Here is a 72,089-nt window from a genome sequence, read left to right as displayed (position 1 = left end):
CCACAATTTCATGTCTTCCTTTACAGAAGCATCACTGAACCTCCTACCAATAAGCCGCTTTGCATCTGCCAATTGAAAGCACAGTGAGCACTAGATGTATACCAAAACTGAAATCATATAAACACTGCACGACTAGCAATGATATACTTCCGGATAAAAATAATGCCAAAAATCCCACGATCCCCAGTACTAAGCAACTAAGGAAACAAAAGAGTGCCACAATATCAAATTCAACATCACCAATAAGAATCAACATCTGTCACACCAGTGACCAGACCTACATTACAAATCCAATTAAATTCACACACCAATTTACACTGATGCACTCCATTCAGTCAAATTCTCATGATGTATAAGGCAGATCGGTCTTATCCATTTTGTTCCTAATAACAAAGATGTTCTCATCTCATGTCAGATTGCCTGATTAATTCACTCATAGCACCAGTGCCGAGCTTATAGGCTCACTACGCGTTTTTATTCCACTATTCGTATACCAGACTGCTTATTAATAAAACTAATATCATATCAACTTGCCTACAGCTCAACTAATTCACCAGACAGATTATAGTATAATTCAGACTCGAGATCAGGACAATGCAGTTCCGTTTTACTGGACATGGCCACTGGCCACATATATTTCATTTTTGTACGTGATTGTTGACTGTTAAGGTACTCGCAAAAATAATACTGACTTATACAAAACAAGCTAAACGAATCACATCACGTCATTGATCATCAGGCTCGATCTCGCAACAAATCACAAACATACTAGATATACCACTCATCAAGAAGCATATTACTCAAAACAACAACAACTGTATACGAAATGATTAGATCGGAAAATCAAAAGCTTACCGAAAACGGTGTTAATCGGATTCATTGCGACCTGATTCTTAGCAGCGTCACCAATGAGACGTTCACTGTCAGTGAATCCAACATAGGATGGTGTAGTTCTGTTTCCTTGATCATTGGCGATAATCTCCACACGATCATGTTGCCAAACGCCGACACAAGAATACGTAGTCCCCAAATCAATTCCGATCGCCAGTCCTTCACCTTTTCCGGCCATTGCTTTAAACGGCGACGGTTATCAGAGAAGAAAAAAATAGAGAGCTAAAAGAGAAAATGAGGTTTGTGAAGAAAGAAGAAAGTAGTGAATGAGATATGAAGAGAAGGAGGAAGAGAAAGAGTATATAATGGGTTCGGGTTAGGCGTTTTGTGTGCGTGTTACGTTTCTAGAATGTTCTTTTTTCTAAATCTGACCAATCAAGGGAAATATTTGAACGTGTTTAATGGGTATTGGAATCTTCTGGAGACGTGCTATTACGTAGCCGTGTTTGACCTATCCACACAACATTTTTGTGGACCTTGTTGCAAATCGTAGCAACTTGAAGAAAAAATTGATAATACTAGTTATATTTTGTTAATTACATATTTTACAAATAATTGTCTAAGATTTAATATTAAAATAAATATGGATTTTCTAGCAAATATTTCTTCTGTCCAAAAGTAAGTGTTACTTTAGAAAAAAATACGTTCATTCAGAAATTAATAAATATAACGTATACTCCTCCGTTCAATAATATTTGTCCACTATACTAAAAATAAATGTTCAACAATTTATTATATTCAAAGGGTGATATAATAAAATTACCCTTTTATTTATATTTTTATTAAGAAGTGTGTCAAGTCAATAGTAGACAACTATTATTGAACAAAGGGAGTAGTTATTAACCATCCATATTTAATAAGTATTTCTTGAAAATTGAACACTATTAATAAGATAGAATATAAGACTATAGTTGAAAGAACATAGAAATTTTTATCCTGAATACCTAAGGTGAAACTTACTTTGGAACAAACATGAGAACTGAGATTAAGAAACTATTTCTAAAAGTAACAGTAACACTTCCTATCAAAAGTAGTGGCGGAGTTAGAAATTTCAAAAATTGACCTTGCTTTTTTTAAAAAGTGAAAAAAATTAGTTAAAATTAAACTGCATTGCTAAGGTGAGCCTGCCAGTGAGATTCGAACATGCAAACGCTTAAAGTTTGTGAGTCTTGGCTCTTTCAAGAGCTTGAAGTGAGTTCAAAATATGTTATTTAATTACTTTATAATATATTATTTTACTTATATATGATATAATTGTCACGACTCGAGCCTACACCCTGGACGTGGCCGGCACTCGAAGACCATTGCTAGTCCCCAAGCGAACCCTCATCCTGGCTGACTACAAGCGGAAAACTGATTCAAGCATACAAAGCTTAAAAACTGAAATAAAAGTTCATAAAACTTAAATACAAACTTTAAGTCCAAAGAAAACTCTGTATAATAAAATATATACAACTCGCCATAAAAAGGCAACTTTAGTCTTTAAAACATTTAATAAAATAAATGATACAGACTTCTCANTTATATTCAAAGGGTGATATAGTAAAATTACCCTTTTATTTATAGTTTTATTAAGAGGTGTGTCAAGTTAATAATGAACAACTATTGTTGGACAGAGGAAGTAGTTTACTAAACCATCCATATCTAATAAATATTTCTTGAAAATTGAACACTATCAATAAGATGGAGTATAAGACTATAGTTGAAAGAACATAGAAATTTTTATCCTGAATACCTAAGGTGACACTTACTTTGGAACAAACATGAGAACTGAGATTAAGAAACTGTTTTCAAAAGTAACAATAACACTTCCTATCAAAAGTAGTGGTGGAGTCAAAAATTTCAAAAATTAACCTTGCTCTTTTTAAAAAGTGAAAAAAATTAATTAAAATTAAATTGCATTGCTAAGGTGAGCCTACTAGTGAGATTCAAGCACGCAAACACTTTAAGTTTGCGAGTCTTGGCTCTTTCAAGAGCTTGAAACTACATGAACACAACACATTGTTATGTCAAGTGAGTTCAGAATATGTTATTTAACCACTTTATAATATATCATTTTACTTGTATATATGAAATAATCTTCTGACGAAGGATGTCCATAACAAAAGTGTAGCTCCGTCCCTGATCAAAAGACTATTTCACTATCGGTCGGAGCTCAAGTGAAGATGATGAAAGACTTACCCCATTCACAATTTTTGGTGGTCGGTATTAGGGGTGTACAAAATCGAATCGAAAATCGAACCAAACCGCAAATTGAGTCAAACCGGAAAATAAATTCGACTAGTGATTTTGTTTGACTTGGTTTGGTATTGAAAAAAAAACCCCGACTATATTTGGGTTGATTTGGTTTTAACTAAAAAAAACCAACCCGAGACCAAACCAACCCGACATTATATATGTAATTTTTAAATTTTATTTTATACATAAAAATATTTACTTTGATATAATTTTAAAATATTTCTTATACTATTTCATAGTTTTTATCTTTTAATATATTATTTCAAGTTAAAAACATAAAATTCGAAATAGTCCAATATAGATTATAGTTCATAGATGTTGATAATTATAATAAAACTTAAATCAAAACCAAATTAATACTAATGCAAAAAGAAAAACAATTCAACACTAAAAATGACAATAATATTGAATATTTGTTCTTTAGTTTTACATTGGTTTAGACAATTAAAATACATAATCTAATTTTAATTTTCCTTAAATATTTAGTAATGTAACTAATACTTATTAAACTTATTTTAGCATGATTTAGTTTTATAAATTATGATCATTTTCATTATGACTTTGTAATATTTATTTTATATGATGATTTCATTATTATTTTTTATTGAATATTTTAGTGTCATCGGTACTCATCTCATATTTTGTGTTATTTTTTTTAAGAAACACCTTAGATAATTATATTTTGGTTGGACTAAATAAATATTTGAAGCACAAGTTAATTATATGTTTGTATGCAAACTTTACTGAAAAAATTCAAAAATCTGAAAAAATCTGAGGTTTATTAGTTTGGTTTGATTTATAAATTTAAAAATTTGATACAATAGTTTGGTTTACCAACCCGAGGTTGAAAAACCCGAAAAAATCCAAATTTTATTAGTTTGGTTTATAAATTTAAATTTTTTAAACAAATAGTTTGGTTTGATATTTGAAAAACTCGAACCAACCCGATCATGTACACTCCTAATCAGTATGACTTGATTACACAGCTTAGACTTTCTTTAACAATTCAAACCATTAGGCTGGGCCTTAAAGAGAGAATCATCACTGTAACCGAAGTCCAGTTAGATTCATAACCCGCACACCTTCGCTAGAACTATTTGTTTGCATTTAGGCCCATACTTACCACTTTGGAGTCTTAAAGCCCAAATTCAATTTTCATAGAGTTCTTAACGTGATTTGAATTGATAAAGGTTCAAATTACTCTATTTTTTTGTGTGTGAATTGGTTAGTGTAGTACTACATGATTTAAATATCTTTTTCATGTAACGTTATAACGATTATATCTTCACACTGAATAGATTAATCTGTTTTTCTCGCATTAACGGATAAATTAAAATATGACCCCGCTAAAATGAGATGGCATGTGGTGCAAGATGCTTTTTTTACCCAACACAAAATTGCGTAAGTATCTAAGACGGAATATTTTTAGGATTTAAAAACCTGCCATTAATTACAAAACGTTAGGTCTTGAGCCTTTACATTTAGGGGAAAAAAGAAACAAAAGATAATGTAGCTAGTCATGTAGTGTAGAAAAAGTGAAAGGTGGATGAGGGGAAACAGAATAGCAAAAAGATAAAACATATCACGCTTATCCATGCCCGGAGGTGGGCCGCATGAAAAGAACAATTTCATGCCTATGTATTACATTTACACACATTACACTTTACTTTGTTGCTTCCACTCCAATGTATGTACTACTAAATCCTCAGCACAAACTATGTTAAAGCATCCAGCAAGTTAAGATTTAAAGTTTATGAATTTAAAATTTTATATTTTTTTAAGTTATTGAATTTTGAAATAATAATTTAATTACATATGCTTAATAAATTTCTTAAAATATAAGATTTGAAATCAAAGTTACTAAATTTAACCGAACCCATAAGCTACCTTCTAGCTTCTCCAATTTGTCGTTTCCTGCTGCTAACTTCATAATAATACCTAGAGAAGAAACATGTTTAATTTTCTTCTTTGTTGGGGTGTTCCCATTTGAGGATGGAACATGAGGCATTATGCCATTGGCGCAGTTTAGCAAAAAAAAAACTAGCGTAGTTTATTACTTCCCCATCCCAATTTATATAACAATATTGAGTATATACCCAAAATCTTAATTAAGAAGGAAGAAATAAATAAAAAAAAATTGAAATGTGTTATCTTAAAAAAGTTATTCATTTGTATGACGATAAATTATCAAACGATAAAATAAAACTATAGAATTAAATTGTTTCTAAATAAGAATTATGTCGTCATTTTTTTAGATAGACTAGAATTTTATTTTTTTTAAATACAGAGCATTTATAGATGTACATACAAAAAATTACATAAATTTCATTATGGAAAAATTCTTTTGGCCAGAAAATTTGGCCAGAATGGTATTTTACCTATGTTATTTTTAGGGAAAAGAGTTTGAAAAATATTTCAATTTTGGCCGACATTGTTGTTACGATACCAAACTTTATGGTGGACCTTTTACCCCATGCACTATTTAATAGTGTATTTTAAAGGTATATATGTGCTCACTGGATACATTACTATTTATAATGATGCAATATTTATGATGTCCACGTGGACACATATATACCTTTTGAAATACACTATTAATTAGTGCAGGGGGTAAAAGGTTCTTTCCAAAGTTCGGTATTGTTACAGTAATTTCGGTCAAAATTCGGATATATTTCAGACCTTTTTCTCTTATTTTTATCTTTTTGAACATTTTTACCTTTTTAACTTTAATACCTTTTAATTAAAAAATGAAAAAATGATCAATTTATTTTAAAATAACAAAAGATATTATAAATTTTTTAAATTTCTGACCAAATTTTCTGGCTATTTAGCATTACCCTATCAAATTCAAAATTTTGAATCAGATTCTACGTGGAAATAAGAAAGATGCAGATGGGGTAAACTAAAGCGTTGCTTTTTTGTGATAAATATATAGTATCAGCTTTATATTATTTTTTTTACCTAAGGGGTTAACAGACTCAGTGGGACCATATCGCTTTATTCAAAACCCTCGTAGCTCGAGATGTAGCATTGGCCATTGCAAAAGTAAAAAAAAAATTCCTCCCTCTAGACTTCCCCTTTATCTTTTTAGACCACCAACTCTCGAGTTGATATTTTACTACTAATTTACTCACACCGTCTATTTCTATTTGTCCATTATATTAAAAATAAATATTTATTTTTACTCAGAAACACTAGAAAATATGAAATTATATATGGAACTAATTTGTTTGTAATCTTCAGCAAATAAGCTCCAAGCTAATTGAATTTTCTTGCAATCGATCACTAAATCGTAGCTAAATGAGATTAGTATGAATTTTTTTGTTGTTTAGCTATGAAATTTTGTCCCACTAGTTCCTTGTGTTTCTTATAGTGTGGTACTTATTCACCTTAGGAAATCAAGACATAATTTATCACTTAGTTCTTAACTTATTATCTTTGTTATTAATTATAGTCATTTTTAACCAACATGGGTTGTGGTGTAGTGGTGGGAGTGTTTCACCCTTAACTAGAAGTCTCGGGTTCGAGCCCGGGATATGGAGAAAATCAATTTGATACTGAACAAGTAAAAATGAACGAATGAAGTAGTATGCTCTTTTTCCTGTTCATGTAATTAAAAAGATGAAGTTAACGACAAAGAATAAAGAGGTTTGACCTAGGTATAGCTAGAGTAGAGTTAATTTAGCTGCATGAATGAATGAACGTGGGGATGATATCATGTCAATGATGAAGTAGTATTAATTCTCTTAACTTCTTCTTCTTCTTTCTCTTTTAACGGAAAAATGATGATGACACTCAGATTATTATGAGAGAATCCTCACTTTTCCTTCTTTTGAGTTATCTGTGATTGGATTTTTCTTGTGTTTTGGGTACAAACATGTGGTAGTAGTAAAACATTTGCATGGTTTTTAGTGGAAACTTTGGCGTTTTCTTTCTTTGACTAATGCCTTTTTTCATCTTTCTTTTTAATTTTTTCTTCCTTCTTTTGTTTGTTGCTAAATCTTGTCAAGCACCACTTATCCCACTCACAACCGACAAGGAATCTCACTTCTCTCTATTTTCCTATTCTTATCATATATATAAAAATATAATCATTTGTAACAATCAAATGAAAAAATATGACCATGCAGAAATTTTAGAATTTAATCCAATAACATATAGTATACAAAAGTAGCACCCTAGCTAAGAGAATATCACCATCTATAGCTACTAGCATGGAAAATCAAACTGTTCATACTAAATTGATGACCATGTAAAATGACTATGGTTATATAATAAAAAAATCAAAAAAGGACTATGGTTATATGGAAGATCATATCATGTTGCAGTGAAACTCACAATAACTTAATCTTGATCAAATTCTTCAACTATGCAAGTATTCAACACGCACCTGTCGAATCTTTTTTGAAGAGTCTAATGGCCAACAAAGCAAATCAATGATGAAAGATTACTTGACCATTAGTAACATTAGTACATTTCAGATAATTAATGAAGATTGAAATTGATGAATTTTAACACTTCATCAAATAAGAAAAATAAATATAGTAGTATACTTTTTACTCAAGGGATACAACTTCATAGATAGTGAACATACTGAGAATTAACACTGAATTCAACAAAGAAACACTAATTTCTCAAGTCACTCAACTAATTAAATAGTTTTATATCTCAGAAAGTTATCCTTCTTGCTTTGAACTTTTTTCAACCAAAACAATTGGCTTTCTGAAATACTCCTAATAATTATCAGTTGAGTAACCACGCTCTAAGAGATCAACTCTAGATATGATAATTGAAAAGGGTTGTGATCACTTGAGATGGTAAAATGAGTTAAATTATCAGAAATTAAACAACATTAACATATATATAACATATATTTCATGGAAACAGATTAATTATAATGTCAGAACCCAAATTAAAACTCACAATACAACTTCACACACCTAAGTTATAAAGAAAAAAAACATCCAGTAAAATTACAAGTGGTGATAATGACCAAGGAATAACAAAGACTTAAATATGCCCCCAGTATACTATATATCTAATTTAGAACAACACATACAACATTTTAATCGTTGAGAGTCAAGTACACAAATTGACTTACATGATTGAAATCAAAGTAGATGGCTTGCTGAAGAAGATGAGTTTAATCCAGAAAACCCTGTCCATGCGTTTCCACCCCAATATTGATTACTATTATTTTCCATTGTTCCCAAAAACTGTTTGGTCGAATTTAACCCTTGGTCATCATGAGCATTAATATTATTATTATTGTTAACAGATGATGATTCATGAACTCCTTGATCAGTACCGTGTTGAAAAGGGTACAAATTTGTGTTTGCTGCCAAAGATGGTAATCTCCACTGATGATCAGATCCTCCTCCTGAGGGTACAGGTAAATTATTTGTATTACTCCCTATTTGAAATCCCATTTCATGATGATGACCGGTTCCATTCCCATGGTGTGTTGAAACCAAAGGAGGAGGTTGAAATCCGCCATAGTGATGATTAAGGTTTTGGAAAGCAGCCATGAGAGGAGTTAACTGCGGTGGTTGCTCATGAGGGAAGTGATGGCGACCATTCATTATTTCCGTGCTGCAGCTTGAAGGACTTGCACTTGTTGAAGTACCGGAAGCAATAGTATTAGTATTGACATTACTGCCAGCTGTCTTTGAGCTGTTGTTGTTACTACTTTTGCTTCTCTTGTTCCTCCGGCATCCTCCTCCTACCGGCACGCTTCTCAAGGCGCCCCCTCTAGTCCAGTACCGGCGACAGGTCTTGCAGAAGTGTCTTGGTTGGGAAAGGTTGTAGTTGTTGAAGTAGCAGAACTTTGTGTTTGTTGAATCACACCTTGGACACTTTAATCCAGCTTCCGGTAGTGGAATCTTAGCTAACCGGGCTCGATCCACCATAGAACCTGGTCTGATTGAGCCCGGACTAGCCCCCACCTGCATAGGTGGGGGCTGTAGAGTTGGATTCTCCAGCCCAGTATTTCCTTGTTGATGGCCGTCTGGCTGTTGTAACTAAAATAAAACATCGTCAAAAAGAAGCAAAGTTAGGGAATTTCACTCTATGTTTTTAACTACTCATAATCTAATGGCAATAATACCTAGCTAGTATATTCAAGAACAAGACTATATAGTACTAGAGAATATGAATATTACTTGTTCTCTTTTTGGTTGAGGATTAAAGATTTAAATCCATACCTGATGCAAATTGGGATGATCTAGATACACAGGAAAAGATGAGAAAACCATGATTTTCTTTCTTTGATCTCTTCGATCTTTATCTCTTTTATATAAAAAGGTTGATAAGTTTTTTTGGAAATATGTGGTGGGAGAGAATCAGACTAAAGAGAATACCATAGCCCCAATAAAAAGAAAGGAAAGGAAAGGAAAAGAGAAAGAAGATGAAGGAAAAACATAAAAGGGGGAAGTAGCTATAGCATATTATAGAGAGATCATTTAATTAATTTTTTTTTTCTTCTAACATTCTCTTTTTGTTTTTTGCTATACTATATTTTTAGGGATTAGTAATTTTGAGTGGAGGGAAGTTCCTTCGCATCTAAGCTTTCTTTGTTGATATATACATAATAGTATTTATTAGTGGGTGATAAAAAGGAAAGTGTAGTGACTCTCTATTATATATCAGCTATAGTACGTAGCTTTATTTTATGGTGGGATCCTCTCTTACGTATTTCAAATTCTAAATGGGACAGTCAAATGGATCATTGCACAACCACATAATGATCTATAGTGATATTCTTTGGACCCTTTGTGTTTTTTCTTCTTTTGGGGGATTTCGTTAAGGATATATAGATAATATTGTTAGTTAAGAAATGTAGTAAAATGATGTGTTGTATAAGTTCTAACTTTTACCTATAAGATAGAATTTATGATTAATTAAGCAGGTTCATTGTCTTGAAATATCTTGAGCTTATGCGGAGTGAGTCTAAAAAATCAAGAACACACCTTTTAAAGCCATTTGTGAACTTAACCTAGGAAATGTTACTACTTTTTATGGTACCTTGGGGTAATTAGCCAAACAGTTAGGCTTCTTCTCCTCTTTTTCTGCTTTTTTGCACTTGTCTGTTTATATCTTCTAAAAAGCTTATGGGTACCTTTCTTTAATCGACCCACATGCAATTTGATGTCACACTTAAAAGTAATCAACTCATGTGGAGATACATTCTAAACTCAAACATCTAAACAGTAAATCTTAATTGATTAGGAGTTTAACTTCTACATTATTCTTAAAGACATTTAGAAGTAATCAATCTTTAAAAAGTGAAATTGTTAGAAGTTATATATATGAGTGTTAGCTTTTTTTTTTTACGTCATCAATCACATTTACCTGTTGTAGCAGGTATTCTATCTTATTTTCAAAATACAAATTTAACATTTTAAGAAATTGACATACCTTGTAACCTGATAGTGGTAGGAATTTCCTACACTTGACACAGTGTGTATGCTTGAATTCCGTTGATATAATTAAATTAAATAAATTTATCTTCTACAAACATATAAATATCAAGTAAATATTCTTTCCAAATTGATAAAAAAATAATAATAACTAAAGTCATTTTAATTCTAAGGTTAGTACCAAATGAGCATTTGTGGAGCTCAAACATCTCAGAAGGTCTAGGGTTCCAGGTAGCTTATGGTGAAGAGAAAGATATTACTTTAATCAAATAATTAAAGAGAAGTCATTGTTAATATGCCAACATAACTGCGAAAAATCCGGTTAATGCCATTGTTAATTAATAATCTTTCATGAGTTTACTAATTAATTAAGCGCATATCGCTGAGTTCTGTAATTAAGGAAATCTATTTGTCTATGAAACTATTCCAAAATTCAATTAATTAATACTCGCTTTTTTTTACAAGGTAAGGCGGTACGGGTAAGGTTTGTGTACACACCATATTTATGGCTATTGTTGTAATTTGGCTGAAAATACAATTTAAAAAGACTTTGGAATCTTGTGATGTTTAATTAAAGTTATGTATTAGCTAAGGAAATCTTACAAATTGATTAGAAAAAATAACTTTTTCAAACCTCTTTAGTGTAAATATATATGAAGATTTCCCGTAAAGATTAAGGCCATAAAACTTGAAAAAAATCGGTAAGTGGCATACAAAATCAATTCTTCCGTTTGTGATCTTAAATATGTCATATATGATGTTAAAATTAACAAGTTGACTAATTAGAAATAAAACTTTTTTTTTAAAAAAAATAAGTCAAACAAATTAAAACTAAAGAAATATTATTCAATACCTTGCCGTAATTAACTCAAATGAACTTCAGAGTAAAAGAAATCTCATTTCAAAAGTTAAAGTTGTAAGGTGTCTAGTTTGAATTCCGCTAAAATATAATATACTTTATTCTTACTTTCTTATTAGGGTGACACAGTTCAACTTTGGGTCATATCAAAATGAACAGTAAAAATGTAGTGTTCATTTTCCCAAACAGAATCAAACGTTTAAATTAGACAAAATTCTATTTTATTCTTACAAGATGGTCTATTTGGGTTACAAAATAAATCATACTTTACACATTTCAAATGTCTTTATGGGAAAAAGTTTCAACTGTCGTATTTTAAATATTTAATAATAGTATTAATTTTAATTTGTTCCATTTTATCTAACACTGTTTTTTAAGTCTATTTCGAATTAAAAGAATGGAAGTACATTTTTAAAATATATAATTTTAAAATTTTAAACTTCCATTTTAATCCTTAATGCATGACATGCTCTTTTAATTTTGTTATAAAACTTAAGAAGAAAAAACTTTTGATACATACTAAAATCAAGTTTAAAACTTGTAATTTTAAGTATGTCATGATATTTTCATGGTTGTGAAAGTGTATCATTCAAAATAAATTAAAATAAAAAATTTAAAATAAAAAGAATATTTATTTTAAACTGAGCAGGGAAAATGGTCATTCTTAATTTATGCAACATATATTAGGAGGAATGTGTCACGTAAAACGGAGCAGGGAAAATGGTTACTTTAGTTTTTCTTTTTTTAATACTTTGACTTTTGTTTCACCATCATGACCCTTTCTCTAAGATTTAATTTTTCATCTAGTTTGATACTTAATTATTTTGCGTCCCAACTAATTTGGATCCAAGCCACGCAAGGTTCATTAGAGAGTAAAACGTTTCTGATCGAGCTATCATGACTTTTTTTTTTAATATATATATTTTAGGACTCAAATTTGAAACTTCTAATTAAGGGTGAAAGAATTTTGTCTATCCTACTATAAGAGGTGGCGCTCCATCATGACATATTTACTTTGCTAAAATGATCAAATGACGATAAGATATTGGTCACAATAAATTTTAAAGTAACAGGAAATAAATTACAATCACAAATAAAATATGAATAAACATAATTGTCACGCTCCGAGCCTACACCCTGGGAGGGACTGGCACTCGAAGACCATTGTTGGTCCCAAGCGAACCCTTGGCCTGACATACTTAACTAAGTGGAAGACTTAACTCAAATAAACAGTCTCATATAACAACTTAAAGAATAATAAATTGGCCAAAATGACACTTAAGTCATTAAACAACATCTGAAGGATAAAGAAAGACATTTGCTCTAATAACTATCTGACTGTCTATGAAGCCTCTAAAATACTGAGAGGGATGTTGGGACAAACCCCACAACATCCTAATAAATGAAAGATTGAAAGCAAATAAAAGATTCCTCCGGAATGCAAGGAGGCTCATCACTGACTCTGAGCTACTCAACTGGATCAACGAGGTGTCAGATGCTGATCCTGGTTATCTGCGTCTGCATCATAATAAGATGCAGGCCAACTGGCATCAGTACATTGAATGTACGAGTATGCGAGTTGGAATGCTAAGCAATACATAGGCTAGAAGGAATCTGAAAGAAACTGAATAACTAACCTGACTCAACTCAACTCAACCTGACTAACTCATTTCAATATAAAACAATTTAAAACAAGTGCAATATAAAGAAAAATTGTTTGAAAACATGCTATAAACTCTATGTGTATGCAAAGATACAATAAATCTGAGATATATGTAGAAATACAAATGAATTGATGTATATAAAAATGCAATAACTGTTGTGGGAGTTTCTCTAACCGACAACCATTACATAAGAGTTATAATGATGATACAACGATCTACCTCACGCTGCCAGAGCATCATATACCCGTCCAAAGGTAAAGAACCTGAACTGCCTAATAGATCTGCTAGTCTAATTTGAAAATGATTCATCTAAAAAGTATGAACCTCTTCTACCCATGATGGCTACATGGTTCTATGGGGGCTGTGGGTTCTTCGAACGCTTCCCCAATTCGGTGCTCAATACTACTCCCAAAAATGTATTGGCTCTTATGTTTTAAAAACATATTTCTTCTGTGATTTGAGATTAGTGCTAAAAAACTTAACTCAAAGGCTATCTTGGAAATCAAAGTTTCCCCTCTTGTTTCATTTAGATAGCGATTACTTTTTCTGAAAACTAGCCTGAAGGCTCTTTGGAAATCTTAGTTTCCTATATTATTTAAATGTGAAAACATTTTAATTCTCTTCGGAAATACTTAGGCCCCATATACTTTTGAAGAAATGAAATTCAACTTTACTCCTTACTGAACTCAAAACTTAAGTCTTAAAACAAAGTTAAAATGCTTGCAAAAGACTTTTAGAAAACTCTAAGAACTTCTCTTGACTTTGATCTTAACTTTCCTTGAATTGAATTATGGATTCAAGGTCCATGATCTCATGTTTATGGATGATTTCATGATGTTTAAATGTACTTTAGAGTGTTGGAATAGACTAGGAAACATAGGTACATCACTTAGGAACAAGTACGAGAATGTGGGGAAAGAATGGGGAGAACTGGCGCCCTCAGAGGTGCGGGGCGCCAACCCTCATCATTCAGAGACCAAGCTGGGGAGCTCTGGCTGGCGCGTCACCCCAGAGCCCCACATTCAGGGACTGCTTTGGGGCGCGCTAGCTGGCGGGACGCCCCACCCCCCTCCTCAGGTGTTTGACGACTTTTCTTCTTCGTTTTTCATCTATAAATCCTCTAAACTCTAATGGTTCTTTCCCCAAACACTTAGAATCATTAGTACTCTCAACTTACAACAGATCTAACTCGAAAATCCACCCGAAAACACGAATCAAATCAACAAGAAACCTCACAACACAACCAATCAAGAACTCAACGATGTCCATCAAGAATTGCACTTTTTAACATGTAAACAACCCAAAATCACTGAATTGAAACAAATTGGTGTGTGGGTGAACTAACTCATCACTAAAAGATCTCACATACCTTAATAGGGATCACCCTCGATGAATTCCACTCCAAACGTTTGACGTTCTTGGCGAAATCTTGGCTTTTCTCCCTTTCTTTCTTCCTTTCTCTTTTCTCCAAGCCCTAAGCGTATTCTAATTTTCTAATTTGACCAAAATAAATTTTTTTACCCTAATAAATCTCTACAAACGAATTAGGAAATAAATTAGAGAAAAAACTACTTTGCCCTTCCCTAATTCCGGATTGGGACTTTCCTCAATCCAACAGCCCAACTTCCGAAAGGCATATCTCACTCATATGACATCGAAATCGCGCAAACTTGGCGGCGTTGAAAAGATCTCTCCAAGGGATTTCCAACCATATCAAGAACTACTCCTAATTCATCCGGATCTAGGAGTTATGGCCGTTTGAAAATGGCCAAAACTCACTTTCTTAACTTAGACAAAAATTTCCAGATTTCCTTATTCTTTCCAAAAATCAATTATTTCATATTTTAAACTCTTTATAGTCGTTTCTAGGTGCAAGATGTTACAATAACTTTATTGATAAATATTACAGGTACACTTTTGTTCCTCCCTTGATTCTTCTCTCTCTTCAGATTTATCGATGATTTGAGGGCCGTTAGTGACATATTTCTCAAACTTGAATGATTTGGACTTGATTTTCATAATTTGAGGCCCGTCAGTGACGTATTTCTCGACTAGGATGATTTGGACTTGATCTTCATAATTCGAAGGCCGTTAGTGGCATATTACTCAAATTAAGATGATTTGGATTTGATCTCTTTATAAATATTCCATGAATTTGCGGAATATTTGAGATTTTAATCTCTTTATGAATATTCCATGAATTTGTGGTGGAATTTTTGAGATTTCGATCTCTTTTTTCGAGATTTTGAGATGCGTTTTAAGGGAATTCAGTACCCTTTATTTAGGCATGAACTAGGGTTTAGGGTTGAGTAGTCTCCAAGAATCCTAATTGGAATTGAACACACTTTGTAGAGTCCCAACTCGAATCAAACGCATCTTGTAGAGTCCCATAAAATTTCAATATTTACAGATATAATTAAGGAAAGCGGAGAAAAGAATAATGCATGGTGTGTAGGAGGAAAACATTTTTTTAGCTTTTTTTTTCTGTTTTCAAATTTTGTATGTTTGGTTAGTCAAAATTGAGAAAATTGACTTTCTTAATAGAATTAGGACCAAAAAATAAGTTTCATAAAAAACATTTCAAGTTCATTTTCTCCGACCCTCAACCCTCACCCATTGACTATCCCACCCTTGAACCTCCAATCCCCAAAATATATTTTTAGATTACTGTTAAGAAGTTCCACATCGATAGAGGAATGATTATTTGATCTCCTTATATGGACTTGGCAAACCTTCCCTTATGAGCTAGCTTTTGGGGTGTGAGTTAGGCCTAAGACCTATTTTCACAATTACATATAAATATGTTTTTTTTATATATATAATTCGAATAATAATCTTTTTTTTATTTACCAGTTATCAAACACTTAAAAATAAATACGTAATCCACTTCTTTTTCAGAAAAAAAATAATTTCCTTCGTACCGAACACACTTAAGCTAAAAGTAGAATATTATAAATGGAAGTGGAGAAATTAAAAGCGTGATTATAGAATTAGTAAAAGTTGAGAAACATGCATATACGCGTTATTGGTCGAGGAAAAAGCTAAGGGTGAAAAGAAAGGTTGTGCTTGTGGGGTGCCTGAGGCATAAGGGTCCCCAATTAGCCCCTAAATATAACGACATCAACACAGTCTTCCATCAACACATCATTTTCATCAGATTCCTATAGTAATAGTACGTGTATCTATGTCAAATACAATCGAATTCAGAATTAAACGAGTATTATATGTCAAGTAGAGACAGATTTAGAATTAAACAAGTATTTGTACAATAAGTAAAGAAGTATTCCAAATCAAATGAGTTATTCGTATGTTAAGTAGAGAGGGATTTAGAATTAGGGTTAACAAATTCATTCGTTATGTTTCTTATCACTGAATTTATTTCGTTTAGTAATTATAAAAGTAAATGTTCAAAATTTTGATGTTTATTGAAAATTTTATATGATTAAAATATTAAATTCAATTGAATTTGTATCAGTTTTTTTTTCTTTTTTGAATTTGTATCAGTTGATCGTAGGCCTCATTCTATTTACCTTCCTCCTCCTTTTCTTCTTCTTTTTTTTTTCTTCCCCTTTTTAATCTCCTTTTTTCCATTTTTAAAAATCTTTTACGATATATATTGATATGTTCTATTAATTAAAAAGTAGAAATTTAAAGAAGAATCGCCATGGAAATCGTGTGAATTATCTCATTGATGATGGAGAAAAGAATTACTCTGCATTTTGTCTATATTCTCTTCTCTTTTCTTTTTATTTCGAGAAGGGCGGCTGCCTTAATTTTTTGGCAAAATATTATAGAAGATTTATTTTAATTTGGGCTTGGATCTTAAATATAATACCTTTTTAAAATGGGTTAAATTTAAATAGGTGTCACTTGTCAGTCGATGAAATTTTGGTTTGGAATATTTATAGGACATAGTATATTTTGGATTACTTTGTTAATTATTAGGGGAAAAAATGGCTTATAATGACAATTCACCTTTTTGTGTAAAAAAAAACTTTTTGTGTCAATATCTTTGTACTAATACATTAGAAATTCTACTAAGTGGTTGGAGAGTTATTTGGGTGTAGATTTAACATCTTGCTCTTTAACGATTTTATCTCTTAAAAAGTAGTCCATCACAAGTCTAGAAGCTTTTCTTTCTTTCTAGAAACAACATTCTAACTATCAAACTTAACCCGATTTTATTTTACTTGAGATATTATCGAAAATACAGAAGTTACTTTACTAAGTAATTTTCATACATATATCATTCAAAAAATTAACTTCATTTTAACTTGTCGTATCACATAATCTTTTTACTATTTTAAATTAATAAACTATCGACTAGATGCCGTTGTAGTTTCACCAGAAAGGTGGAACACGAGGAGGATATAGAACGTTACTTCCAAAATACATCACGAGATTGATTACAACCAATCTCTCCAAAAAAAGAAGCAAAAACAGGGAATTAAGGCCATTGGTTGATGTAAAGAATTTAAATGTAGCTAAAAACATGTATGAAATGAAGGCCATGCATTTGACGTTGGATGGAGACTTTAAAAGATTTGCGTATATACTAATAAGATCATGCACGTGCATGTATATCAATATTTCTTTTTATTTTTTGGTAGTATTTAAAATTCAAAGGAATCGTATAATTAGACGCGTAATTATCTGTCTTGGAAAAAAGAAGAAGATTATATTAATGCATGATTATGAAGATGGGATCTGCTGAATTAATTTAATTATAAAAAACATTTGGTGGTGTTAGAATCTAATTCCCTTCACAGACATATGGGCTTTTCCGCAATTCCACGCAAAAAAGCTTACCCTTTCATGAATTATATTGCAGACATATATAGTTGGAAAGCTATACCCCTTGCAGCTTTACTTATATATATATATATATATATATATATACAAACATTAATTATTAAATATCATAATAAATACGTACTAACATTATTAGCTTGTTGCAAATTAGAATGAAAATATTTATATATATATTTCACTTAATTAATTAATAGGAGTAGTATATTTTAAAAATTACTCTACTTTCCAGAAGAAACTTTTAACATCACAAATTAAAGAACTTGAATCTATGATTTCTTTTATTTAGCATTTCGTTAACGTTACTTTAAAAACTACTTTAAACCACTGAGGTGAGACGAGGGACAACATCAGGTAAACATGTTAGGGACGGGTCTGACTTTAATATTATGATTAAGAAAAATGAATTTTGAATCTAGCTCAACTCAAAAACTAACTCGAGAGGTAAAAGTTGTCCAAAAGAGGTGAATTAGTAACTCTTAATCCACCGATCTGAAACTCCAACCATTTTTAGGTTGGTTGTTATTTTACTCAGGTACGTAGTACATTTTCATGTTGGAGTTTATATCAGATTACTGGAGTAAGTTGATAAAAGTGGACTATAAGAAAAAGTAAAACCCTATCTATAGTTCCTTTTATAAAAAGAAATATCCCTTTTGTTCTACCCTATATCTTTGGACTGGACAATTACATGTAAATAAAGTGGGGATTTGATAAAAATATGTTAAATGCAAGAGAGAGTTGCTATATTTTCAGTATTTACTCTCTTGTGTAATTTTCTATCGAAGGGTTCTTCAACTCTACCAAGTCCTAATATATTCGTTCATGTTATTATCTTTTTCACAACTGCAAAAGTGGAGTATGATGCCACAATTATCAATTGTATAGTGATTTAGTTTGCTCGTAAATAATATTCTATAATTTTCAAAACACTTTAACTATTACTCCAAATTAGAGCATAATGTTTGTGAACTTAACTTTATATTCTGTCGACATAATTATGCATGTAGACTTCATAATACCAAAGGTTCGACCTTATGTCCTTTACTATTCACGAGCACACACACTTAAGAAGTTTCGAAAAGATTATGACAAAAATTATTAGTTACTTACTTGTAGGGATGGGAAAAAATCAGCCAATAAAAATAGAGCAAATTTTAGGAACAGCAAATATAAAAATCATATAAGCGCTCTATAGCTACAATTTTGCTATTTGAACTCCATAGCAAACTGTTTGCTATGGAACATTTGATTTGTATAAATCGCATGCATCTGATCTGTATAAAATCGCAGTGATTGTATATGTATATCGGTTAGATAATTGTATATATATGTAATTACTATGTATATGTATCAATGATTGTGTTTGTATATCTGCATAAAATTTGAATTTGTATACAATTGAATCGAGTTAAAACATTTGTATTTGTATATCAAATCTCTCAAATCTCTCTCTCTCTCTCGCTTTATTCAAACACAAATTATACATTGTATTTTGTATGATTTGTGTTTGTATAAAGCGAGAAAGAGAGAAAGACAAAGGAGAACTGGGAAGGGAAAGATTTGTATTTGTATAATTATGTGTATAGGACGAAGAGATATGTATTTATGTATACAATTCTCTCTCGCTTTAGACAAACATAAACACAATTTATACATTTGTGTTTGTATAAAGTGAGAGAGGCGAGCCAGAGAGTGGCGAGCCAGATTCCAGAGAGCGAGAGAGATTCAGGGGAGAGAGGCGAAAGGCAAAAAGTTTGGTGCAAATTGAAATTAAATGAAACGGTAGCTATATCATTTATTTTAAATTAATAGTTTGCTATAATGCACCATTTTTCCATAAAAATACGATACCAACCAATTTGTTTAAGTTTAGGTAGATTAATAATTTGTTCATTTATTAATTTAGACCATTTTGACCGCTTAATTAAGCCTATCTAAAGTTGAGCTGATTTGGGGTTAAATAATAAATATATAACTTAATTGACTCACGAGAAATCTTGTCAAAATAATTTTAAAAATATTTTATTTTTATTTGATATATTAGATATAGTCCTAATAAAGAATTTCTTTCGATAATTGAATAATTCATAAGAAAATTAGACCCGTTATCTAGCTCATTGATCTTGACCTACCTTATGTCAGCCCAAGTTACCCGTTGAAGGCTCGCAACCTATTTTAACCTGTCCAAATTTAGTCCAGCAATTACACACCCTCATCACTTGGTGCTGGCCTAAGTACACATATACCTTATTTTGGCGTCACAATTTAAGTTATGCTTATAAATTTTTGCACATCTACTCATCTCAGAACAACTTCAAATATGTGGTAATTGAAGTTAGTTTTGACAGTCTAAATTCAGACATTCATTTGACATTTTGACTGAAGTTCAAGCATTTCCACATAATATTTAATCATTTAATTTTTGTATGACTTCAACAATTTTTGCTTGTAGTGCACATATTTTTACTTACTCCCTCCCTCTGTTTAAAAAAGAATGACCTAATTTTTTTTTAGTCTGTTTAGAAAAAAGAACCCTTTGACAACACTTTAATTTCTACTTTCCACGTGACATGTTTTAATGCCACAAGATTAAAAGACATTTTGGTACATTTGTCATAACTTTAATTTAGAACCACAAGATTAAAAAGTCTTCTTTCTTTTCTTAAACTCCGTTCTAAGTCAAACTAGGTCATTCTTTTTTAAACAGAGAGAGTAATATTTATGCAGGCTGAAGTTCAACCATTTTTAGCTGAACTCGAGACATTGCATATCTTAGTTATTCTAAAGTGAATAAATTCAATAAGGTGTTTAAATGAGGAAACCTTAGTATTCTAGCTACCACTAGACCATCCCTTTCTCTCGATTGATGCTATTGACTTATTTCTAAGAGAAACATCAAAATTTAATAAAAGAACTTTGCGATTATTTTTTTTCAAAAACATGGTTATTTGTTTTTGTTATTCCTCACTACTTTCCATTTTTCTTCTTGTGAGGGCTCTATGTGGGCATCAATGCTCGTAAAAGATGGTACGCAAACTGATAGATATATTGATTAAAAAGTATGCATGGTATGAATGATAGAAACAGAAATGAAAATGTATATTAAAAAAACATAAAAGCAAACTATAATAATTGCACATGCAATGGCATTTACGATAGACACAACACATGTAAGTACTACTAGTCACTTTAATAGGTCACACTGTGCAATACATCACATTTTGTTATTATAAGAAGGAATCCTTAAAAGTGAATTTTCAGGCATTTTCTGATTGGCTGTGTGCCTTTTGAGATGATCTTTGTGTTCTTTCACCATAGGTGACCAACTAACATTATATTATCTAATCTCTACGTTGCATTGAATTGTGTGCCTCTGTATTATATTTAATAGTAATATTTTTAACAAGTTGCATTATGTGTGAATCGAATTCTATTTATGGACCACTCATATATTATGAACACATTGTTGAGAGTAGAAATCATACATGGAGTATTATATTCTACAATATATAATTATGTATCGAACGCATTGTTGAGAGTAGAAATCATTATTACTACCTACTTGTGTGATTATTTTTAGTGGATAACACAGATGCACCGTGATATAACGCGACTGCTAAATAATACTATTAATACTGAGAAGCGGAAAAGAGGATGCTAGTCCTCTTCTTTTACCACATAAGAGGTGCAACAATACTCGGCTATCTATTAGCGATCTACCCTAATTCTCCCTTCTAATCTAAGATCATGTCCTCAGTAAGCTGAAATTGTTCTAATTACCCCTCCCCGTTCTGGCTCAAAACTGATTTCGAGAATTGTGAATTTTAACTGTTTCCAGTTGAATGTGGAATTAATAGGTTCATAATTAAAGCAAGTAACAACCTGCAAAAGTGGATTTTTCGATTGTTGTGAACTTGAAACCCGATGTATTTGCTGTGTTGCTTTCAGTTTTGACAATAAAAGAAAGAAAATACCAATGGTTTCTTATAATTCTATCAAGAATTTGACTAATCAAGGAAAATAATGTAGAAAAGCATCTTCTTCTATAAAAACTGAGGAAGATTTTCACTTGTACATGTGTGGTAATGGTACAGTTTGACATTTCAATATTGTCAAATAAGTTGATGTTTTCACAGTTTTTTAATTCCCTCAATATATCCTTGGGAGTGTACACCTCAACCCCAGAAAACAAATAAATGATGGATGTATCAGGTGATCTTCCACCTTTCTCCCATTTTCTACAATTTATGCTATAACAAACCAAGAAAAGCCAAACATAATAGAAAAAAGAAAAGCATACAGGAGCAGCTTAACTGGATCAGTGAGGATTAATATAACTGATCCCGCTTGCTTAGGATTGAAGCATAGTAGTAGTTGTTATTTATTCAGCATTCCAGGACATTTGTTGATGATGGTGGTGACTGTGAAAGCTGGTTATGTATCGGAGCCTCGGGTTCTGTCTGGGCCTGTTTTTGCTGCTCAGCATATCTGTTTATTCGTTCAAGCAACTGGGTTGCCTTTCGTCTACCCCTTTCAGTGCCATTTTGTACTAAATCCACCAATGGTCCCATTATTCCTAGCTCCTGAACATCCACTAGATGATGTTGGTCCCCAGAGCAAAGGTGTACCAAAACTGCAGCTGCATTTTCTTTGTTTCTGGGAGAACCATTTGTGATCACATTTACCAAAACAGGAACTGCCCCTGCAGCTCCAATGGTTGTCTTCCCTTCTGGATGACTAGACAGTATCGCTAAAATGGCAAGTGCTTCATCGATCATACTACCTTGAGATTCCGTAAGCAGCCCCATTAGAGTGACCACAACTCCAGCCCTTACTGCCTTGCCCTTGTTCCCTTGATAAATGCAGAGATTGAAAAGTGCGGTAGCAGCGTCTTTCTTCCCTCTCTGGGTGCCATCACTTAATAATGTTACAAGTGGAGGTATTGCCCCAAAAGTACCAATTATGACCTTATTCTCATCTATAACTGAAAGGCTAAATAGCGCGGCCGCTGCATTTTCACGTGCTTCCATGCTCCCCTTCTTAAGCACATGGACGATACCAGGCACTGCCCCTGATGTTACAATGCTCCGTTTGTTATCCTCACAGATAGAGAGGTTAAGTAGTGCTGTAACAGCATGCTCTTGGATCCGAGAATCAGGTGTGGAAAGAAGGTCAACGAGCAGAGGAATAGCACCTGCTTCAGCTATTGCAACACGATTATCAGCATTGCGTTTAGCAAGCAGGCGGATTTCACCTGTGGCTGAGAGACGATCTTCAGGGCTGCCAGATGTGAGCTTTCTCAGGAGATTTTCTATCGTCGAGTGCTCAGCAGGCGTGCACGCGGATGTTGATTTATTGGGTGTACTACCTGGTCGTTTGGGTGATTCAACTCCATTCATTTCACACCACTGTGCTATGAGGCTCCGCAACACATAGTTTGGTGTGACAACATTGCTTGTGAGGACTTGTTGTGTCTTGGGACAAGTGCTATGCCCTGCTTCCAGCCACTTCTCAATAGAAGAACGCTCGTAAGTCTGCGGTGGAGGACACCATCAATATTGTTAGCAAACTACGATATGGAAATGATAACTACAGTACAAATTCAGCCTACAAACACGAAACCACATCTTCCATGAACATGAGATCCATAAGGCATGTGCATCCTCAATATTTCAGTAGATACATTTTAACAAGCATAAATGCGACATAAATCATGTATCAAAATTTTGGTTGATTATTTAGTTTCTAAAGATATAATCTCATAAATCAGTAAGGACCATATCAATTAAATGAATACGAATCACCTATCTGTCTATACTTTTTGCATATGAACCAGTCTACTTGCCCCTAAAAATAAAAAATGAAAACAATGAATTACTTTCTACTTTTTACCTCTTTTCTCTATTTGAAAGTGATGACAAAGATTTCAAAGCACTTCACGGAGAAAGAGTGAAAATGTGCTTGGATTTGAAACCTATAATTTAATGAATTTCTACTCATAAATTTATGTACCGCGAATAGGGGATTTCTTCCATGATCATTTAGGATATCTTTACTCCATCTACTGAAGAAGAAAAAGAAGAGGGAAACTAGACAATAGGGAATTTGCAACACTTGAATGAAATGATTTACGGCGTTGTTTAATTGACAGTCTGACTAACATCCATGCACGCACAAGGCAAGATGATAATGCAAGATAGGAGAAATGGAGGGACTCTGTTAAAACGTCTTTCCTGTCATGAGATAGCAAGAGAAATGGATAATGGTGCGACTCATTTTTAACCAAAAGCATGATAAAGATCCAAAAATGGTACCTGGCCGGATGAAACAATGACAGGATCTTTCATCAATTCCAGGGATATAGGACACCGAAAATCATCTGGTATAACTGGGGCCTTATGAGTTGCCTCGATAGATGCTTGTCCGCTACAAGTTGAAGACTTCTCCCTCGAAGAAGAATCAATCTCCGGAGTCTCAGTCAGCACAAAGCCCTTAATTTTCCTCAGTACAAGTGACATCTTCTCGATCCTCTCCTCTGGATCTTCACCAGAAGCAGTGACCATATCTTGCAAAGCACATGATTCTTGTGTGAGATCATATAATCCAGTCAACTGTAACTTCTTAACCAATTTCCGCAGTACAGCTGGATCTATAGCAGGATCATTACTCTTTCTGTAAAGGGACAATAGATCCTCACGGAGTTCAGCATCAGGTGTATCAACCCTTCCTTTGGCTCTTTGGAACTGAGAAAGGACAAGCTCTACCTGGAAGTTGGAGCCACAGATGGAAAAGAAGAATTGCACATTAAGAGATGTATCCATCGACAACAAATGAAGACGTAATAAGGTGATGTCTTTTACCTGCTCTTTAACTTCATCAGATATGTCAAGCTCTTCATAATGAACTCCACCCAAAGCTTGTTCCAGCTGGGTTGTCACTTGGTGAAATTTATTCATTATCTGCTCCCTTTCTAAGACCTGCAAAGAAAAATTCCTAAATTGAACTTTACTCTGTAAGCCTGAATAATCCTGATGTTTCAGCGAAATATACAGTGTTCTACGAGGACTAAAGCTAATCATTCATGGGTGTAAGGAATTATTTGCGGTTAAAATAGAAATCTGCTCTATGAGAATCATTTTACCATGCAAATGCTTGAGTTAGTAGATGTCAAAGCAGCACTTCAGGGAGAAGAAATGAGGAGTTCAGACGTCTTGATGACCTAAAAGCCGTAGATCAGGCAGGCTATTAAAGGTTCACTTTAAGGTAGCAGAAATAATAGCTTCCAAATCCAATAGAGTCCAGTCCCTAAAGAAAACAACTACTCCATAAATAGTTACAACAAAATTCCCCAATAGGGAGATGCTAAGTACTAACCAAAGTAAACTATAAACGGTTGAGACACCAGTAATGTTATATGAGATATGAGAGTTAGTGTTGCTGGGCCTCTTAACACCCAACTTGTCCTCAACATGAGCACTAGTAGAAATACAGATATTAAGTAGATGGCATCATATAAGATTAGACAAGATTAGAATTAAAGGATAGAAAGGGTACAAGTAGCACACTGCATGCTTAAAGGATAAATCGAAGAAGGTTACCTGACGTAGTTTGGTCAAGTCTCAACGCCACCCATTTAAAAAATAAATAAAAAATCCACGTGGTCCATTTAAAAGGATCAGACCCCCTTGCACATGAGTGGCATGTTAAAGACATAATCAACTAAGCATCCAAGGGTATGACGAAATGGTCAATGAAATGGGTTGAGAATCATGAGGTCTTAGGTTCAAATCCTAGTAGAGACAAAAACACTAGGTGATTATTACCATCTCTCCTAGCCTTGGTGAACAAAGTTACTTGGTACATGTTGATGGTGGGAGGTGGCAAGTATCCGGTGGAACTAGTTGAAGTGCATGCACATTGTTGGTCCGGACACCACGGTTCATCACGTATTTAACTCAAAAGAGCACATAAAAAAAGCTTGTAATCCCTGCATTGCAACTCTGTTCAGCTTCTCTATAATAGCTTCCCTACCAAGATACTGCAACTAGTTTCCTTTCAGCAAAGAATTTTACTTGAAATTATCCTAATAAAGAAAGTCCAACCCAGTTTGACATCCTGAAGAGGCAAGTAACGAATAGTTGGTTTGAAGCACACCAAACGTTTCATAATAAGTGCATGGATTCTTCTCTCCTTTTTTTCTTAGTTTGCAAATAATCTCCTTCACCGTCAGCTCCACACTATTTAGACAGTAGGAGAGGTGGATGAACCAGAAAAGTTCAATAAAGGTTCAGCCATATAGAAAGTAAAATTTCCATTATCATACTAAACATGCCAATCTTGTTCATGTTGCTGTTATTCTCAGTAAATAACATAAAACTTAACCAGTATCCAATGATATGAAATCATTGCCCAGGAAACAAGAACATTTCTAAGAGGTCTGGCGGCGAAAAGGTAGTGGCTTTCTCAAACTTAAGTATTGGGATCAGAAATAATAGCACAATCTACTAATGGTGTGCAATAATCCAAGGACGGAGTCATAAAAACACACATCCTAATCAAAAATTTGAAAACTCATCCTCATCCAGCAACTTAAGACTCTTGTTGACTCCCTTTGTTACAAGATGAAGAATCTTGATGAGGATAGGATACTATTGCAGTACAATTTGGTCTATTCACATAGAGGTTAATCAAGTAAATACACATTGATCACTGATCAGACAGATCTAACGATAGACCACTTATCTCCACACCGAGCCTCAAAGCAATGATCTTGTTCCAAGAGCAAGATGAATTGTCCATTTCGGAATTTAGATAGCTAGGTTCTTGATTATATAGAAAGCTATAGGATCTTAATTTACAGGTAACTGCAGTTTCAATCAATCGATCAACCCTGTATCAGTTCCAATCTAATTGAGCTCAGGTATATTAAAGTAAAAACGCGAATCTAAAATCAATAAAGGTGGACATAATCAAGTACGATTCTGAAATAAAAAACTCACCAGATAAATCTTGCTTCCCTCACTACCGAATTTGAGCAATTCCTTGGTTGATTCAAGAGCTTCTTTCAAGGAAACCAAAGCTATCATGGAGTTTTCAGGAAGTGGTTCTTTGATATCCCGAATCTCTTCAAACATTGGAATCAACAATTTGAGCCTCCTAGCTAGATTGCAATACTCTTTCTTCACCCAAGTTCTGAAATCTGAAATGGCTGCTATTTCGTTCACTACCTCAATCAGCTTCTGCACTAACACTCCTCTTTCTTCTTCCATTTCCTTTCAAAGATCCAAAATTTAACAGAAAATTGAAACAGAACAACTTATAAATACGAGCTGAGCTGAACTGATTGCGATGTTCAGCTGCTAAATTAGACCTGAAGAGCTCAGTTGTTAGTCGTCGACTCCATGAGAGAAGGGAGACAGAAAATGGAGTAATTTAGAGTAAGAATTAAGAGAGTATTGTTGTGGCGGCGGGGCTTTAGGATGAGTTCTTTTGATGTGGATTGGCTTAAATAATATGTTAATGAAGTTTACCGGCGAGGTACTTGTCGGCTAATTGTTACCGGCGGTGAATTGAAGTGTGGGGTATAACTGGATCTGTGAAGAAGAAGAAGAAGAAAAAAACAGGTTTATTGGTGGGTTTTTGAGTAACCGTTTACCTTGTCTCTATGAGTGAGTGGTTAAATAGATGATGAGATGTAAATTGTCGGGAAATCACATTTCTTGTTACAATTTGAATTAAAAAATTATATACTTGTAAGAAAATTGTAAAAAGAATTTATAAGTATTTTTTATTTTCCGGTTGTTCTTCTATTTCATCTCATTTCATATTAATTTATTAAAAAATATAGTTTAAATATTAGTCAAAATTCACATAGTTTGGCTCTAGATTATCATAATATTATATGCTTCCTCTGTTTTAATTTATTTAACTTTATCGCGGAGTTTAAAAAATTAAATTTTATGATGTTATTAAAAAAATATGTCAAATATACTAAAATACTATCTAATCGTATCATTTTAAATATATCTTCAATATACACATTGTTTATGTGAGTTGAGCATTTTTTTTTTAATCATGAAAGAAAGTTGCACAAAAAGCAAAGTGGCTTTCACATGGTCATTTCCTCACTTATGTTTGTTACTTTTCCACAACTATAAAACTACTTTTGGATTTACCCTAAGTTATTACATTAATAAAAACAAATTATTCCCTTCGTTCAATAATAATTGTCTATTATATTTTTGAGATATTTAATAATACTTGTCCATTTATTGAAATCAATGGATAATTTTACACTTACTTCCTAATTTACTCTTATAGTCATTTCCCCATTATATTCAAAGAATGATATAATAAAATCACCTTTCTATTTATAGTTTCTTTAGAAGTACTCCCTCTGTCCCTAATTACTTGTCCACTTTTCATTTTTTAGTTGTCCCTAATTACTTATCCATTTTGACAAATCAAGAAATGACAACTTTTTTTACCTATTAATTACTTTGAAAATGGTAGAACTTCTTGAAAATCTTAAATTTTTAAGGGAAAATCCTTTTGGCAAAAATTTGGCTAGAATGGTAAAATAACATATTTTACATTATGTTATTTTACCTTTTTGAACATTTTACCTATTTAATTTTAATACCTTTTAATTAAAAATGGAAAAAAAATCAGTTTATTTTAAAATAAAAAGAATATTCTAGACTTTTTAATTTTCTGGCTATTTAGCATTACCCAATTTTTAATTCATTCACTTCACAATTTATAGGAGTAAAATGGTAAACTCACTATGTCAATAATTATTTCTTAATAGATGTGTCAATTCAAAAGAGGACAAATAATTAGATATAAAAGGAGTATGAAAAGTTAATAGTGAACAAATACTCCCTCTGTCCACTTTTATTTGTCATGTTACGCTTTTCGAAAGTTAATTTGACTAATTTTTAAAGTTAAATTAAATTACGTAAATTCGATATTTTTTAAAAAAAATTAGATATTCAAAAACTATACGAAAAGTACTATAAGTTGCAATTTTTTGCATATCAATATGATGAAAATATACATCGTAAAATGTTGGTCAAAGTTCTTATTGTTTGACTCTAAAAAAGGAAACCATGACAATTAATTGTGGATGGAGGGAGTATTGTTAAACAGATTTAGTAAGTTTTGTAGTAGTATTAATTGTATGAGTTGAGACCATTGGTTGCCCCAAAAAAGATACATTTATTTCCTTCTAATAAAACAAATTTGTCTCTTTTTCCTTGTTAGGGTGAAACATACATTTGTCCAAGTCACCAAAATGATGAAGGCTTACAGAGAAAACAAACAAAGGGGACAAAAAAATATATATATTAGTAAATGCAGAAAAGGATAAAAAGAAATTGTCTTGGAATATTTGCTGAAAATTAAATAAACAGAGACAAAGGTTCTAGCTTAATCATTAGACACATGGATTCCAATCTCATGAAAAAAAATAATCCCTTTAAAAATAATAAATAGAGAAGTGAAATCTCTTGACATTTTACAAAATAAATAAAAGAAAATGACTTTCAAACCTGTAATTGGTAAAAATAAAAATCTCTTATAAAAAAGATATAAAATTTAAAAAATTGTAAGTAAAATTATTTATGAACAAAAATTATTATTTCACTTAAACTAGTACTAACATATTTATGTATGGGTAAATGGGTCCGCTTAATCATGATTAGTGTGACAAATGACTGCTATAACGACAGCTTGAAAATATTATTTTAATTAAAAGTTAACCTGTTTATTCCTACCTTGTTAAAGTTTGGCCTAAGGTGGGGAAAAAGACTATGAAATCATGTGAGCCTGTCTAAGCTAAGCCATAAAATAGCTTATTATTGAGCCAGGCTCTAATTATATAGTAGCTTAGCTTCTTAAAACTATTTAAATCATCATCAACTTAGATAATATACAGTAATAATATATCGAACTACTTTTATATAACTTTTGAGTTCAGTGTCTCTCAGAAGCAATTTCTCTACCCAACAAAGGTAGTGGGTAAGGGACATCCTACCCTCTTCAGAACTCAGTTATGAAATTACACTGAATATATTAAGGAATTAATTTGTAAAACCTGCCTCACATAAGATTTTTAAAAAATTGCTTCAACACACCCTGCTCCACCCGACCCCACAAAAGGACAAATTTGTTCCGCCCTATTGTCATTCCTATACCTAAGTCATTGTGGAAAAGGGTAAAATGGGCATTAAGAAGGACAGCTTTTGATGCTGTATTTGCTAGGATTTTTCGTCCATTAAACCAAGACATTAGCATCGAGAATCTTGAAAGCATGTGCCTCATAATTGACCAACATATCTCATGACACATGAATTTGTCCAAACTTTAATTATTTGCATCGCAACTACTATATGAATTAAAAAGTGTCTGGAAACGATTTAAGAGACATTGGTCAAAAGATTAAGAGGATATTACTATTCTGATGTCCGACCATAACCATGTTACTGCATAGTTCTAGTATATAGAAATGAGTGTTCGATATAGAAAATAGGATACATCTGTTCTTTTATCTCAAAAAAATTTCTTCGGAATTGTTCGTTTACACACAATGGAGGAGGAGTCTCTAAAATCGAAGTATAAATCGGTGAAGTTAGATATTACTTTGGATGAATTCTATTCATCCAAAAAAAAGTGGTTAAAATAATTAAAGCAGAAACGGATAATCAGCCAATAGATGACAAGTTTTCTAATCCCCCAATAAATATGAGAATTGACATTTAATCCAAATAAAGAAAGTAAAAGAGACGCATGAAATAATTATATATCCTATTCAACATGGGACTACAAGTGTGTCTTTATGGGAAATCATTGAATGGAGATGCACAGGCTGCAATTATGGACCAACAAATGCTTACTGTTTCCTAACAGTCTTGCCTTGATGTTTGTGGGGGACTGCCCCGGCTGCGGTCTAATTAACTTGAACCTTAGCTTATTGTACATATTAATTTGTGTACAACTCAATTATTTCATCGAATACTAGTTATAATCTTTAATTTATCAATAAAAAATTGAAGAGACATGCCAACAACAACAACATATATAACCAACGTGTAATCCCGTAAGTAGAGATCTGAAGAGAATGATGTGTACACAAATCTAACCGACCCGTACCTTGTGAATTCAAAGATTAGGTCTAGATGAGTCCATGAATGCAGTTTCCTAGAAAATTAAATCATGAATGGATCGTTGGAATTGTTTGGCAGGACCACTGATGTGCCATATCATGGGTCAAGATATGGATCATCCCAGTCATGATCTCACAAAAAGGATTCAGACTCTCAAACATCATATTCAAAAGAATTTAAAGTTTTTGAACTCGTTATTCATTAATTCATAGGTTATTTTAGTTATTGAATTCACAATTAAATATTTATATATATTTAATAAAAAATTTAAGCAAAAATTATTGAATCGTCATCTTCTTAATAATAAGTTAATAACCCATAGTTAATATTGTAGTCGATGATCGTATCCAGATGTTACAGTACTACTCTCCATATTTATAACAAAGGATAAAAATGAAAATAAACAACTAATAATATCTTGATTTTCTAAAATGACAAGTATTATGAACCATATATTTTTAGTAAGAATGAAAGTAAAATGAAGGAGGGTGTAGTCATATAGCAATGGTCTCTAACGATTCGAAGTGCCAAACAATTGGGCAGCCAAATGAATACTACTAGTGTCATCACATGATACAGAATTAATGCTATTAGTGACCATTTATTTGTGTGGCCAATGCATCTATTGTTGGTGGATTGTCAATCTTGGCATCAAAGACATTAGAATTTATATATTAGTTCCCATATTTGTTGTTATAGATCATTAATAAATCTTTAAATTAACGATCTCGATCTTGGAATAGATTATAGAACTGTATATGTATCAGATATTTGAAGAAGTTTCCTAAAAGCTTCCTTGTCTATATATATGACTTTTTTTTGGTTCACATGTGGACTTGTTTTGTCAATACATGCAGTGTAACGACTCAATTATGGGCTTGTGAAAATATACCCACTACAATAATTCAATGGAGAAGCAATAGAACTTTCAGTAGTTACTAGGAAATAGGATGATGACATTTTTATTACTACTTCGTTTTACCCATAAATAATATTTCAATTATTTACACAAATACAAAGATGTTGAAAAACATGACTTTAATTTCTATAATATTTTCGTATTATGAGTAATATCTAATAAATTATGTCCTGAGAACATGACTTGGGAGGAGCTAGTTTCGTAGAAAATTGTGCGTGGCCCACTAAAGGGAAACCGCCGCACATGGTCGACGTGTGAATCATTTCAACAAAAATTATCTATTTTAGAGATTAAATCTTCACAATATATTCTTTGCCTTTTGATCCTATGTTCTTATCCACTTGGTACCTCATATTCATTCAAGTCATTACCAAGGGTTAAATTATTATTATACTTATTATTATTAAAATGATAATAGTAGTCTCTATTTTGAACACTATATATAAGTATCTTATGTGATTAGTATGTATTCGAGATATCAGATACGCGAGTGAGATAGGAGAGTGATGAGCAAGATAAGAGGGAGACGGCTAGATTTGTCTGTGTATCTCAGATACATGTGAATTCACTTAAATATATTATATCTAGAATTAATTACACCTAATTTTGACCTCATGTATCCCGAGATACATGTATCTGTATGCACCAAAATCTGATAAGATTCGTAATATTATAAACTAGCTTGTATATAAGTAATTAGCTCGTAAATTATTAGGATTTCTGTGTGTTTCCTTTTATGAAATCTGAGCTCTGTTTGGGCCTATGTTGAAGGTTAGACGAAATGATTTTGGTTGAACCCATTTAATATCTTACGTCTGAACTACTGAAGTAGACCTACATGAGTTTCAACTAACTTCCACAGACTACATTTTCTAACAAAAACGAATTGGCCCAGCCCAAACTGAACAAAATAGGCCTAGTCCAAAAAATAATTAGTAATAAAAAAGTTTTAAGTTCTGCATCAATAATTGTAATAGGAATATTCTTTCTTGATTTTAGATTTTTTCAATAAATAATTAAAGAGATAGCATCGTTTCCAGTGGTATATACTAAATACCCTCTCTGATATCTTACTATATATATTAGTGCACCTAGAGGTAACCTTTTCTTGCTTAAGTGAGTTAAAAAAGATTATTGATTTGATTAATTAATTAATTAGCTAGCAAGCTAGAATTTAGCTTAAATATTCTCATTTCACACGCACACATAATACAGGAGGCAGGAAGAAATGAATTTGTTAAATGTGTCATCGTAAAACGTAACTTCATTAACAATTTTATATAAAATTATAGTCCAATGTCATTGGATTGTCTCGTTTACATAGTATGACACATTATATAAATAGTACTGCATATTTATATATATATAAAATATACATTTCTATACACATATAAGTGGTTAGACTTGGACTTAGACTTAAAACACAGGGATTGGTGAAAAGGGGAAAGAAATATATAGTTGATTTAACCTACTAATTATAAACTTAAGCAAATGACCAAATCAAAAGCGTGTTTATAATTTATTATTACATAAATTTGATTTAATAAAAGTATTAGGTACAACCATTACAAGTAAATATAACTTAACGTATCTTCGTTGTGTCTTCCTAAGCATGAACTTTGCTTTGTGTACACAGGAGGACTTATTTGAATGTTTGTTAACTTGTGAAATTGTTGAATTATTATTTATTAATCATTTTCTTCCTTCATGTGAATATTCATGATTCATTATATTCCCACGCTTTTTGTTTGACCAAATAAAATAAATCAATGCTGCTTCATACCTTATTTCTATAATCTGAGATCCCAATAAAAATAATTTACACCGACAAGTCTGATTTAGAGTATTATATTTTGTGTCTGATGAAATACAAAAAGAGAAAACAATTTGTTATTTTATTATTATAATGAGTAAAGTGCCATGAATCATGATGATTGGTAAAATTAACTCAAAAGTATTCCCGATTGCCACGAGATAAAATACTTTTTTGCTTTTAAGATCACACTAAGAAAAGGTAATGCATTGTGGAGATTGATTTTTCATATAGTAATTCAGCTAATAGTTATTATCTCAGAACGATATTTTAAATTTCTTTTTGATTCGAATTTTTTTCAACTAAAAATTATTTTTTTGACTTAATTAAGTGATTATAAGAAATATCAACTATGTTTTGTCACTGCAAGTAATGGACAAGAACGACTTTACTTACTATATGTCCATAATCACCCTTTATTCTATATTTTTGGGTACCGCATATTGTTCTTTATTGCGTAAAAATCCAAATGGCATCAAGCATTTGCTATACTGGTGTTAGCTTTGATAAAAACAACATACAGCTAAGAAATGTGCTTACGCTTTCAGCAATACCTTAATAATAAGGCGGAGAATCAAAGATCTCACCACCTACGTAAAAATTCAAATAACATTAAGTAAATTATTAGTAGAGGGATTTTTTTTAACCCTTTTTGCTAGCTCCGATATATAATAGAAATAATTTTTTCGATTAATAGAAAGACAATTTAATCCTTTCCTTAAAATGATTATGTAAAAAGTCTTGTAAATTAACAAACGAAGATGCAATTTTTCATCAAGTTGGAGAAATATCTAAAATCTTCCTTCCTAAATATTGTTGAAGTTAACTAGATCTATGTCATTTCAATTTGGTCTATTTTGACAATTCGCTAGCCTAATTTCACACATGATCATTAAATTTTAATTTATGAATAATAACAACAGAATCATAAAATTGTTTCTTTATCACATTAAATGATAACTAAATCATTCATGAGTTGTTTTAAATATACTCTTTCATTTATCTTTAATCGTCCATTATACTATAACTCAAATTATTAATAAATGTGGAAAATCCTGGTTACTTTGACCGGAGACAGTAAATAGTGTGACAGCAAACCTTGACTGCTTCATCCTCACTTCATCATTCATCATACATCATGAAAATAAAAATTTATATTAGAGTCCGATTAAATTTAAATATCACATTAAAAAGTTTTTTTTTTTACATTAAAAAGTTTATTAGAGAGTAAAATAGAATTTTCTCCGAACTCGAAATGCCATTGATATTTGCTGTTACAGTGGTATTATTTGGAATCTAACCTGCCCGAAAAATATCTGATTTCTGCCCGTTTTCTTCTCCCTTCACCCTCTAAGCTGCCCGTTCTCGCTTTTCGGGCAGTCCAAACTTCAATATTCACACATCCCATCTCTCATTTTCTCTACTAAAACTCCATAAATATGCAGAGTTTCAGACTTTCTCAATTCCCAATTCTTCAACCACCGTCACCACCGCCGTCCACGGTGGTGAAAAGGGGCCTTCTCATCACCGCAGCAGCAGAAAAAAGTTCAGATTTTTAATATGGGTCAGGGGCTCAGTTGTGGAACAAGTGATGAACATGGATTGTTTACTGCTGTTCAGTGTGGTGATTTGGAGACTGTGAAGGCTCTGTTTGAGATAAACCCAAGTCTTGTTCATCATTCTACAGTTTATGATCGACAGTCTGCTTTACATATTGCTGCTGCCAATGGCCAAATTGAGGTGTGTTTCTTGAAAATGGACTATTTTTCTTGAAGAAAAATAAAATCTTTGATTTTTTGGGGTGTTTCTTTTTGTTGAAACTTTTATGTTCTTTCAGGTTGTTTCTATGCTTTTAGACAAGTCTGTCAAGCCTGATTTATTGAATCGATATAAGCAGGTATGATTATTACAATTTTTTCTTATCAGTTGCTCTGTTTTCTTCATTGTCGTTTTGCCTTTTCATAACTACTTTAATTTGCTGACCTTAACTCGAGGGTCCTTCGAGTAAGGTCTATGTACACTTTAACTTCCTTTCATACCCATTTGTGGGATTTCACTGGGTATGTTGTTATTTGGTCGATCTCCAATTGACTAAAAACAAAAGAGTTTGAACTATGGAATTGATCGTTTCTTCTTGTGGTGTTCTGATTTCTGATTGCTCTGAGCAGCACCTAAGTATTTTTCTTTTTTTAAATTTCCCCTGATTTTTGTTGTTTATTGCTTTAGACTCCATTGATGCTAGCAGCAATGCACGGGAAGATCTCTTGTGTGCAAAAGCTTATTGAAGCCGGGGCCAATGTATGCAATACTAAATTTACACTTCAATTTTATTTTATTTTTAAAATATATGAACTGCTCTAATAATGAAATATATAATCAGATTTTGATGTTTGATTCGCTGAATGGGAGAACATGTTTGCACTATGCGGCCTATTATGGGCACTCTGATTGTCTCAAAACAATTCTTTTTGCTGCTCGGACATCACACATTGCGTCTTCTTGGTATATCTCTTTAAGAGATCACTTCTTTTTTTCTTTCTATGATGTGGATATATTATCGAATTGTTCTAAGTCATTGTGTTGGAATTAAACTTTTAGGGGATATGCCCGGTTTGTGAACGTTAATGATGGTAAAGGAGCAACACCTTTGCACTTAGCAGCTCGTCAAAGACGGGCTGATTGTGTTCATATTTTACTAGACAATGGTGCTCTTGCTTGTGCTTCTACCAATGGATATGGGTAATTATCTCGTCCAAGACTTAACTTTTCCTTTTCATTATTTGTGGGTTTCGAAGTAATTTATACTTATAGTAATTTGCACAAAAACAGTTTCCCAGGTAGTACACCGCTTCATTTGGCTGCAAGAGCTGGTTCTCTTGATTGTATCCGTGAATTGTTAGCATGGGGAGCAGAGCGATTACAAAGAGATGATTTGGGGTATTGTTTTTTCCCTCTTTTTAACTTGCCAGGTTCTGTAGAAGAAAGCATAGTCATGAAACTGAATGTATTCTTCTGTGAGTCCACAATCGTTTCGTTTTCTTATCTATCTAAAATATGCAATGTGATGGTTGTGGTGCAGGAGAATACCATACACAATTGCTTTAAGACACAAACATGGTGCATGTGCAGCATTGCTGAATCCTTCATCTGCAGGGCCTCTTGTCTGGCCATCGCCATTGAAATTCATCAGTGAGCTGAATGAAGAGGCAAAACATTTGCTAGAATGTGCCCTGATGGAGGTTAACAAGGAGAGGGAAAAGAACATCCTGAAAGGAACAACCTATTCGCCACCTTCGCCAACCAATTCTGATAATGGGATGGATGACAACATTTCTGAGGTAATTACCGTTCAGATATCTATGAAGTACTTAAGATTTTCTAAAAGATGACAACGACTCTTTAACAAGCTGCTACGACTAGTTTTAGCTTAAAAGCTACTGCAGAGTCTCATATCATCTACAATTACCTAATGCAGGTCAATGATACAGAAATTTGTTGTATATGCTTCGATCAAGTATGCACGATTCAGGTCCAGGAATGCGGGCACCAGATGTGTGCACATTGCGTACTGGCCTTATGCTGTCATAAAAAGCCTAATCCTACTACAACCAGTCCTATTGCTCCTGTGTGCCCATTCTGTCGTAGCAACATTGTTCAATTAGATGTTATCAAGCTTGAAAAGGATGATGGCACGAGCCACGATGTTTCCTCCACAAAGCTTAGGAAGTCTAGGCGATCAAGAAACTTCAGCGGGGGGAGTAGTAGTTTTAAGGGCTTGTCTACAGTAAGCTCTTTCGGAAGAATGGTTGGTCGTGGCTCTGGTAGAATTGCTGCTGAAAACGAATACATTGATAAGCCAATAATCCTCGACTAATATCAGGATTTTGCATCAAGACTTCCAATTAACATGATTTTTAAGAGCATCCTAAATGGTATATATCGATAAATCTCTCTCTCCAATCTGCTTGATAGGGTATTAAGTAAGCAAAATCACAATGATTTGCGCGGTTGGATTGGTCAGTACTATATTGTTACCACATTTTTTTTTACAGTTGGAATAGGAAGAATTCTTTTACTGTTGCCTCATTTTTTATTCTGTTTTGTCCTAATGAAAATTCAACATTCTCTCGATGTGTAATGTTATATGAACAATCCATAATATAAATATGAAAGTCTAATAATGTGTGAATGAAAAGGCCATTTCTTGCCAATGATGGATCAACTGAAAGTGAGTGAAGTGTAATAAAACCTTTGTTAAAGAAGGGCATCTATGTGAATGACTTTTTTTAGCGCTAAGAACAAATCGTGTGATGTGTGGATTAGATAAGTTCAAATCTTGTTGTTGAGAATTTTTTTTTAGCCCTGAAAAGGATAGAGGAGCGAGTCCAAGTATCTATCGAGTTCCACTTTCCAATTACGCGTTTAGTTGGTGAAATTTTTTGTCACTTTCTTTATTTTTTAAAGGAAAAAAAAAATCAGACGCAACTAATGGATCGATTAAGGTGGTGGAGTAGGTAGCTTTTTTGTTGTTATGTGTTGGAGAAATTAACCCATTCTTGAAGGGAAAAGTATTGGAGTGGACTTTTTGCTAGTTTCACATGCAACAACTTGTCCATGAGAACAATGGTCCATGCAACATGCACATATGGGTTTATTTGAATTTAGTATTTTAAATATGAAACATAAATTTATTTTATTAAAATTTCAAGAAGTAATAAAGATGTATTCGTAGTTTTACATTTATAATGGGTTTAATAGTAAAAATCATAAAAATTGAATTCATAAAATTTAAATTCGAACAGAGTATAGGAACAAATTGTGCCCATACATCATTTTCCTATTAACAGAGGGTGGTCAAAGGGATAAGTGCCAATATAAAAGGTCTTTTTCTATTCTCTTACAAGAGCCATTGACTTATCAAAAGAGCAAATTGTCGAATAAGAGTACCACCTTCACCTTAATTGAGAGTACTACCTTCTTCCTTTTTCTTTTTCATTTAGATTTTTTTTTTGTCTTTTGGTCTAGTTACACTTTTTTTTTTATCGGATCTATCATAAATATCTTTTCTGCTTCACAAATATAGAGATAAGATTTGTGTATATTTTACCTTTTTTAAGCTACAGACTTTATATATGAAATTACACTGGATATGTTATTATTGTGGATGATGCTAAAATGCAAATCTATTCTTTTGAATAGCGATTAGCGAGGATGCTAATTTTTGCTTCTTTAATAATTTTACTCCTCTTTTTGGGTATCAGTTGAGAAGGGGTTCCACTTGCAGGAATATTTATAGGTGGGCTAATTTTATATTTCTTTATAATTTTGTTTTGAATTATAATTTTTGAAAATAGTTTTTTAGACATAAGAGATTTGAAAATACCAAACTAAAAATTTTTGCATAACTTTTTTTTTCTATTCGAATTGTAACAGGTTAATTCAATACAAGAAAACATGAAATTAGTTATGAAATTTTCCGATAATTCCTAGCTAATTCGTTGCTAAGAGGGATTAGTATGAGATTTTAGTTGCGAAATTTTGTCACTCGCCGATACCTCATGTTTAATCGGTATAGTATAATTTAGAATTTCAAAGTTTAAATTGTGTCTAGATTATGTTTTTGAATTGCATATATTTTGTTCACAATCCTCGTGCACCATTTCATTGGGCTATGACCCTGCCTTAACTGTTGTAGCCACTTTTTGGATCCATATTCAACAACCATTTTTAATGCGACACAAAAATATCTGTAGCTAAAATATGAAGAAGAAAAAAATCAGCACAACATGCTCAAATTCGAATCATTTACAATTGAAACATCCAACACACTGCTAGAATCTCACAAGTTGTTAGGATATATACTATTAACCATGTGTTAAGAAATATTATTTATTATAGAATAAATATTTGCTCAATTTTAATAGATCATATATTCGTTTATGGTGTCTATTTACTTATATAGTAGATGATTTAGTGTGTAGAGTTTTAGCTTATACACAGAGGATTAAATCATCAGTTCTTATAAGTATAAAGTTTTTTGTTCACAATCTAGGATGAAAATTGGACATGCCATCGGTACGATTGTAGCACAAGATTATAGGTAATTTATCTTGATTATGGGAACGGTATAGTTCCAACTTCTTGTGCTAGTGCATTTTGTATGTATTGAACGGGACCGAGTAGAGATAGTTGTTTTAGACTGACTGACAAAACATATAAACTAAACTATTAAATGTACTTATATTCTTAATCCTGATATAACTATTATGATCTGTATATATTAATTATCGTTTTGATTTATTAAAAGGTGAGATTCTGAGATGGGTCAATACGCCTGGTAAGTTGGATGATAATAATATATATTGGTGAAATAATAAGTTAGTTGATGGAATCCATGTCTCGTTATAGAGATTGATTGATATGCCTTTTTGAGAAACTTATAAGTTTTCATCGTGTCAAACCTTGCAAGTGGATTTATGAATCCGACACATGAAATAAGTTAAGTAGTGCTCTAAAGGAAATTAATCATTAAGTTAAATTCGTCAGTAATTTAATTTATTGATTAGTATCTGAAATCTTAACATGGGGAATTACATAAGTGTTTAATGGGGAATTACGAAATATAAATAGAGGAGTGCAATTACGAATTTCTAGTGGAATGATTTGTAATTTATTATGGTAAGAATAATTCAAATTAATTATTTGGAATTATTTCCATAATAGGAAGCCTCAGTAATTAATTTTGTGGTCCCTCCAGTGCCCATATTTAACTAGAACTCAAAATCCTAATTCTAAAGGGAAAAGGGGAGAGGCGTTAGTTTTCTTATAAAAGGAAAACTAGCGTGTATTTTTTCGGTTGAAGAAAAATAACGTGTGTTTAGTTCTCCTCTTTGGACTGTGAAGAAATCTCTATAATTAGGGATTCTTCTAGCCATAGATTGATTAGTTTTCTATTCGATACTTGCCCACCCAAGTATTGAGAGAGTTCAGATCATGTGAACTTGGGATCACTGTAGAAGACCATGGCTATCTTGTAGATTCACTTGAAGGACTGTCTAACTTGGGGATTAGCTTGAAGGTATCTGTTCATGCTTCAAGAGGTATTTATCGAATTAAATTTCAGTATGTTTATGTGTTCTAGCATAAACGGTATTGATTATCTATTATTCATGTAAGCAGTAAGATTATGGTATGCTTCCGCTGTGCATATATGTTTTTCCAACACAAGTAACTATAGTTCGAAACTCTGTGGGATTTCACATGAAAGGGTGTTCGCACTAATATAGTTGATAGCTAGCGTTTTACTAGCAAATGAAATTTGTTTCGTATGAATTTTAACAAGTCAAACTCTAAAGTGATTATCAAATATCCGATGAGAATTAAAGGAAAAGTTTGTTTCATGCGACAAAAAGATGAAAGAAGTCATGATGAGTCTAAGTGAGGCCAGCCAAAAAAATACAACTACAGAAAAAAGTAGTACTAATATAAAATTAGTACGTATAAAACAAAGATGTAAATTATAAAGCATGTAAGCTTTATGTTTGCATCTTGGTGAAGTCAATTGCTGTCTGTGTTTGTTTCTCCATCATCATCCCACATGACAACTCGAATTAATTATTCCTATCATATGATTCTTCTTTTAATAAAATTACCAATGGCCAAAAAAAAATGTGGCTATAGCTTGCTGAGAATTGAAATTGGCCGGCCGGCAATTTTAATTTCTGAATAAATGGAAATTAAGCTTAAGTTATTTACTCTGTTAGTGTAATATTTATGTATTTTTACATTATTGTATATAGTCCAAATGATATCTAAGAGTAGTAAATGAGTTTAAAATTAAATACTACGTAATTTGTGATATTTAAAATAAGACAGATTATTTGTTATAATAGGTAAATAACATGAGTTGATGATAATTAATATGAGCAGATGGTGATGTAAAAATTATTCACATAATTGTCGATATAATTTAAACACAATGAAAATTACAATGTGCAAATTAAAAGATATACTCAACAAAGAGCTCACTAGTTTCCTAATGAAATTTTCCTATAAAAAATGATTAGTTATATATTTTGATTGAATAAATGACAAAAGAAAAAATTAGTAGTGTCTTTTCACACGTAAAAATTAGGAAACTTTCTTGTAGTTGATCTGTTCCTACCTTCATGTGAACTAATTCGGCGGGAAAATTATATTTTATAATGTAAATTTCTCATTAATTTGTGATGGGAAAAATCTTAGGTTTAATTAAACGAGATATACTTTAAGGCCAAAATAAATTAATGTTGACAAACATTGGAAAGATATGGAATAATCATGTTAGAATACAATTAAGAGGCTAATTACATACATAACATACTAGAGTAATTAATTAAGATGTACGTACATCACAAAATAGTAATTTGATCAAGTTGTTGTGGTGATTTTGTTGATGAGATCTGCTAGTAGAGCTGGAGGAAAGAGTAATTCAACTTCATCATTGTAAACATCAAAAAACATTTTTCTCTTTCTCTTTGTAATAACAGTATTAGTTGCAAGAATTGATGATGATTTGGCCTTCCTTGGAGTTTTCGGACATTTCATTGGAATTTTATGTTCCTTTGATGTTGGAGTTCTCAATCCATCTTGGTGTTGTTGTGTTTGTGTTGCTATAATTTGACATCCATTTTGGGAATCCACAACCATGACTGAATATGAGTTAAATTTTGTGAGTGAAATGAAAGGAATAAATATAACACTTGGAGAAATTAAAAGAAGAAAACAAAGAGAGGAGAAAACAAAGAGACAAGAAGAAGCAATAACCTAGAAAGATATGCCGGCGAAAATACTTATAAGAGAAAGAGATCAAGAATAGAAAGCTTAAATTGGGATCGAGAAAGAAAGATAAAGACTATTATATATAATTTTATAGTTTAAACTATGATAATATATTATTGATTAGCTTACATATACTTATGATTTCATATCGAAATTTAAATTGATAGATAGAGTGTATGTATACATTTTTTCAAATTATTATCATGTCTCAACACGCTCTCATGTGATGATGATGAGAGAAGTATCGATTAGAACCTTTATTTTCTCTGTTGCGATCAATCCTTTTATTTAAAAATTTAAACTATTAAATTTTAACAAAATTAATATATTTTAAAATATGATAACATTGTCAGATTACTAATCTTACTTTTAACGTAAAAAATTACGTGAGGTGATCAATATATAATTTGATATAAGGGAGAGACATAGACATGAGAGAAGTTAAAAGTTTAGTGTATTTAATTGGGCGTGTGTGAGAGAGAGAGTGGAAGTTGCTTGTTTGATAATACTACTTCTCCATCGGCGAAGGATCCAATGCACAAAATAAAATAAAGAGAGACTGACGTAAACATGAGGGTGGACTTCCAAAATTTTATTATTTTTGTATATTCAATTTTGTAACTTAAAAAATGTCCTCTCTTTTTGTGATTTTCACCAACTTTGATGAATCTATGCACGTGCTTGTCTTTTGGTGAAGCCAGCCATCTCAATTCTCATGATCATGTCAACTTAAATAATAAGCTCCTTCCATTATTGTCGTTTCGTTTTAGATCTATAATATTGCTGCTTTCGAGCAGATCTTTAATTTTCTTATCGTATCATCGATCATATATTATTCTTGTTAGGAGTAGTATATTATCGTATAGAGACGTTTGATATAAGGTATAATAATTTTATGAATAAAATGTAGGACTATTTTATTGTGTGTTTGGTTTGTAGGGATTAGATAGTCCTAGAATTATTTATCCTACTATTTATATATGATGATGAGATAAGTTATATTCGTATAAATAGTGAAATAACTAATCACAGAATAACTTAAACCAAACGACTAGTATTATTTTTAGAATTCATAATCGTCTAGCTAGGGAATACACATACTAGGATAAAGCATTGATTAGTAACATTCATTTAGAAGAACCGGACTCCTTTTTATTTCTGTTCTCTTTAAAATAAAGTATTAATTAAGTTTAATGGATAAAATTTAATTGATTAAAGTAAGGCCTTAACCATGATTTAGATAACTGATATCTCACATATTTGCTTCCAAACATTTTAGTAATCCCACATTCATAAACAGTATTATCTTGTCCATAAATACATTAAAAATAATATCTCTCGTCCTATATATAGACTCTCGATCTTTTTCCTTGCATCCCACCATATCTATCTTTCAACTTTTGTTTTTTGAGTTAATCCTTTAATTGCATTTTTTCATTGGAATTTTCTCTTAAAAATTAGCAACCGCAAGATGACAATACTTCAAATATTTTTAATAGTTAGGTGCTTTAAATCATAAGAAAACTATGATCATCTTATTCACCTGTATTTTATAAAACAAATTACATCCAGGTACAATAAGGAAGACGAGGATTATAATATAATTGAAGAAATAGCCCATCAAAGAATAAGTCAATATATATTTAAGTATCACAAATCACAACAAAACAAGGGAAAAGGGTCTGATATACCCCTCAACTTTATCATTTAGAACTCATATACCCCTCATTATGAAAGTGGCTCATATATGCCCCTATTGCTATACAAAAGGCTCACATATACCCTTTTCCTCTAACGGAAGTGAAAAAATTAATTTTTAATTTAATATTTTAATTATTATTATTTTTTAAAAAATATAATCCCATATGGGTATATTTAATCCTCCTCACACATAATTTTTTTTGACTTTTTTTTGTTTCAACGACTAATTTAAAGTTATTATTTTGATGGTCAAATTTATTTATATTACACTAATTTTCTTGTAAACTTTATTATAGATGACCCAATTTTTTTTCAATACAAAAACTAAATAACAATATAGTCGAAAAAATAATTTTAAATTATAATACAACCACAAAAAAATTAGTTTTAAAATTTTCTCTAAGAAAAAAATAAAATAAGAATAAGAAACTCAAAAAATGCTAATCAAAGACATCAAAAAATAATTTATGTATAACGGTAAGGGTATATATGAGCCACTTTCATAATGAGGGGCATATCAACTCCAAATGACAAAGCTGAGGGGTATATCAGAAGAAAAATTAAGATGACAAATGAAAATAGATAGAAAATTAGTGCAAGGGATACATATTGCGATATGAATATTTTTATACTTATTCAGAAATCTTCTTTTGACCGATATCCTATCTTAAAACAAAACAAGAACCAATGCATTATGGTTATTTTTAATTATGATTAGGGTTTTATTTTAGTTTATTAAATTTCATCTTTTAATTTTAAATAATGATATGTATCCCTAATTCAAACAAGAATTTGGGGGAAATGAAGAAAAGAGAAATAAAGAATAGCAGAACTTAAGTGCATGTTATGATGTAGGAATAATAATAATGTTTATCATTGACTTTGACCATTACCTTTTTAATATAGAAACTATAAAAGTACAGCTTTGGTAATCTTTGTTTGATTTTTCATGCCCCTCGATTAATTAATGGATCAGTGCGTGTTATACTTCTGATGTTATGTTACTTTACAATATTGAAAGTGTATTAATTGGTCAAATAGTAGCTCGTTGATAGGTTCGACGACGATGTGATTTCTTAATTAGGAATAGGTCAAATAATTTCCGCTTTTGGACTTCTTCTTTTTTTGTTTTTGGCGAAATGATTTGATGGACTATTGTATTTGTATCAGTTTGTATTCTGGACACTTCTACTTAATCAGTTGTTAACTGAACTCTTAAACTCAATTAAAATGAGATTTTTAGGCCCCGCCAACCATGTGTGTAGCTCACTCTCCTTTCATAAATGACATGTCATATATATTAGTGCCATGTCATAATTATTTCATAACTATTGTTTAAAATTATTAACCAAAATTATTTAATAAAAGGTAAAATAATAAAATTTTAAAGTATTCTTTAAAGTAAAACTCCATACATCTTATTCTCCCCATTGTCACTGTCCACTGCCAAAATCTACTGGAGAAGCCATCGCCGCCATCGTCGCCACTTTTGCCTGCGAAATCGCATATACTCTCCCTCACCTGTCTTCATCTCCACCGTACACCATCACCATTTTCCTTTCCTCCTCCAACCTCTACAAAACCAACCTAAGCCCGGTCATCGCTAGATCTGGCCGAGATGTATCAAATCTAATTCCTAAACATCAATTCCATCCTACTTTATTATGTTTCTTCATCTCGTGGAGTAAATTTTAAGGTTATCTCGTATGAACGAATATAAGAGAGACGTTGCAATGTCTGAATCTACCAATGGAAGCTATGTGAGGTGTAAACACTATATTTCACCAGAATCTACAAAATTGTTCAGGGATCCGTGAAGATGCATTTTCCACATAAGTTTTCCATTCTCAGGTAGCCAATAGAGGAATAGATCCTTAAAAGGAAGCATGCAAGAATAGGTTACATACTTCACACTATCTATCAATACTGTTGGTGGTCTCCGGCGTGCACCATCAACACCGCTTCTCTCTCACTCCACTGCGATTCAGTGTGGTCTCTGGTGAGTACCACCAGCGCCGCTTTCTCCCGGATTAATCAGTGGACTCAAAATGTGCCCAAGATCTGGTAAATTGATCTTAACAGATTGTGAAGAAGAAGAAAGAAGGGCTGGGTATCCGATGAAAATGGTTGAAAATGACGGGATAGTGGGTGAAGAAGAAGGAATTTTTTAATTAATTGATTTTAAATTTTTTATTTTTTTGTAATTTTAATATTTTTTAACCCAAAAATGTTATTCACTCGCCTAAAGAAGCGTGTAGTTACACATTTTTGCCAACTCACACATTTTAATGCCACATAATCCTAGTCAATGGTCAGAGGGATTTGTTAAATTGTGTTTTATTGAGTATAAAGGTTCAGTTGACAAATGATTAAGTAAAAGGGTCGAGAATATAAATGGATACAAGTGCAAGGGTCCACCAGACCATTTGACCTTTATTTTTTTCCATTATATATTTCTTAATTATTTGATTTACTAGAAGAAATTTTGATATAATTTTTAATATTTGTTTTTTTTATTTCCCTTCAAGTATATATTACTCCCTCCATCCCATTTTATGTGAAGTAGTTTGATTCGGCACAGAATTTAAAAAAGAAAGAAAGGAAGACTTTTAAACTTGTGGTTCGAAATGAATGATAGAAATTTTGTGGCTGTAAATCATTTCATTAAGGGTAAAATAGACATTTTATAGTTAAATTATTACTTAATATATAAATGTGTCATTCTTTTTTGGACTGACTAAAAAGAAAAATAAGTCACATAAATTAGGACCGAGAGAATATTATAGTTAAAAATTGTTTTTGTTTCGGTAAAGATTTACCAGAAGACTAGAGATCAGAACAATTTGTTTTCCCTCCTTTTTAGCCGTTAGTTTTCCCTCCTTTACCTACGTATTGCTCTTAATAAACTGCAACTCTAAGTTCGATCAAATTTTCCCAACTCCAAATTAAGTTTCAAAAAATTCAAGCAGCGTATAGTCAATCATATGTATAAGAAACTTTAATTTCAAACCAGATTTTATACAAATCTTCGACAGATTACATAATTATGTGATGACATGGCCTCACTACACCAGGTCCAGGCAATAATATAAAGAACATAGAAATAACTAGGATATATTAACACTTTCAGATCTAACCACAAGTTTGCTGGTTCATCAATAGAAATTAAACTCCTATATGTATATATATAATGAAAATCAATAGAATTACATTTACATTTTAGAATTCACAGTAATAATTACTTAAACCGTAAAATCTAATTAAATTCTGAAACCCCCCCCGCTCAACGTGTAAACATATATCAAAAGTAAACAAAGGAAAGGTAAGCAAAGAGAGCCATAGCAATCGAGGACATGCCCATGGGGGTGGATGATGATGAGTTATTGGTAGAGGGAGCATCAGCACGAGCACCGGCACGGACTACTGGGGTCAATCTGGTGGTGGAACTACTCCTTGTACTCACCCTAGCAATGGTAGGTGTTACGACGACACACATGATGATTGAAAGCAAAAACATAACTTTCATAACATTCTTCATCATTTGTCTTTGTTAATGGATTTAACTTGTATGAATAATCGATCTCTTTCTTTCTTTTGTAAGTATTAGGTGTAAGAGAAAATTGGTTTGGATATGGATGGAGAAAGAAACTATAAGCTTGTATATTTATAGTATTGCAATTGTGCACTGGTTCAAGCTATTTGGTCACGGTCTGAAAACTTGACCTAGTCTTTTCTCTTGACCAGTACGTTGAAAAGTCAACAGGAAATTGGAGAAAATAATGTTATCATGTGTCATGTGTGTTACAAGAAAATATTTGATAGGAATGATCGGAAACACCGCCGATAATTAATTAATGATAATAGCATAATTATCGTTAAATATGTATTTTTAGCGGTAATTAACACTCTTTATATATATATATATATATATATATATATATGTCTCTAAAGCCTTTAGCAATATTGAATCTAATGACACTTAACTAATGCCGATAAAGACTTTAGCACTCTTTATTAATGCGTCTATATATTGCCGCTAAAAGTTGTTTTTGTTGTAGTGATAATTGAAGATTTGAAGGAATGATCATAATAGAAGTAGCTAGTATGACAAAAAAAAATAATTAAAAGTTAAGTTGTAAGAAATTTTAAATGATCATGATTTAAAATTAACTTGAAAAGTAGTCGTTCAATTATTAGAAAAAAATTAAAGTGTTGTCTTTCAATATTTGAATAAATATATCCTCTTAAATATTTGTCGCTGATAATGTTTAATATGGCGTTCTAATTTTGAAAGTTGAAGCACCAACCATTACTACAGTTGCAATCACAAATTGACAGAATATTGGGTCATTGAAGTGTCTCTGTTATGTGATCTGTCAGGTAATTAATCTGAAAATGACTTGGTGAATATATCGCGCTTCGTACAATTATAAAAAAGGTAAGTGTACTTAGGTGGTGATCTTTTAAGGGATATTATGGGCGTCTTCAAGGTTTACTAGAAGAAAAGAGATTAGAACCATTTGTTTTTTTCCTCCTTTTGGAACTCTAAATTAGAATCTTGAAATAGAATAACCTTATTGGAATGGAAAGGTAAGGTCTAGCCCCCCTTCAGAGGCGGATCTAGGATTTGGAGGTCGTGGATGTCATATCGCCCAAGTAAAATAAACGGGTCGATTCCTTTAATTTTGGGTTACAATTTGGGTTATTTATCTTTTTTTATTTTTATAAAACAAATTGATTAAACATGCATGTTAGTGATATGTTCTTTTAGACATTCTAAGATTAGAGATAACTAAACAATTCAATTTATTTTTTGGAATTAGAGGCCTTATTCTCAGGAAAAAAAAAATTCCACATTAAAATCAAATTTGTATAAACCATCTAACAGTGTTAACTTAATATATTCATATTTCATGTCTTTATGAGTTGTTGCATATATATAGTAGAGAAAGGATAAAAAATTGTTTCAACCCAACCATCTTACTTATCAAGAACGTGAAGATCAGAAGAACCTTAAAATTAAAAGAACTCTAACATAATAATATTCATCATTTTAAAACTTATGTTTAAAAAAAATACAATTTAAATATATTCGTAGTAATATTTATGTGATGTTCATAATACAATACTCATTAATTAATAAAAAATACACACGTAATACTCATATCAAAATGTCAATAATTAGTGAAACAAAAAATAAAAAAAATTAACAACTAATTACAAAAAATAAAAAAAGAATGGAAAGAAAGAGCTGAGAAGCCTTTTCAGTTCATACAAGAGCAATCCAAATAATAATAATGTTGAGAGCGAGAATCGAACCTGCAATGTGGAATTCCGTTTCTTTTGCCAACGGCACCTATCACCATTTTGTTCAATGGGTGGCAAATTTAATTTATAACAATTTCTTATACATATACACACATATATACAAAGTTTTAATCGAGATTGCTGGGTGTCGTGGCATCCCCACACAAACATATAGATTCGCCCTTGCCCCTTGCTTGTACTTATCCCTATTGAGGATTTTATATTGTTTATATTAATAAAACACCACTAGACACTCTGTCTAGTGGTATATTTAGATTTTTTTTTTAAATGTACGAATATGATACAGTAAATTCGACTGCTTCTCTATAATTAGAGGTTTCAGTTTCAAGGCCAAGTACTGAAGCCTACATGTGCTCTAGTCCAATCAAATTTGATTCAAAAAAATTTCCCAACTCTAAATTAAGCTTCAAAATTCCAGCAGCATATAGTCAAATCACATCACAAATTTTTTTAATATCCAAACCATATTTTATAAGTATGTGACATGGCCTGAGTACTCCAGGCAATAATATAAAGAACAACAAATGCATTTTAATTTATAGAAATATATAGGGTACATTAATAGTTTCATATCTAACCATTGGTTCTCTGGTTAAGTAGAAACCTGTGACTTGTGGCCGAACTCCTATACATTTAATGAAAAAATAATCATAAATCGATAGATTACATATACATTTTAAAACTCACACTCACACCTCACAACTCAATTCGTAAAATCTAAATTCTGAATCCACCGGCCCTAACATGTTCATATATATCAAAAGTAAACAAATGAAAGGTAAGCAAAGAGAGCCATAGCTATAGAAGAGGACATGAACAAAGGGGTGGATGATGATGAGTTGTTGGTAGAGGGAGCATCAGCACGAGCACCAGCACGGACTACTGGGGTCAATCTTGTGGTTGAAGTCCTTGTACTGCCACGACTCGCACTCACCTTAGCAATGGTAGGTGTTAGAAGGACGCACATGATGATAGATATCACAAACACAACCTTCATAACGTTCTTCATATTTTTGCTAAATATGTTACCTAATTGGATTTAACTTATTAAAACTTTTCTTCCTCTTGTCTTGTAAGTGTTTCTCTCTTTTAGGGGTAAGACAAAAGTTTAGATATGTAGAAATTAAACAACAAGCTTGTCTATTTATATTGAAATTTGCATGTTTTCTCATTAAGTAGAGAGGCAATTTGATTAAACACTTTATTTGACACGGTCTAAAAACTTGAACTAGTCTCCAACTTGACAAATGCGTTGAAAATTCAACAGGAAATTGAAGAACAAAAAAAAAACTAATTAATTAGTACATAGTTTATCTCGTTTTTTTTATTAGATTTGAAAAAATAATAATCTTGAAATGTATAAAAAAGAGTTAAATGGTCAAAAATAGACCAAAATATCTTTCCTTTTTTTAAAAAAAATAGACTAAAGTATCTTGAAAAGGTGATTAGCAAAGAACTAGTTTCACAAAAAGTATTTTAAAAGTCGCCTAATACTTAATAGCTTGACATAAAATATTTAAAATATAAGTGGTGAGAAATTTTAAATGATATATCAGGATTTGAATAATCTGAAAACACGTTCTATTACTAAATAATGAAAAGTTGTCCACCTACTACTTCAAATCTTCTGAAATTCAATTAAATTCCTATTTATATATTGTTAATATATAATATGCTGGCGTTCTAAATTAAAATTCAATAGTGGGACAGTGTTAATTAATCCAATTTAACAAGTTGGAGGCACCCATCAAAATGTATTTAATTTCTTGAAAACAGACGTTAGTATATTTAGAGAACGTTACTTCTAAATACAATTGGATAGAAAGAATTACGTATAGTTTGGTTAGTGTTTTTTTAATTAGATTCCAAGAAGAAATAATCTTGACACGTAAAAAAATGAAGACGCCGAAAACCGATCTTTAAACTAGATTAATATTTAATAATTGATGACTTCATATCCCCTATATTTGTTTGTTTGTTTTTCTAAAGTTTTCGTATTCGGAATTCACATTAAAGCTCAATTAAATTCAAATTCACGCTGGAAAGTTCTACCTTGGGGGAAAGTTAAAACGTTTCCTAAGAAAGACGACTTTGTACCAAAAACTCGGATTCGAAATATTTACTACTCCGCCACGACCCTTACTAATCTATTTATCTATTAAGTACTTTTATTAAACAACAAGCTTGGGTATTTATAGTTGAAAATAGGCACACTGTGAGTAGGAACTTTCTTTGATACGGTCTAATATCTCGCCTAATAATATCCAACTTGACAAGTACGTGAATAAGTCAACAAGAAAGTGTAAAACAATTTGGAGGGAAAAAAAACCCACTCCATCTGTTTCAATTTGACTGTTTGATTTTAACTTTAATTGAGTTTTATATAAAGAATTTTTTTAGATTCTACTATCTTAAATTATAAATGTATATATATATATATATATATATATATAATGTATCACAATATTCTTTAATCTTATACCATAAACCTGTCATGTGGAATTATAATTGAAATTAAAAAGTGACAAAAAATAACTTTTTAGACGGATTAAAAATAAAAAATAAGATAAATAAATTGAAACGGGGAAAATGTTCTAATAAATGTATCCTCTTTAATTTATTGTTGCTGATAATGTATAATATGGTGTTCTAATTCTGCAAGTTGGAGTAACCACGCCATCACTACAATTGCAATCAGGACATTGACAGAATATTGGGTCATTGAAGTGTCTCTGTTATGTGATTTGTTCGTAATTAATCTGACAATAAAATTTTCTGAATAGGACTCTATTATTGATCCACAAGAGATCAATACATCATCTAAGTGACTAGTTAATTTAACTTATAGAAAATGTTAAGTGTATTTGATCCAGAGAAGGGGGGATGATCTTTTAAGGGATATTATGGGCATATTCAAGGTTTACAGGAAGACAAGAGATCAGAATTCAGTAGTTGAGTCTGGGCGTAGATATTGAAATTTTGTGAGACTTTACAAGATGTGTTCAATTCGAGTTGGAAGTAGTCTTGAATTCCATTTAGGATTCATGGAGGCTACTCAACTTAAACTTCAGTTCATGCATATATAAATGGTACTATATTCTCTTGAAAAGGCATCTCAAATATTCCGCAAATTCATAGAATATTCATAATGTAATGACCCTCCAGGTCATTTTTAAATTAAAGCATTCATTCCATCGTTTAGAGCGTTCCTGTAGTGACCCCAAGTCATTTATGACTTGCTGGCACTGACTGTTCGGTCGCTTGGTCGTTCGTTTGGGTTTTAGACCCGTTTCCCTGTTTTGGAGATTTTATAACTTGAAAAATTGACTTCGGTCTAAAAGACCTCTGAATAAAATTCTGACGATTCCATCAGCTTCGTAATGGCCAAATTTGGCTAGTAGCATGGTCAACACGAGTATCGAGGCAATCGGTACGAGTTTAGGGCCATTTGACGTTTTTGCCCTTGCAATTTGGCCTATAGTTGACTTTGGTCAACCTTCTTGGAAAACGTGCTCAGATGAAAATTCTGATAGCTAGGTTAGCTTCGGAATATCGATTTTGGTCTAGAACAACCCTTTGTTCACTTCCCGAGGCTTTAGATGCCCGTTGTGGAATCTGGCTCAAAACGATACAGGGTGTGGGACCCACTTTTCATCGAAGCGATCTCCAATGGAAATTCCGACTTCATCGTTGAGTCCGAAATATCATTTCCAATCAGATTCCATATATGGTTTGTGTTTTTCCGACTCCGAACGAGTCCGAAACATCGAAATTTAAGTTTGAAGAGTTGTTGAATTCTAACGCGGTGGTGACGTGGCAGAGCCACGCGATGCCACATGGCAGCGTGTTGAAATCTGGAAATTTCCAGATTTAAGGACAATTTTTGTCTATTTTTTTTTAGCAACTTTCACATATAGCAGACACAAAATTCATATTTGTATGTTATAGCAAAGTTTGCATAAATGCGCTCCATAACAAACATATATATGTATAATTCGCTATACATATACAAAAAAAAAAACAGTTGTATAATTTGCTTTGGTATACATATACAAAAAGATCAATTGTATAAAGTGAGAGAGGCGAGTGAGCGAGCGAGATCTGGGAGAGTGGCAAGAGAGATCTGGGAGAGGGAAGAGAGAGAAACGAAAATATATGTATATATACAATTTTCACGCATTTTATACATTTGCGTTTTTGTATAAAGTGAGAGAGGCGAGTGAGANAGATCTGGGAGAGTGGCGAGAGAGATCTGGGAGAGGGGAGAGAGAGAAACGAAAATATATGTATATATACAATTTTCTCTCGCTTTATACAAACACAAACGCACTTTATACACTTGTGTTTGTATAAAAAACGAGAGAGGCGAGGGAGAGAACGAAAGTGGCAAGCGAGATTCACCAGGAGAGAGGTGAAATAGCAACAGTTTGTTATGAGGTACAATTAAATCAGACTATATTTATAGTATTTAATTTGAATTAATATTTTCTATTATATACAATTTTCCTTTTTTTTTTCCTCATCTTCAAACATAGATATCTCCTCCATTTTAAGCTCAAATTAGGTGATTCAAAAGGCTAATTTCAAGAGAATTTCGTGGGGAATCTAGAGGTGAGCTCAGAAACGCGAGGGGAGGCTTCGTTTGAGGTAAGGAATCGAAGATGAGGTTAGATCTTGATCATCTTAGGTCCGTTTTGAGTCATTCTTGAGGCTAACTTGTGGAGTTTTTCACACGGATCGTCATGGTATAATCTGTTTGGGTTGGAAAGGTCTCGTTTTTCCAGAATTTGGTGATCAAAGGGCTGCCAAGTCGTAAGTCAAGACTTATTAATGATTTTAATTGTTGGGGCTGATTTGCTATGTTTTAGGCATCTTTTTGTGCTAAATTTTGGGGTATTAGTTTAGTAAGGTATTTGTGACATTTTCACGGATTCATTTTCGGTATTCCAATTGTGGGTCCCACAATCCCGTTTTAGACCCAATTTTGGGTCTGTCTCCGAAAAATATAATTTTAGTGTCAACATATTCGTAATGACGAGGTGATTAACCTTTTGATAGTGGGGAAGTATTTGGAGACCGTTCGGAGGGGAAAAGCTCTGGTACCGTGAGTTGGAGCACGCGTGATCGGCTTTCAGGTAGGCTATGGCTTTCCCCTCGTGAGAATGAGCATGTTTAGGCAATTGTTTATTGATTTGCTTGAGTATGGAGGGGTTCGGGTGTCGAGCATGCTAAATTTCTATAATTCCTGCCTTAGACCTCATTTCGGGAAATTGTTGGATTATGAAAGCATGACTCTTGATATTATTGAACATCCGTACCTTGTGGTGTATATGATAGTATTGATTTGAAGTATGTTTGGTCTTAGTCTAGGCTTAGACTAGTGTTGTCATAGACTTGCGAGGTTTCGGATGTCGTTGGGCAGTAGAACTTTTTCGACGTCGTTTCGGACGGTCAGCTCCTTGTAGACTGATATAGCAGACTTGAGTCTGATAGTCTGAGGCTTAGCTAGGTGGTAACTCAGCTTATGACCTTGTATCCATAATCCCCTGCTTTTCTATCGGCTACAGATACCCGGTTAAAGTCCGTGGTCCAGCTTACTTATGTCCAGGCTTAGCTATAGTACCCGGTTCGAGTCCGTGGTCCAGCTTACCTGTGATCTGATTTTGGCTATAGTACCCGGTTAGAGTCTGTGGTCCAGCCCACCCGTGTCCGACCTTTGGCTACAGCACCCGGTTTGAGTTTGTGGTCCAGCCCATATAGGTTGACTCATTAGCTATAGTACCCGGTTCGAGTCCGCTGTCCAGCTTGCACGTGATGCATTCCTAATTCCTTACTGAAGCTTCAGCTTAGTCTTGATTACTCTCATCTGTAGGTTGAGGTTTTGGAGGTTGGAGATGTTCCGATTAAAGTCTTGGACGTAATGAGATCTTGGAATATAATTGGAAATGGTTCAGTTAAAGTCCGGAAAGTGGTAATATTGTGATAGACCTTCTAGCTCCATTATTTTACTTCAACTGCCGGTGCATCTGCCAGGCTTATGGGGGTTCGTACAGGTGGTTTCTTTTATTGTGCACGAGCGTACCCGTCGGGTTTATGGGAGCCCGACGGAGTTAGTTAGATTCCTTGTCTTTATTTGCATTTCAGTTCACTTTTGCTTATATTGCCCAGTCAGCCTAATGCCTACTGGGTACCTGTTGTTTTGGTACTCATACTATACTCTGCATCTATTTTCGTGATGCAGGTCCGAGTACTAGCTACCGACGTTGATTCAAGCCAGCTGCGGTCGTGATCGGAGGCAAGGGTGAGCACACAACGTCCTGGATTTGCTCGGCTCTTTCTGTACTTACTTTTGCTTGTCTTTTGCCTTTTTAGACAGCTTGTTTCTGTAGTCCACTTTTAGGACTTGTACTTTTGTTAGCAGCTCTGTACTTGTGACTTCCAGGTTTTGGGAGGAATTCATTTTGTGTATATATGTCTAGTCGCTTCCGCCCGTTCATTGCATGTTCTTGTTATATTTATTACTATTTTAGGTTGATTGGTTGGTTTTCTACCCTAACATCCCATTACTTCGAGTTCCGGGATATGGGTCGGCTTGCCTACTGGTGGGTCATATAGTAGGCGCCATCATGACCTGAAAAATTGGGTCTTGACACATAAAGAGATCAAATCCAAATCATCCTAGTTTAGAAAATACATCACTAACAGCCCTTGAATCATGGATAATCTTACAAGGGAACGAACAGATTTGTACCCATATTGATTTATTAATAAAATATTCTTGTTTCTTTAGATTTTGCTTGTGGTTGATTTATTTTTCATATGTTTAAAATTTATTGCATACACACGGTATGACAAAATCCTCCGGTGCAAATCCAAATTAATAAGATTCTAACGTGCGATTGGAACACCAGATGAAAAAATAAAAAACGTTTCAAACTAAATTTAGCCGTTAGTTTTAAGTAATATGCAGTGTTGAACCTACATATTCTGTTCCATGTTGCTCTTGATAAACTGCAGCTCTACTTGTATCAAATTTGATTCAATCCCCACTCCAAATTAAGCTTTAAAATTCGAGCAACATATAGTCAATCACATCACAAGAAATTATAAATAATAAAAACTCCAGCAGATGGATTACATTATGTGACATGGCCTCAGTACTACTCCAGGCAATAATATAAAGAACAACAAATGCATTTTATAGAAATATATAGGGTAACCATGCACCGGTTCTCTGGCTCCGTAGAAACCTGATCAGACTCGTATGTATTTAACGAATCAAAACAAATCGATAGAATTACATATACAACATTTTAAAATTGTATTTGTTCTTTGGTGGTTATGGTAATATTTTACAGTTGTTAAAAAAAAAAAAACATTTTAAAATTCACACTCACACCTGTAAAATTTAAATTCTGAAAACCCCGGCCCAACGTGTAAACATATATCAAAAGTAAACAAATGAAAGGTAGGAGAAGAGAGCCATAGCAATAGAAGACATGCACAAGGCCGGTGTAGATGATGATGAGTTGTTGCTAGAACGGACTACAGGGGTCAATCTGGTGGTTGAAGTCCTTCCACTGCCACGACTCCCACTCACCCTGGCAAAGGTAGGTGTTAGGAGGATGCACATGATGATAGATATCACAAACACAGCCTTCATAACGTACTTCATCTTTATTTTTAATTTTCTTAGATACTGCTTCGTTATTCCCTATTAGTTAATTGAATATAATTACACGTAAAACCTTTCTTCCTCTTCTAAGCGTTCTCTCTTTTAGGTGTAAGAAAAAATTTGGATATTATTATGTAGAAATAATACAAGCTTATCTATTTATATTGAAATTTTGCACGTTTTCTCATCAACTGTAGAGAGGACCCCCCCCCCCCACCCCCCCGAACTTTCTCATTCTTTGACACGGTGTGAAAACTCGAACTAGTGTCCCATTTGACAAATACGTTGAAAAGTCAACAAAAGAAAGGTAATTACTCCGTACACAATTTGCCTCGTTTTTAATTAGATTTCACAAAAGAAATAATCTTCACATTGTGTAAAAAAGAGAGAATAGTAAATAAAATATCCTGATTTTTTGAGTTTGATATTTGAAGCATCATCAACTCTTTATTAAAACAGATCTCTACTATAAGTTATTTCGTTTCGTAAATATCACCTTTGCTAAATACATGAAGATGGAGGAAACTGATCTTGGAACTAATTTCGGTTTTCATGACATGTGTTTTACAAGAAAAGATTTGAAGGGATAACGTAAAAGAAATTAGTATTATATAAAATATTTAAATTTAAGTGGGTGAGAAATTTAAATGATATATTAGAATTTGAATAATCTAAAAACACGTTCAATTATTAAAGTTGTCGACCTAAACTTACGAAATTCAAATAAATATTTCCTCTTTATCTATTGTTACTATATAATACTAACATTTATGCTGGCATTCTATATTGAAAGTCAATAGTGGGACCGTGTTAATCCAATTTTACAAGTTGGACTCACCCATCAAATGTATTTTCTTGAAATGACTAGTTAATTTTCCGTGTTTCATATAGTCTAACACGTAATTAGTATTTTTAAAGAACGTTTCTTTCTAAATTCAATTTGATAGAAAGAATGAACTTTTTTCCACGTATACACATAAATTAATTAATGATCTAAATACGTAGTTTGCTTCTTTTTCTTATTAGATTTCAAAAAGAAATAATCTTGACATGTAACAAAAATGAAGACGCAGGAAACGATCTTTGAACTATATTTATATTTAATAGTTGATGTTTTCATATCAGTTTTGATATCCCCTATTTATCTGTTATTATATGTGTCAATTGGAGAAGAACTACTCCATCCTTCTCAATTTATGATGTAGTTTAACTAGTGACAGAGTTTAATCAAGAAAGAATATTTTTTGAAACTTGTAATCTAAAATAAGTCATAAAAGTTTGAGTGGAATATGAATCATTCTATCAAGAGTAAATAGATATTCTCTATGTCCAATAATACTTGCTTCTATTGACTTTGCAGACTTCTTAAGAAATTATATATCGAAGGGTAATTTTACTATATCACCATTCGAATATAATAAATATATTGTCTTGAAAAATATAATAGAAAAATGGCTATAATTAATTATAAGAATAAATTAGAAACTAAATGTAAAATAATTCATTGATTTCATAAAGTGGATAAGTATTGTTGGACATCTAATGGACAAATATTGTTGGACGGTGATAGTATTTTAAAGTTAATAGTAATTACGAAATGTAGGAATGTGTTATTTTATTTTGGAGGAACTAAAAAAAACCGAGTCATATAATATAAATTGGGATAGGGGAATAATATCACAAAAAATAATTAAAAATTAAGTCAGGATTATTTCTTAAAAACTCGTTCAGTTATTAAAAAAGAAAGTGTGGTCGACCAACAATAAAAGAGACATTTAGTTGGAAAGCTCGAAGGCACAAATTAAATGTGCCATTCTCTAAGTTCAACGGAAGGGAGAGATCAATGAGGATAATGTCCTTTACAATGTCGACGTCAACTTTAATATTGTTGTATATTTGAAAAGTTGCTAGTTTTGTTTTTCTTCATTAAAATGTGTTGTATTTCAGTTACTACAATATAAAGTTTTGGCATCACAAAAAATATATAAGTTTGGATGGTCAACTGGATTGGCATAATATCATGTGTTTCTTTTGAATGTCCTTTAATATATATACACTACTTTATCTACTTCAATCAATTTATAAAGTACTCTATTTATACAAACATATGAATAAATTTAAGGGAAAATGATTCATTAATCAATTTATAAAGTACAAAAAAAAAAAACAATTGTATACATATACATTTAAAAATTCACATATATCAAAAGTAAACAAATGAAAGGTAAGCAAAGAGAGCCATAGCTATAGATGAGATGCACAAGGGGGTGGATGATGATGAGCTGTTGCTAGCGCCGCGAGCACCAGCACGGACTACTGGGGTCAATCTGGTGGTTGAACTACTCCTTGTACTCACCCTAGCAATGGTAGGTGTTACGAGGACACACATGATGATACATATCACAAACACAGTTTTCATAACGTTCTTCATCTTTTATCGGATTTAACTTGTACCAACAATCGATCTCTTTCTTTTGTAACTGTTAGGTGTATGAGAAAATTGGTTTGGATATTATATAAATATGGAGAAACAATAAACTTGTATATTTTATAGTATTGTATGTAATCAGGCAATGTTAGGAACTTTCTTTCACACGGTCTGGTCTGAAAAATTCAACTAGCAGTGTCCTTTTTTGATAAGTACGTTTAAAAGTCAACAGGAAATTGGAGGAAACCAAATAAATTTGGTTACAGAGTGCTCGGAAATTTCTTTTTTATCAATTTTTTTTATTTAACATCATAAGATTAAAAGACATATTTTTCACTTAAGATCACAGAATAAAAAAAATATTTTTTTTTATTTTTTAAACTTCATTTCAAATCAAAAATGAAATCGAAAAGCCGGTCACTAGTGCAGTCATATAAAACGTTTATATATATTGAAGAAGTTTAGCTTTTATATAGAAAAAAGTACCTTCATAGTGTAAAATTTATTTTACACGTTTTGAGTATATATAGAAGTTAAATTCACCCTATAATATATATATTATTAATTAATAAACTATTAGTTAGCAGTTATGAATGTATGAGGCCGGATTAGTCAAAGGAAAACTAGAGGATAGGCAAGATCATAGACAGCAAAAAATGCGGTTAATTTCCACCATTAATTTTGCAAATATAACCAATTTCTGCTTTAAAAGTTTCAGTTTTAGCTCCCTATTCTTCCTCAGTTTTTTTCCTTTTTTCTTCTTCTCTATATTGGAATTCTAGCCTACTATTCCAGGACCTCCCCCACCCAAAAATATTTAAAAGTAATTATCTCTTTTCCTAAGGAATTTTCATCTCATTGTCTTTATGTTGTAATTTTGTTCAGTTTCTAATTTTGAGGATTTCAATTTTGGTGATAGGTATTTCATAAAAAATGGCAGATGGTGAGGATATCCAGCCACTTGTCTGTGATAATGGAACTGGAATGGTTAAGGTACGAAATACTGAAAACACATTTTTAAATTTTCCAAACATTTATTAAAATTCAATTCTTGTAAGTAATTCGAATGGATAGACTAGTTCAGAGTACTAAACTTTCGCTATATACATAATCGAGAGATCATTTTCACTTTGTACGTAGGGTATCTCCGGAACAACCCCTATTTGTTTTTTGGCCATCTTAACAAAAATGTGTTGCTCAAATTTCTACATGACTTGCCTGAATTAATAGGATTTGGTGGACAATTTCTAGCGATCGTCATGATTTATGACAAGACAACCTGACGAATTTTATGGCAATCTGCTAAAATCACCAAAGTTTGGTTGCCAATTTTTGGTGTTCGGTCACTGTACTATCTAACGAATTTAATAGCGATTCACCAAAACAATTTCTGGAGATTTTTTGGCCACAAATCTACTTTTGTAAATTGAATGACCATATCATGAGATATTATCTCTGGCATGAAAGAAGCTATTTCTGCAAATCACCTTCGATGCTACCTTATTTTGTATTTCTTTAAGACACGACTTAAACTCGTGATCACAACTCTTACCATTGCGCCAATGCTCCCCATCAATAGATAAAAAGCCATATAGATTTGCCAATTATATCTTGATTTGTGTAATTGTCAATTATAGGCGGGATTTGCTGGAGATGATGCTCCAAGAGCAGTATTTCCTAGCATTGTTGGTCGCCCTCGTCATACAGGAGTAATGGTAGGAATGGGGCAAAAAGATGCATATGTAGGAGACGAAGCTCAATCCAAACGTGGTATTCTCACATTGAAATACCCAATTGAGCACGGTATTGTTAGCAATTGGGATGATATGGAGAAAATTTGGCATCATACTTTTTACAACGAGCTTCGTGTGGCACCAGAGGAACACCCTGTTCTGCTCACAGAAGCACCTCTTAACCCGAAGGCTAATCGTGAGAAGATGACTCAAATCATGTTCGAGACATTCAATACTCCTGCTATGTATGTTGCCATTCAAGCTGTTCTATCCCTTTATGCCAGTGGTCGTACAACAGGTGAACAAATTTCTCCTATTTTCATTCCTCTCTCTGTATCTAAGAAATTTTGTCCGGACGTAAGAACATTGAATATCGAATGTAGGTATTGTGATGGATTCTGGTGATGGCGTCAGTCACACTGTTCCAATCTATGAGGGATATGCTTTACCACATGCTATTTTACGTCTTGATTTGGCTGGTCGTGACCTTACTGATCACTTAATGAAAATCTTGACGGAGCGTGGTTACTCATTTACCACTACAGCAGAAAGGGAAATTGTGAGGGATGTTAAGGAAAAACTCTCATACATTGCTCTTGATTATGAGCAAGAATTGGATACATCAAAGACTAGTTCTTCTGTTGAGAAGAGTTATGAGTTGCCTGATGGTCAGGTTATTACAATTGGTGCTGAGCGTTTCCGTTGCCCAGAAGTACTTTTCCAGCCTTCAATGATTGGAATGGAAGCTGCTGGAATTCATGAAACGACCTATAATTCAATCATGAAGTGTGATGTGGATATTAGGAAGGATCTCTATGGAAACATCGTACTTAGCGGTGGTACCACTATGTTCAATGGAATTGCTGATAGAATGAGCAAGGAAATTACTGCATTGGCTCCAAGCAGCATGAAAATTAAGGTTGTTGCTCCACCTGAAAGGAAGTATAGTGTTTGGATTGGAGGCTCTATTTTAGCTTCTCTAAGTACCTTCCAACAGGTTAGTAACAACTTCGAAATTCAGTTACGTTCATTCTCACTAGCTACTTCATATAGTTTGTTTGCAGATCTGATTTAGCAAGTTTCATCACTGATTTTAGTCGTAACAGTGAAATGTTGTTATAGAGAAGTCAGTTTGACTCTGTGTCATTTTATTTTATTTCACTTTGAAATGCAGATGTGGATCGCAAAGGCAGAGTATGATGAATCTGGTCCTTCCATCGTCCACAGGAAATGCTTCTAATTGTTTAGACATGTAACTAACTATAAGTTACTTTGTTGTTATAACCAAAGGCAAAGAATTTTTCCAGAATATATAAATTTTCATATTGTGAAGCTTTGCCGTTTAATTGTAACTCGAAACACTTCTGATTATATCTGCAGAAATATAATAGATATGCATCCTGTTTCATTTTACCACAGAACAATATTGCTCATCAACTATAGTTTCCTACTTGTGCTAATATTTTTTTCACTTTAATTTTCGACTACAAGGTGAGGAATCGAACCTTTCTCAATAGCATGAGTCAACCAATTGAGCTACTAAGATTTCTCAAGTTATGAATTCATATCGACTATTTGTTACAATTTTCATGAACTTTACGTATAAATTTAGCAACTAGTATTGGATTCAGATGAACTGGTATCGATATACTACATCCACCCCTGATTGGAGTCATAGCTTGTATAACTTTAGCAACTTGTATCTGCAATGCCCAAATATTGGGCCCAACACCAAATTAGGCCTCTACACTTCTATCCGAACCCTCTTTAAGTAACTTCGGCCTATTGCCTCACATAACTAAATTTTTTGTTTATTTTTTCTAGTTGATATACATAGATATATTTAAACACAATTACATGCATATCATGTATGAATTATACATATCTTATATAACCGCAGGTTAAGTTTCGATTAAGCAATTAGGTAGATGATTATTTAAATTATTCTCAAGCTTTTAGCTAAAATCTGCTGTCAAAAAATACTTTCAAAGATAAGCCAATTTTTAAGAACACACTTCTCAAAAAAATATCCCCACATAACAAACACACAGCATATGAGTGTATGACTATTCTTTAATTTGTCAATTCCATTATGTTTTTCAAAGAGACGATTAAATGCTGTGTGTTTGTTATGTGGGGATATTTTTTTAAATGTGCACATTTAAATCATGGACATACTTATTATCGTCCACGTACAATTTTTTAATCAATTGTGTCCAGCTTCATGAATCTGTGAATTTGGATATACTTTTTTTTTATTTAATATTCATTTTGACTAAAACAAAATAATTTAAAGTGATTCCTACAATTAGCAGAATTAAATTAATCGTTATCTAGTATTTTTGAGTTGTTATTTTCTTAATAAAAATGTTGACTAGAGGTATATGGACCACGATCACATGTGTAATTTGTTCATCCACAAAATCCCATACCAAATTGCCTATTTTTTCAACGCACACATGATCTGCCATAAGTTCTCCCAAAAAATCAAAGGGGATTTCAGTTGAATTTATTAAATGTGAAGAACTGAATTTTGAAAAAATTGTGTCATAAATTTCAGTATTGATCACTAAAGTTAGCATCTACATACCTGAAATGTTGGGCCCAAATATTTATGACAAAATGACAGGTTTTCTTATTTATTGTTTGATGAATTTGATATTCCTAACTTCTTCTTCTACTACTCAACCTTCCCACCCAACTTTTTTTTGTGCATTTACTATCTAAATTTAAAAGATTGGTTAGCAGTTAGCCATAAGGGATGATTTCATAATCCAGAATAGGTCTGACTTAACTTGTCCACTCCTGATTCATGCTGCAGTCTTGGTGGTTATACAACCTCAGGAAGTCATAAATACATACGTAACGGATAAAAACTTTGGAGATCAGGGTTTTAAATTCTAATCAAGAAAAAAAAAATGTTGAGTGGTTTTTTCTAATATGTGGAAGGTTAGTAAGTAGCTGTAGAGAATCTTAGTAACTCAATTGGTTGACTATCTGCACTTTCATCTAGTTAATGAAGGGTTGATAGTTGTGGTTGGCCATCATCTTAGTAACTCAATTAGTTGGCTATCTGCACTTTCACCTTGTTAATGAAGGGTTGATAGATGTGGTTGGTCATCATCTTAGTAACTCAATTGATTGGCTATTGGAACTTTCATATGGCTATGTGCATGCACTTTCACCTTGTTAATGAAGGGTTGATAGTTGTGGTTGGTCATCTGAACTTTCTCATTCTATCTGAACTTTCAGATTGATAGCTGAGGGTTGTCGCACTATGTGCCTTGTTTGGCTATCTGAACTTTGTTAGATGAGGGGTGTCGCACTATGTGCCTTGTTTGGCTATCTGAACTTTCAGATTGATAGATGAGGGTTGTCGCACTATGTGCAGGAAGGGAGGGGGCTTAATCTCCTCCTCCTTTTCTCTAAAGATATGACATTTGGATCTAACTCAATCCCAAAAATTAGCTCATGAGGAGAGAATTATCCAAGTTCATATAACCAGACCACCAGTCCATGTCTCAACCAATGTGGGACTTTGTTCCAAGAGTCTACAAAAAATGATGCTCTGCCCCATAAAGTTAAGAGTAAGGTCTAATTACATCGTACTCTTCCTAAACTCCACTTTTCGAATCACACTCAATGTTTTGTTGTTGTTGATGATGTATAAGCTTTGATAAGCTGAATTATCCAAAATTTGTTAGTGATAAAAAGCAGGTATAGAGTAAAATAGCCATACTAGGTGCGAAATGAACTGATTATTTACCCAAAAAAAAAAGATATATTTACGTAGCAACCTTAAATATTAGGAACGTTTAGTTTGATACACGTAAGAATGAGAGAAAAAAATCATAAAGACGAAAACATGAGAACAAAAAAGCAGATAAGAAATTGATTGCATGCCGCGTCCGTTAAGAGTAAGAAGAATTAATTGATTTGACTTACTTTAGCTGCTGACTTAATTGCACCAAGTCATTTTATAAATTAAAATGAAAGAAGAAAAAATACTATACTATGTTTGAACAGAATTCTGTTCACATACAACACGCCATATTTGTCAAAAAGTTGAACAACTAAGCATTAGAAAAAAACTTCAAATTCTCCTTCTTTTCTTTTTTAATCAAAAGAGATTTTAAACCTTGTTTCCTCCGTTCTGGGCAAAGTCAGAATTTTCATTAAGGATTCAAAACATAAAAACATAACACTCAAGTGTTCAACATGTAATATAATATAAAAAAAAAAATTGATGTACTATATGATATACAAGGTAATTTTCTAGTGAATAAACCTGTTATGCTCCCCTAACTCTGCCTCAGAATTTGATTGGGAGTCGAGCAAGAAGTTTAGAGCATGTTCATGAGTTGTGGCAAATGAAATAACATAAAAAGTTTGAACAGAGTTTCTTCTAAGAGATGTCATTTATTAAAGAAAATTACACTTAATATGACAGCTTATAAACAGATAAAAGGAGTTGATCTAACACCTTTACATTCCCATCCATCACCCACAGTACATTTTACAACTAAGTAACACTGGTTCCAGGGCTTAGTTGCTATTTACAAAATGGTGATTTAAGAAAGAACAAAAATTGGATGTTTGATTTTCATTTTTTTTTAATAGGTCTATAACTGTTTAATTTTTTTCCCTACTTATGCACTGGATCTCCATATTCTTCCCTCCAAAGAAATAACAATTATTGAAACATCATCATGGTATCGACGTCGATCCCCTTGTGGAATTTCAAGCAACTCATGAAACTCCATACCTAAAATAAAACATAATTACAATTTTCAGATTAGTTACACCTAAAAATTACATCTTTTTCCACCCTTAGAAACCACTCCAAGCATTTTGCATGAGTAAAAAGTACTTACCAGCTTTTTTTGCAGCGCGAAACAATACTGTCTCAATGAGATGTTGTGCTGGATCTCCTTCTGGTGACCATGAGATGAAATGTTCGACTTCTAATACAGCTTCTTCGTTTGTGAAGTACTGATAGAGCCCATCGGATGACAGTATCAAAAACCTGTCTCTTGGCCCTAACCTGTGATGATAGAGCGATGGAAGACAACTGATGTAGGGGGAAGTTCCAATATAGTCGATTCTGAACATCTCAAGAAGTGCATTGTTCCATTTAGGCTGCAGGAGAGCGAAGAAATGAAAGTTAATTATCCAATCGAGCATTCTTAAGTAGAGAAAAGAAAGACAAAGTATCAAAAACAGAGCATATAGTTATTGATTCAGTAATTCCACGCCTCATTTAGCCATTGCTTTAATATGAAAAAGGTGTTTGACAAGCTATAAGCCTGTTGGAAATAAGACGGCTAGCCTTTCGTACATTTTAGGATCTTGATAAGGGGTGCCATCATATTTGAAAGTAAACTTCCAAAAGATCCTTAAAAGTAAAGAGCATTGAAATTTTAGATGCCAAATAAACCTTTTGCAAGAACTGTTAAATGCAAAATGTTGATCACAGGAACAACACAAGTAGCATTCGGGTCGAATATGCCTTTCAACTTAATGAGAAAGGTAGCTTTTGCCATGTGTTGAAAAGGTTAATGAAAAAAGGCATAAACTTTGTTCTCAACAAGATATAAAACAATCCATTTAGAGTGAATAAAGCAAGAATTCTTTCACAAGCACAAAGGGAATCAAAAGGACTTATTTTATTTTCCTACAATATTCTCAAGGGTTGACTTGTTAACAAGCTAGAAAAGCAAATATTCCAACAGTACCTGTTTGAGGAAACCAGCACCAAAAGCCCTAGTAACCTTCAATGAACCTTTAACGCGGTCATTCATCAGGGCACATGGATCATCTGGATGTTCACTTTTTATTCTTTGAACTTCCTGTAACACAACAAATCAAGTTAACCGATCGAATTAAAAAAATATTTATTAGCCTAAAAGATATCTAAAATCAGAAACTAGATTGTCATACCTCTTCCACAGAGGTGCTATGATCTATACTAAGCTGGAAAGCAGTTAAATTAGGTACACAATCCGACTCATCGCCATCGAAAAGTTCAAGATCTTTCAATGTTTCTTCATTAATCCTTTCCAAATCTTGACTCCACAGATTAGGCTCTTTCTTCTGAGCTAACACGGCTCGACTATCGCCTACATTCATCACATAAACATCCTCTCCTTTCATTAACATAACAAGAACACAAGAACCCATCAAAGCCAATTCAGGATTCTCCATATTCATCCTATCAGCTAGATCCAAATATGCATCCTCTGTTTTCTTCAATGCTTGAGAAAGAGCTTTTAATACATCAGCATGATTAACTGATCCTGATCCATTTGAACCATTTCCATTCAGCTGTTCCTTCAATCTCCTGTCAAGTTCTAATCTTTCCCTGTCCCATTCGCATCGCCATCGCCTCTGATTCTCTTCCCATTTCTTTGATACTCCTCTGTACCTGTTCTTTGAACCCTTCCCCCTCTTTTTCTTTAACCGTGAATCGAATGAAAGATCCTCCCTCGCTGAAGGATAATTCTCTTGCTCAACACATCTTGAACAACTATCAATAGGCCTATCCCTTGAGAATTCATCGTCAATAGTCTGATTAGATTCCTCCGCTGCCAAACTCAGAGATGGGATCGTAACAGAGGAATTATTATCTAATTTGTCATCCCATAACAGTCCCTTGAGCTCTTTGTGAACAGCAGGGTACAAATTTGATACCAAAAAATCAGGTGCATCAGGACCATTGAATCCATCATAAATCCCGACAAAAACCCAACCATGTTCCTCAGAAACTACGACATGAACACGATCTTCACCGGCTTTCCCTTGAGCCCACTGAAGATTCTGATTATCTAAAGTGTCATCATCATCCAAACTACACTCACTGCTGAAATTCACACTGCTAATAGTCAATTCGTTCTGCTTTTCAGCACTCACAACCCAATCACTTTCTTTTACTGAAATTGACCCTTTTATCGGTGCAACAATAGAATTTTGACCTCTTGATAAGGTCTTTGATATAGCTCTTTGAAGGACCCGAAAGAATGACCCTTTTCTTGATCTGGATCGAAGAGCAAAACCATGTGAATAGCTTCTCTGAAACTGATCAGAACAGCCCCTATCAAGAGGGCCCGAATAAAGACCACGATCAAGCGGGCCCGATTGAAATCCCCTCTCAATAGGGCCGGACATGAATCCACGCTCCGTCGGGCCCGAAGCCGGAACAAGGCCCGAAGTGAAAAGTGGGCCGGAGTGAATAGAGTTTCTGGGAATAGGTTGAAGGGGTATAGAAGCAAAAGAAGTAGAACCCTCAAAAGCCGAAGACCGATCGATGCTATTGTAAGAATACAGATCGACAAACGCCGTGGAGAGCGGCGTAGAAGTGTTGGCACTAACAGAGGCGCCGGAGATTGACCGGAAAGTTGTGGTTTCCTCTGAGTGAACTTTGGAAGATGAAATCCGTGTCTGATCGGGTCGAACATAACAAAAAGAATGACCCAAATCTTCAAGTGGGTCAGAAATCATGAGAGCGAAATCTTTCCGGCGACGACCCTCCACGGCGCCGCCGCTAGTGAAACAAACACTAAGCTTTCCTACACCGTTTCCCATGGAAACAAAATTTTAAAAAAAAAACTCAGAAAATTGAAATAATTAAAAGGGGAAGCTTAAAAAAGCTTAAAGATTCATTGCAGAGTGGAGAAGAAAATTGAAGAAACGAGAAGAAGAAGAGGTGAAGAAGAGAGAGAGGGGGGTTGACTTTTGGGTTGTGGGGGGGCTGTTTGTTTGAAATATAAGAAATAAGTAATAAAAGTAAAGAGAGTAACAACTTTTGGAGTTTGGTCATTTGTTTGGTTATTCTAAAAAATTAAAATGTCATTTTTTTTCAAATTACTTTCGGCTTTTAGTGTGTGTGAGGCGTTGACGTTAAATCTCTAGACCTTAGACCCAAACGTCACCTTATTCCATTACACCCAAATTCAGTACTACTTCGCGTACCACGTTACTCGCTAGTCACTCTCGAGTCTATTTTAATTTATGTGTTTTACTTAATTAAGCATAAATAATATTTTCTTCGTTTCACAAAAAATGGTATAGTTTGACTTGACACGGAATTTAAAAAAACAAAGAAGACTTTTGAATCATGTGATCCTAAATTAAAGTTATGTCAAATGTATAAAATTGTCCTTTAATCTTGTGACCTTAAACATGTCACGTGAAAAACTGAAATTAAAATGTTACCAAAATAGAAAGAGGTCATTCTTTTTTAAACAGACTAAAAAGGAAAGGAGATAATTCTTTTTTAAACGGAGGGAGTAGTAATAAAAATTACTCTTTCCGTCCCATTTTATGTGAGGTAGTTTGATTCGACACGAAATTTAAGAAAGAAAGGAAAACTTTTAAAACTTGTGGTCCAAAATGAATGATAGAAATTTGTTATTTAATATAGAAATGTGTCATTTTTTTTGTGACTGACTAAAAAAGAAAGTAAGTTACATAAATTGGGACAGAGTGAGTAATATATATGAACTTAAATTAAAAATATATAAAATATAAAATATATTTTTTAATTTAAAAATTTTAAACAAGTGAAAAAAATAAAATTAAAGAGATATATTTTTTGTAAGAAAGAAAAATAAGAGAAAAAATTCAAACGAAGACAATAGAACTTTACTTGAACTTAGACAAAACGAGAAATGTTTAAAGTAATGTATATACTATGAGTATTAAAAATATTTATTAATTTTATGATTTAAAGTATGTTATGTTATTTGTATAGAGGAGTGTTGATTAAAGTTAAATTAAAGATATTGAAATTATGTTATTTGAAAAAATTCAACAACAACATACTTGAAAAAATTTAAAAGAAAAATAAAACATGTGAATTAAAATTAAAACGATAGTAGTTTTAATTACATTATGTATTTATTTAGATTTGAGTGGTGTAGTCACTATGTTCAAATCTTAGATCTATTTCTACTCACTCCATTGGCTTTTAGCTAAAGGTTTGATTTCTTTATGTAAAGTGGCGAGATTTTTGTCATACAAACACATTTTGGCATAATTTTAAAGTCAATTAATAAATAAATCACTTTATTGACAAATTGATTAAACATGGGATTTGAACCTCAAACTTATTACTATGAACAGTTTGCGTCGGCTAAGACTGAAAAATTCAACTATTTTTTTTTTTGTTAAAAGGAGACTTTAAATTAAGGGATATTGACTAGACAATGCTTTGTTGATTCATTTAGTACATTCTCCTTTAAAAATAATATCACATTTAACAACAACTTCAAGATAGTTAATATTGGGACACACATTAGATCAGATGCGTTCGCACTCTTCCCACTCCATTTAAGTCTATTCTTTCATAAGTGGTTTGAATTATTCCTATGGTAATTTTCCATTTACTACAGTTTTCCTTATCAATATTTGGGCAATTATACTCCCCCTTAGGTTTTACAAAATGAACTCCAACTAAAGAACATGAAAAAAGAACAAGATAACAGTACTATTGCTTTTCATTTTTAACCCTGTTAATTGAGCTAAAGAGTAAATTTGACCCAAAACCATAAAAGGACATAGCAAAGGGGACCATATGATATTTTTCCATATTGTATGGGCTGCGGATCTTTGACTGCATATATTTGGTTTTGGAATAGTCAAATATATTTTTAAAGTATAAACTTATAATCTTAACCAATAGTTAGTATGATACTACTTATTATCGTATATACATTCCACGGGGTAGTATATAGTTTTCATGCATATAATGTAATATAAATTCTTCATGCATATACTTTATTCTTTACATATTTCACTTGTATATTTACACGGTACATTATGAGATGTGGATTAAGGCCGTGGCCCGTGAGAGTAAGGGTGTGGCCTGGTGAGGATGAGGAGTTAGAGGACAGAGGTGAGAGGTGGAATTAATATGAAAATATTTTTCAAACAAATATAAAAAAATTCTGAGATTTTGAATATCTATCTATATATAATAGGAGAAGTAAAAAGTGCCACATGTTAGCACCACAAAAATTCAACAATTTTAAAATTTAAAAAATAATTTAAAATCTTTTAAATATGTATCTTAAATTAAACCAAAAGAAATAAAAAAAGAGTAACCAACTATTTTTAAAAGGTAAATTTTTAAATAGTAACAATAATAACAAACAATTATCGTAGTAATAAAATTAATAATAATATAATATTATAATTATAATAATGTTTATAACTATGTATTTAAATTGCTAATCAGTTTTCATGAAAACTTTTTTAAATATATTTTAAATAATAAATAACAATTGAAAAAAAGAAAATATAAACTTAAAGTATTTCTTAAATTAACATTTTAAAACTTATTTAACATTACAAAACTTATTTAAATTAATAGCAGTGTAAAACTTACGTGAATTGAAAAAGGAAAAAAAACCACTGCCATTTTGATAGATCTCTTAAAGAACATTATTTCTAAAAATAAAAAAAATTCTCTAAAACCTAAAAAAGTAGAAAAGAAAAAATAAAATAAAAAACGTGCATCAATCATTTTAAATAAATAAATAGCAAAACTATCCGCACATTAAAAAAATCTGTTAAATGAAAATATACTTTATTTTTTAAAAAATAAAAAAAAATTATTTTAAATGTG

The 72,089-nt window shown here is 32.5% G+C and overlaps 6 protein-coding genes and 1 long non-coding RNA gene across 8 annotated transcripts in view; 2 read left to right on the top strand and 5 right to left on the bottom strand.

Moving 5' to 3' along the window:
* Positions 1–1,181, bottom strand: part of LOC125872149 (heat shock cognate 70 kDa protein 1) — a 2,996-nt gene extending 1,815 nt beyond the window's left edge. Inside the window, exons 1-2 of the mRNA XM_049552829.1 lie at positions 856–1,181; positions 1–65 (exon numbers count right to left, since the gene is read on the bottom strand). The exon at positions 1–65 is cut by the window's left edge and continues 1,815 nt beyond it. Coding sequence (XP_049408786.1) covers positions 1–65; positions 856–1,069 — 279 coding nt within the window. The 5' untranslated portion in view covers positions 1,070–1,181. The remainder of the gene's footprint in view (positions 66–855) is intronic.
* A 6,805-nt stretch (positions 1,182–7,986) lies between these two features.
* LOC125875103 (dof zinc finger protein DOF3.6-like) lies at positions 7,987–9,583 on the bottom strand. Its single transcript, XM_049556183.1, has 2 exons — positions 9,333–9,583; positions 7,987–9,149 (listed from the first exon to the last, which is right to left on the bottom strand). The coding sequence occupies exons 1-2, from the start codon at positions 9,381–9,383 to the stop codon at positions 8,241–8,243; spliced, it is 960 nt and encodes a 319-aa protein (XP_049412140.1). The 5' UTR covers positions 9,384–9,583; the 3' UTR covers positions 7,987–8,240.
* Positions 9,584–21,903: 12,320 nt separating this feature from the next.
* LOC125872705 (U-box domain-containing protein 13-like) lies at positions 21,904–27,533 on the bottom strand. Of its 2 annotated transcripts, none has more exons than XM_049553470.1 (4): positions 26,882–27,533; positions 24,743–24,859; positions 24,197–24,646; positions 21,904–23,416 (listed from the first exon to the last, which is right to left on the bottom strand). In XM_049553470.1, the coding sequence occupies exons 1-4, from the start codon at positions 27,149–27,151 to the stop codon at positions 22,268–22,270; spliced, it is 1,986 nt and encodes a 661-aa protein (XP_049409427.1). In that variant the 5' UTR covers positions 27,152–27,533; the 3' UTR covers positions 21,904–22,267. The 2 variants fall into 2 exon arrangements, with proteins under 2 accessions (XP_049409427.1, XP_049409428.1); XM_049553471.1 differs by lacking the exon at positions 26,882–27,533 and adding an exon at positions 25,024–25,187.
* Positions 27,534–35,241: 7,708 nt separating this feature from the next.
* Positions 35,242–37,991, top strand: LOC125874661 (putative E3 ubiquitin-protein ligase XBAT31). Its single transcript, XM_049555653.1, has 8 exons — positions 35,242–35,520; positions 35,618–35,677; positions 36,007–36,078; positions 36,161–36,282; positions 36,379–36,519; positions 36,610–36,717; positions 36,860–37,118; positions 37,256–37,991. The coding sequence occupies exons 1-8, from the start codon at positions 35,341–35,343 to the stop codon at positions 37,652–37,654; spliced, it is 1,341 nt and encodes a 446-aa protein (XP_049411610.1). The 5' UTR covers positions 35,242–35,340; the 3' UTR covers positions 37,655–37,991.
* A 12,467-nt stretch (positions 37,992–50,458) lies between these two features.
* Positions 50,459–59,779, bottom strand: LOC125873394 (uncharacterized). The gene is made up of 2 exons (XR_007447205.1): positions 59,661–59,779; positions 50,459–50,563 (listed from the first exon to the last, which is right to left on the bottom strand). It is a non-coding gene; the product is annotated as an uncharacterized LOC125873394 (long non-coding RNA).
* Positions 59,780–60,515: 736 nt separating this feature from the next.
* Positions 60,516–62,804, top strand: LOC125872155 (actin-82). Its single transcript, XM_049552838.1, has 4 exons — positions 60,516–60,725; positions 61,370–61,763; positions 61,849–62,462; positions 62,640–62,804. Exons 1-4 carry the CDS (start codon positions 60,666–60,668, stop codon positions 62,703–62,705), a joined length of 1,134 nt encoding a protein of 377 aa, XP_049408795.1. The 5' UTR covers positions 60,516–60,665; the 3' UTR covers positions 62,706–62,804.
* A 3,292-nt stretch (positions 62,805–66,096) lies between these two features.
* Positions 66,097–69,214, bottom strand: LOC125872154 (probable protein phosphatase 2C 4). The gene is made up of 4 exons (XM_049552837.1): positions 67,406–69,214; positions 67,201–67,314; positions 66,340–66,604; positions 66,097–66,230 (listed from the first exon to the last, which is right to left on the bottom strand). Exons 1-4 carry the CDS (start codon positions 69,044–69,046, stop codon positions 66,115–66,117), a joined length of 2,136 nt encoding a protein of 711 aa, XP_049408794.1. The 5' UTR covers positions 69,047–69,214; the 3' UTR covers positions 66,097–66,114.
* Positions 69,215–72,089: the final 2,875 nt, after the last annotated feature.

Source organism: Solanum stenotomum, chromosome 8, assembly GCF_019186545.1.
Source record: "Solanum stenotomum isolate F172 chromosome 8, ASM1918654v1, whole genome shotgun sequence".
Classification (NCBI taxonomy): domain Eukaryota; kingdom Viridiplantae; phylum Streptophyta; class Magnoliopsida; order Solanales; family Solanaceae; genus Solanum; species Solanum stenotomum.
Note: the sequence above shows the minus strand (reverse complement) of the source record. Positions and strands in the feature narration are given on the sequence as shown.

What these genes read in the sequence shown, in the direction of transcription:
- LOC125875103 (XM_049556183.1), bottom strand. Translation starts at nt 9,383, where the DNA reads ATGGTTTTCTCATCTTTTCCTGTGTATCTAGATCATCCCAATTTGCAT. An exon ending in ATCATCCCAATTTGCATCAG is followed by an intron (nt 9,150 to 9,332) that starts GTATGGATTTAA and finishes GTTTTATTTTAG; the next exon opens with TTACAACAGCCAGACGGCCA.
- LOC125872705 (XM_049553470.1), bottom strand. Translation starts at nt 27,151, where the DNA reads ATGGAAGAAGAAAGAGGAGTGTTAGTGCAGAAGCTGATTGAGGTAGTG. An exon ending in AGGGAAGCAAGATTTATCTG is followed by an intron (nt 24,860 to 26,881) that starts GTGAGTTTTTTA and finishes TTTTCTTTGCAG; the next exon opens with GTCTTAGAAAGGGAGCAGAT. An exon ending in TCATTGTTTCATCCGGCCAG is followed by an intron (nt 23,417 to 24,196) that starts GTACCATTTTTG and finishes CCTCCACCGCAG; the next exon opens with ACTTACGAGCGTTCTTCTAT.
- LOC125874661 (XM_049555653.1), top strand. Translation starts at nt 35,341, where the DNA reads ATGGGTCAGGGGCTCAGTTGTGGAACAAGTGATGAACATGGATTGTTT. An exon ending in TTACAAAGAGATGATTTGGG is followed by an intron (nt 36,718 to 36,859) that starts GTATTGTTTTTT and finishes GTTGTGGTGCAG; the next exon opens with GAGAATACCATACACAATTG. An exon ending in TGGATGACAACATTTCTGAG is followed by an intron (nt 37,119 to 37,255) that starts GTAATTACCGTT and finishes TACCTAATGCAG; the next exon opens with GTCAATGATACAGAAATTTG.
- LOC125872155 (XM_049552838.1), top strand. Translation starts at nt 60,666, where the DNA reads ATGGCAGATGGTGAGGATATCCAGCCACTTGTCTGTGATAATGGAACT. An exon ending in ATGGAACTGGAATGGTTAAG is followed by an intron (nt 60,726 to 61,369) that starts GTACGAAATACT and finishes TGTCAATTATAG; the next exon opens with GCGGGATTTGCTGGAGATGA. An exon ending in TGCCAGTGGTCGTACAACAG is followed by an intron (nt 61,764 to 61,848) that starts GTGAACAAATTT and finishes TATCGAATGTAG; the next exon opens with GTATTGTGATGGATTCTGGT.
- LOC125872154 (XM_049552837.1), bottom strand. Translation starts at nt 69,046, where the DNA reads ATGGGAAACGGTGTAGGAAAGCTTAGTGTTTGTTTCACTAGCGGCGGC. An exon ending in ATAGCACCTCTGTGGAAGAG is followed by an intron (nt 67,315 to 67,405) that starts GTATGACAATCT and finishes GTTGTGTTACAG; the next exon opens with GAAGTTCAAAGAATAAAAAG. An exon ending in GTGCTGGTTTCCTCAAACAG is followed by an intron (nt 66,605 to 67,200) that starts GTACTGTTGGAA and finishes GCTCTCCTGCAG; the next exon opens with CCTAAATGGAACAATGCACT.